A 72,089-nucleotide genomic window follows, 5' to 3' on the forward strand; every position below is an offset into this window, starting at 1 on the left:
GGTATCATCTGCATTGTAACGTAAAAGCATTACTATTACGTATTTACTATGTGTCTGTATTTGTAAGGAAGAGCGATTATCTGAATGGCAGGTAGTACATAATCTGCCATGCTGTGCATTTTGTACAAGTTGCTGAAATGGAATGGAGTCACAATTAGGTATGGATACATACACAAAGCGTTCATTATGGACTTCTTCTTGTACTACATGGCTGCAAAGAGTGCATGTATGTTTCCACATGTATGAAATCTGCAATACTTCATTTATAGGTTATGTTTTTGTTTTCTAGTACTTGCATTAAGTACATTAGACATTCTTGTGGATCTTCTTGTGAGTTTATAGTGAATTTGACCACTCCAGCACAGTAATCCAATTCTTGCCTTATTCCAGAAACGTTGTACGTGTTGTCAGGATTGTTGGTTGCATTTCTATGAAGGACTAACATTTGCAAACACAAATGGTCTGTACCGTGTAAGTAAATGTTGTCAATAATTAATGGCAATTGGAATAGAATATATTGCTACATTTGCATAGCAATTTACACCAGTTGTATTTGAAAATATGAATGGCCCTGACAGCTCTGTGTCGAAGTCATTGGTTCATAGTGTGCGAAGAAGCAGATGAGTTACTTTGATCAGTAGATTCTTCTTTGGTTGTGGTACTTGATGAAGCATTAGCTCCTTTTACTTTCTTTGGAGGAATTGCAGTGAGATCCTGTATCGTTTCAGTCTGAAGTAGTTTTCTTTTACAACATTTTGCTTTTTGCAGAACAGGATATGTTTTTAGATGGGGGTTTAGAGTCAACACAGTCTATTGTATTCTAGAATGCAAGGAATATCTGCATTTACTTTACTTGCATCAAAGTTAATTAGAAATAGTCTGTCAAGTGTACATAAGTGTGATAGTGCTACATAGCTCATGCCTTCTTTAAAGACTGTGCTACCAATATCTGTCAATGCTTTATCTAGGGTAAGACCTTGTGATTTGTGAATGGCAACTGTGTATGCTAGAGTTAGAGAAAATTGTTTTCTGCATACATACATGTCTTTGAAAAGAAGGAAGCAGGCTGTTGAGTGTCCTAATTTTTTACTTCTGATAGTTTGTCAAAGAGAATATTGACAAACCGAATGTTGTTGTCACGTGGGTATGTTTGAAAGCCAACAACTGTACCAAGTGCTCCATTAACTAGCCCTTGCTCCACGTTAAGGTTATGTTTAAGCATTACTCTACAGTTTAAAGATAATTTTAATATTTCCTCCAAACCAGCTCTGTTGTAGATAGAGTTTTCTAAGGTATTTAGTCTTTTTGTGGCTTGTTGACACATGGGTAGTGTCATACCATGCACGTCCAGTTTGTCTGTGGAGCAAATTTCAATTATTGGTTGCATCTCATTTTTCAACATTGTTTCATTGAATTGTGCACAGCTTGCTTGAGTTGGCATCATGGATATACAGTTTACCTTTTTGTGTGCTAATTTTTCCATGACATCAGTAGCACATGAGTTATGGCCCTAGAGTACATGGATGTGCCTGGTTTTCAATATTGATTGTGCTTCTTGAGATAGTACACCAGCTCTAATGTTTTTTTAAATGTTGGCGCATGTGAGGTCTGCAGACTGTTGCATGTTTTCAGTTAATTCTCTGTATTGGAATTGTTGCTAAAGGTTGACATTTCCTATGCTGCCAAGAGTTTTACGGCACAGTTTGTGCCCTAACGTTTTAAAAATAGGTTCACCTTTCACTGGTGTTAATTAAAGAAGATCTCCAAAAACAATAATGTGTTTTGCTCCAATGAACTCTACGTAGTCTGTTTTAAGGGCTTCTTGTAATCTGAGGTGAATCTCAGCCAACATTAGGTTGGAGACCATGCTCACCTCATCTATTAGTAGCATTTTCATTTGTTTGAAAACTTTGTGTGGTTTCATTGCAGCTTCTGTAGAAAGTTTGTAATAGTCTAATTTGTTTTGGTAATCTACTAGAAGGAGTAGTAATCGGTGTAAAGTGACACTGCCTATGTTGTAGGAACTTGCTGATGATTTTGATTAAGAATGTTTTGCCTGAAGAATAGCAGTATAGGTTTGTAGTCTTGGCAGGTATAGTTTTTATGCTCATGTTGCACACCATGTTCAATTTGTTTTGTTACTCCTTGGAAAATGCTATGCTGCTCATTGTTCAGTTGTGATTTCAGTACAGCAAATTCTTCTGTAGATTGTTAATACTGACATATGGTGTTTTCTACTTCTGTCATGGCTCATTCTGTATAATTTGCTATTAGTGGCTGTCCAAGTGGTTCTTGGCTTCCTGTTACAGAAGGTTGACTACTGTCGGGAGTGTCCACATCTAGTTGGGCCTGGAGTTTTTCTTCATGTTGCTGTTCATTGTGCAACATTGTTTTGTACTGTGTCAAAGTTTATGGGCCTCATTACACGGTAGGCGGAGAACCATGGCGCTATTAGCGCCATGGTTCATGCCGGTAAAATACCGCCACCGCCTTGGTGGAAAGGGGAATTACTGCCTCATTCCAAGGTTGGCGGGGCGGTAATTCCCCCTTCCGCCATTGCCCTTCCCCATTCCCATTTTTGCCCCATAGGGCATAATGGGAATGGGGAAGGTGCTATTTACGGCACCGCAAATTGCGGTACCGTAATTAGTCCCTGGTCCCTTTGCGGGTTGACTTTTAACGCCCGCAAAAAGCAGGCGTTAAATTCCCCAACCCGCAAAGGGACCTCGTAGTAAGGCGGTAAGGGTTTACCGGTACCAGTAAAATACCAGTACCGGTAAACCCTTACCGCCTACCGTGTAATGAGGCCCTATGTCTGTTATAGTACTTTCATTTGCTTTGAAAGCGTCTTCATAGGATTCATAGGCATCTAATAAATCTTTTTCTTTTCTCCATTGTTTAAAAAGTTGTAGCAGGGACATGCAATATAGTTCTTTATGTTGAGGAGTTTTTAATTTGATATGATTAAATACACTTTGTTTGATAAGTTTCACTAAGCTGCCTTCACAATTTGCCACTCTGACTCTACCTTTCTTTTCATCTGGTTTAATATTATTTTTTATGTGAACACATGAATTCTACACTCTCAGCCAAATAAAAAAGCCAGATGTAGTTAACTTTCAGTGGTTGGATGGATCTTTTCCCAGTGACACAAACTTGATTATTGTTTTTCTGGGTATTTTTGATGGTTTGAATAATTACTGCAAGAATGTATTGCATTTACAGTGTTTTGAGGACAGGACAAACCCCTTGTGCACAGTGTCTTTCTAGCCCATTTAGTCCTGCTCGACCCCGGGCTGTCCCTCTGTTACCAATGTTTATGATATAGCGCAGCTATAATAGGGACATCTACATAGATTAGTCCTACACTTTATGTGATACATTCCTATACAGCCACTGACCTTTTTTTAAAAATAATTTTACTGGCCCTAACCCCTTAGGACTGACTCTATCACATCCATTCTTCATCATGGAACACACTTTTAGCGTCTCAGAAAATAAAATCAATAATATCATCCAAGGTCGCAATTTATTCAATTCAACTACACCTTGATTCAACTGCTACAGAGGAGGACCTCTTGAACCTAAAAAAGAGGTGGTTCAGAACAGATGTGCTCGGCCATTTTCTCCGTGAATATCTTATAGTGAACACGGTACCTCTAGGATTGATAATACGCAATGAAGCTGCCCTTTTATCTGGAGGAAAAGGAATACATGGTGGATTTTAGTAAGATTGCTACAAAATGTAGCAGGGACCTAATGGCATTAATAATCACGACAGCACAAAGAATACACACCAAAATGCTGCTTGAAAAGTGAAGAAACCAAATTCCTCAATGATGATACTATATCTAATGCAAGGGACACACTCAAGGAAATAGACAAAATACTGGAGGCCTTCATAGCGACAACATTGGAGAAAAACAAAAGAAGCTAGCTAAAGTCATAACAATTTTTAAACTAGAACACGTCTACCCCTACCTCTCTGCTGGCTATAAAGACAATAGAGAGAAAGAGAGAGCAGCAAGACAAGGAGGAGTGAACAGAAGCAGATGTAAGGGTGTTTCTTTCTCAGACACCTCAAGTTCAGACTCTTCGAAAGGTGACCAATCCCAAGCCAGAGGCAGAAATTCTAACCTGGGACAATTTCAACCTCCGCCTATGATGCCTTCTTTAGGCCTAGGGTGTCCCAGAGGAGGATACTAGGCCCCCCCCAACAACAACTAAAAATGCCCTTTTACAACTATCCGCAATGGAACCAACCCAGCCGGACACGGAGAGACAACTGGAGACGCTAGATATGATTCCTATCTTCAACTTATTAGGCTTCCCACTTTCGAATGAAGAATGAAGAAACCTCTCTGCTGGCCAAAAGCCTATCGTTTGTCCCCACCAACCACACTGATTGGTTCAAACTAGATGGCGAATTTTCCAACTTTTATTGGATTTTTTGGTTTCTCACACCATCAGGAGGAAAATGTACTTCAAAGACAAAGAATGCCCATCAATACCAGACGACACAGGACTGAGACCCAAATCTGATTTCAATCCGAGAGACAGCGAAGTCCCAGCATCCATTCTCACCTTCGAGGAATGTATCAGACAGGAACTGAAGAAACTGCAATTAACCCAAGAAAACCAGAGACAAATTTGACAATAGGGGAACACAAAGCCCTCAAGGCCCTCACGGACAATACCAACCTTGTTATTAAAGCCGCCGACAAAGGAGGTGGATTGTTATACAGAACAATGATCAATACAACACAATGGTGATGACACTACTGAAAGAAGAGAACAACTACAAAAAAATTGAAAATAGATCCCATCCCTACCATCAAAACTAAAATACAAGAAATTACCAGATACGCATTCGATCGAGATTGGATCTCTGAAAAAGAAGAGGCATTCCTTAACACTACTGACAAAAGTATCCCTGCATTTTATGCACTGCCTAAAATACATTAAAACAGCAACTCACCTCCAGGAAGACCAATAGTGTCAGGCTGCGGGTCAATGCTGGAACTAATATGCAAATTCATTGACTACTTCCTCAAACCCGCATGTCAAAACTCTCCATCATACATTAGGGACACCATGGCAACCATTTCCATTTTGAACATCAGCCTTTTGATACTGCCAATAAACAGTTAGTTACCATGAACATCAAAAGCCTGTATATCAGCATCCCTCAGGACAGGGCAGTTGAGTGTATCAGACACATGAAGGAAAGGAGGGTTCCGGTGAACTTCATAGTTGAACTACTTGAGTTAGCCCTTGCCAACATGTTTTACCTGCAGACCTGTGGTACCACTATGGGGGCTGCCTTTGCCCCCAGCATGGCCATAATTTACATGGCAGAGTATGAGAAAAGATATTTACTCAACACGGAGAACCCATTCCGGGAGAACATCTGGCTATGGCACAGATACATTGATGACATAATTGTTACCTGATAGGGCCCTAAGCAAGAACTACATAGCTTCTTTAACTGTATTAATGGCTGAACCCAAGAAATTCAATATAAATTAAACAATAGCAATTTGAACATCAACTTCCTGGACCTTAACATCAGTGTCACAAACAACCAGTTAGAATGCTCCATCTTTAAAAAGGAAACCTACAGGAACACGATCCTGTACTACAAGAGTCACCACCCTAAACATGTACGCGATAACCTCCGTATGGTCAGTTCCACACAATCCGGTGGAACTGCACAGAAACCAGATAATTTAAGATCCGTGCTACTGAGCTACAGTGTAAATCAGAAAGCAGGGGCTACCCCAAGAACCTATCAAAAAACACCAAGAAGAGAGCTTTGTACACACCGAGAGAAACACTACTGACCCCGAAACAATATAACCCCTATACTGAAAACATCATGGACTGCGTATCCATCTTCAGTGCCAACATATCCCAATTTGAGGGGATGAATATAAAATGTTGGCCTATCATGCAACTCAGCCTACCGGAAGAACCCCTACCAAGGATGGCACTTAAGAGAGCCAAAAAGTGAAAACTCCTGGAGACTATGTCCCTCTATCGAAAATAAAGCAAAACTATCCTCCATCTCCTCTCACTTCAAAAAAGAAGTGAACCTTGCCAAAAAGAACTCCTATGATGAACGTATCACCAACTCTAATTCTAGCATGAGAGAACTCTTCGCCATACTGAAGGAATTAGAGTCACCAATAGCCATACCAGACTTAGTTACCAAGGATAAGACCTGGTGCACAGATATTCAAAATGCGCTAGCAAATAAAATCAATACACTTCAAACCAAAATACAACAAAAAAAAGATATGCTCAACCTTCAGCACTACCCTAACACCTCTACATATAGTATCCCACCAGAGGCAAACAACAAATTTCAATTCTCCAAAACATCCCCACTAGAAGTAGAAAAAATCATTCTCTCACTCAAACCTTCTAACTGCAAGGGTGATATCTGCCCAGCACAGTTAATAAAAGACGCTGCCAGAGACCTCTCACCATTTATCTCTAAATTAATCAATGCCTCCTTCACATCAGGCATTATCCCAGCCAATTTAAAACATTCCTGGGTGCTCCCACTTCTCAAAAAACAGACCTTAGACCCACTTATCCCAACCAACTACCGCCCTATTACCACTGTGCCATTCCTCCTCAAAATATTGGACAAAGCTGCCTATATTCAGATACAAAAACACCTTGACCTGTATAAGCTCCTAGGAGCAAGACAATCTGGTTTCCGTCCACTTCATGGAACAGAAACCGCCTTAATTGATTTAAAGACGCAGGTCGACGAGCTGAGGGATGGAGGAGGAACAGCACTCCTGCTCCTACTTGATCTCTCTGCAGCATTCGACTTGGTCGATCACAAGGTACTCTGCAAACACCTGGATTCTGCTGCCCATTTCTCTCCTGAGTCCATCCAATGGCTCGAATCCTTCCTCAGCGAAAGAACAATGAGAGTTTTTTCCCCATCGGCCGCAGCTGACCCTACCCCTATATTATGTGGCGTTCCCCAGGGCTCCTCTGTCTCGCCTACCCTATACAATATCTTCACCAAGCCCTTGTTCGATGATCTAGACCTTCTGGGTATCACCTACACTAACTATGCAGATGATACACAGATTCTCCTCCCGCTTTCTGGGGATCATAGGAAGGACTCGGAATTGGTGAATAGGGTATATCTCGTTATTCAAGCATGGATGGCCACACATGGCTTGTGCTTGAATGACGACAAGACGGAGTTGATAATCCTGGGAACACATATGAACACCAAAAAATTAGGTCAGGAATTCTCCTCCTTCAATATTGATGGAAATCCTATCAGGGTCTCCAAGGAAGTAAAAACCCTCGGTTTCTACTTGGATTCCACACTATCTTTCGACAAACAACTAAAATCCTTGGCCTCTACCACCGCATACACCTGCAAACTGATAAGAGCAGGCAAGCCCTTCCTCTCTAATGACAGTTGCATGATCCTGGCTAGAGCACTTATCCTCTCCAGGATCGATTACTGTAATGCCCTTTACAGTGGTGCCAACAAATCTACCATACAGAAACTTCAAACGCTCCAAAATAATGCTTTGCGAGCAGCGCTTGGCATAAACAAAAGAACACACATCTCCACCATTAGACGCCAACACAAATGGTTATCTACAAACCACAAAATTCAATTAAAAATTATCTCCCTGACACATAAAGCTCTTAACAACGCCGCCCCAAGCTACCTCACGAACAAAATGCAAAAAAAAACCTCTATTAGACCTACCAGAGCTACCAATACTAACTGTCTGGTAGTACCTAGATTTAAACTTACCACGGTCGGTGGGAATAGTTTCCCTGTGAAGGCGGCCAAAACCTGGAACCTATTACCCAACAATCTAAGAGCAGACCAGCCGTACTCACTATTCAGAAGGAATGCTATCCAATATCTTATCTCCAACGACCACTAGATTTAGGCTTATAATATTCCCAGACTTGACACTTGTCCCTCTCCTCCTTCCCACGATATGTTATGCGTACCATCCTCTATGTAACTCATCGACCTGCACGATGATGGTCCTGCACATTTGTACACATTTGTATACTATTACTGTAACTTGTATAATTTGTATAATTTGTATAATTTGCACAACTTGTATATTATCTATAATATCCATTACTGTATCTTGTATAATATGTATAACTTTTACTGTATCCTGTATAATCTGTAACAATGTAAGTTTCGCATTATCCTACCTGCTGCGCCCTTCTACCTACGGGTCTGGAGCGCATTAGAAATAAAACAAACAAACAAACAAACAAACAAACAAAAACCTTAAAGACTTCCTTACCCACACAAGATCCAGGCACAAACATGCTAGATCAACCCTCTGGAACATGCGCAAAATTCGAGGTCACCACCCTTGTGGTAGCTGTACAGCCTGCAACCAAACGCGAAAATTGAAATCATTCCCCATAGAGGGCAAATAATGGAAACTGAGGCAATTCGCCAACTGCAAAACATCCAACGTTATCTACCTCGTTGAATGCCCCTGCGGATTACGATATGTTGGGCAAACTTCTAGACCCGTGCACAGACGGATTGGAGAACATAGATCTAGGATCAGGTGCAAAGCCCATGCAGCACCGCTTGTCTCGCATTTCATGGAATTCCAACATTGCAATAATTCATTCAGATGGTGGGTGATTGACAAAATATTGGAAACATCCAATATTGCTAATGCAATCAACTTTAAAGTGGCATGGTGGATTTTTAAATTACAAACTTCCACCAGGGGCCTCATTGAAGCAACACCCCTAGAGCACCATTGGTAAAAACTGCCCCGCCCTAGTAGCCCATTCCTATGCTTCCTGGCCTGACCTTGAGTGAGACCAGCAGACATGCAAAACACGTTGCATCCAGATGTACATTCTCGTGTTTCCTGTCCTGATCCTTAGTGAGACCAGGATACATGCTTTACACAGCGCCTCCAAATGCCACTCTGCCAGGCCACCCAGGGCCAACACCTGAGCTTGCCTTTAAGGCTCAGGGCCACCCCCTCTTAGGACAACTACCTCTGTGGGTTTCTTCCCTCTTACTAAAAGACTCTACCCCAGGGTTCGGTGCGCGGTACAAATAAATAAACTAAACTAAACTAAACTCTTCTCCACCCCAGGTTCTTTCTGCACCACATTTAATCAGCCGAACCAGATGGCACATACTAGTGACGGCTGGTCTCATTAAACCCATCTCCTTTGCCATCCCAGCTCACCTAGCCGGAGATGTGGGCACATTACCTTGTATTTATTTTTACACTTGCTCGCTAAACCATCGACCCACAACAGACGCATATGAATCTCTCGTCTCCATCTGGGTTCCATGGTAACAAAACACTATTCCCGACGCTCATGCGCATGGCTCTCAGCCACTTATCCCCCATGCATGTGCAGCACGGACACGAACACAGCTCCAGCTCCACTCTACGACTCTACCTGGATCGTACACAGACCCCTCTGCTGTCCCAGAGGAGCCCTCCACTGCCCGCTAGGTCAGTGCTACCTGCTAATCACAGGGTGTTGGGCCAATATTCCACAACCATGTACTCCGGGCACCAATTTTAACATGCTCCTGTCCTCCCTCCCCCCTTTTAGTTCACGGACCTTTCCTGCCAATAGATGTTGAACTTTGGCAGCCGGCTATAGGACCTATCCTGCAGGGAACGCAGTATACAGGACATCACTTACTGGAGAGCAAGGTAATTGTCATCAGCCATTTGCTGCTTTCATTCTTCATACATCCAGGCCATTACTAACTCTTGGCTACCACTTTCTACCCCCTTTTGTATTTAGGCTACACCAGACCGCCCTACTCAGCATCTTCTAGAGAGAAGAGCTGTCTCTAGGCATTTACTTCGACATGTGACTGTCATCTTTAGAAGGAATATTCTGTGAACCCCACTTCATTCCAGCTTTAATTAAGGTTAGTCCTTTTGATGCAGGGCCTATGGCCTCTCGCTCATTTCTACCCTAATCTAAGGGCATTTTAACCTCCTATTATCCCTTTTTAGGGATGTTCTGTCTCTACACCTAACACTGAGCACAAATTAGTTTTTAACTCTAGGGAGACCTACTAACACTTGGCCCCAGAAGAAGGCTGACACTCAGTCAAGCCGAAACGTCAGTGGTCTTCGTGACCCCCGCAGGGGCAAACATGAACGTAGACCGCACAAACTTCCCTCTATTAACATCCAGACATCGACCAGTTTCTTGGTCATCCCTCAAATGCCAGGCTTTGGTAGACCCCATATTTAGGTCTCAGTTCCACATATAGTGGACCGATACACCGGACACCTGTTACTTGATACCCAGCAACAAGACTAACTAACCCTTATCCATTTCTCTTGGTTGCAGTGGCTACTGTGGTACTCCCATTTAAAGTACATATGGGGTCTTTATTGTATCAATTTGTGTTATATATGCATTTTTCCACACAGAATGTTTTACTGATTTTGTATAAAACATTGCATTCTAAACTTTAGTTGGAATGGCTATACTATGCAAACGATATCCAATGAATTTGTAATTATTTCATTTGATTTGCCCAATATGAAGTAATATAAGTCAGGTCGAGCTTGTGTGGGTACTAGATTATGCAGAAAACCAAGAAATGATTATGCTCTTGGTGACGATTGTATGCATTATTCACAGATGTGTTCTCACAGACTGTCTGAGTACTGAACCAAAAAAACGTTTTCGCTTTACCTATAACACATTAATTCTACACTGTCAGCCAAATAAAAAAGGCAGATGTAGTTAACTTTCAGTGGTTGGATGGTTCTTTTCCCAGTGACAAAAACTTGAAAATGATTTTACTGGGTATTTTTGAAGATTTTAATACTTACTGCATAAATTCATTGCATTTACAATGTATTGAGAACAGGACAAACCCATTGTGCACAGTGTCTTTCTAGCCCATTTAGTCCTGCCCGACCCCAGGCTGTCCCTCCTGTAATCAATTGTTCCATGACATCAGTAGCACATTAGTTATGACCATAGAGTGCATGGATGTGCCTGGTTTTTAATATAGATGGTGCTTCTTGAGCTAGTACACCAACTCTAATACTTTTTAAAATGTTGGCGTATGTGAGGTCTGCAGACTGTCGCATGTTTTCAGTTAATTCTCTGCATTGCAAATGTTGCTAAAGGTTGACATTTCCTATGCTGCCAAGAGTTTTATGCCACAGTTTGTGCCCTAACTTTTTAAAAATAGGTTTACCTTTCACTGGTGTTAATTGAAGAAGATCTCTGAAAACAATAATGTGTTTTCCTCCAAAGAGCTCTACGTAGTCTGTTTTGAAGACCTTTTGTAATTTTAGGTGAATCAAAGCCAACATTAGGATAGAGACCATGCTCACCTCATCTATTAGTAGCATTTTCATTTGTTTGAAAACTCTGTGTAGTTCCATTGCAGCTTCTGTAGAACGTTTGTACTAGTCTAATTTGTTTTGTTGTTCTACTGGAAGGAGTAGTAATCGATGTAAAGTGACACAGCCTATGTTGTAGGCAGCTAAACCTGTGGGGACAGTTACAACAGATGACAGTTTGTTGTTTGTCAATTGTTGGAGGAGCTTGCTGATTATTTTGATTAAGAATGATTTGCCTGAACCAGCTCGGCCACTGACATATAGAGGTATAGGTTTGTAGTCTTGGCAGGTACAGTTTTTATGTTCATGTTGCACACCATGTTCAATTTGTTTTGTCACTTCTTGGAAAATGCTATGCTGCTCATTCTTCAGTTGTGATTTCAGTACAGCAAATTCTTCTGTAGATTGTTCATACTGACACATGGTGTTTTCTACTTCTATCATGGCTAATTCTGCAACATTTGCTATTAGTGGCTGTCCAAGTGGTTCTTGGCTTCCTGTTACAGAAGGTTGAATACTGTCGGGAGTGTCCACAACTAGTTGGGCCTGGAGTTCTTTTTCGTGTTGCTGTTCATTGTGCAACATTGATTTGTACTGTGTAAAGTTTACGTCTCTTATAGTACTTTCATTTGTTTTGAAAGCTTCTTCATAGGAGTCATAGGTATTTAGTAAATCTTCTATTTGTCATGGTTGAAAAAGTTGTAGCAGGGACATGTAACAGTTCTTTATGTTGGGGAGTTCTTAATCACAATTTGATATGATTAAATAAGCTTTGTTTGGTAAGTTTCACTAAGCTGCCTTCACAATTTTCCACCCTGTATCTACCTTTCATCTGGTTTAATATTATTGTTGTATGTGAAGTTTTGGGCTTTGTGGTATAGACTCATGGTTTCCGAAGTGGTTATCCTGTTTGGGTAGTATGTGTCTAATAAATTGTTTTTCAAAATGTCTTGGCTGTTGGGGTCATTTTTGGCTATTGTTTCTATGTCCTCATATGATTTGAGACCTCTTTTTCTACAGGACCAAGACTTAGCCATACTATATTTTCAGATTTTCCATACAAGGCAGTACCGGTTAAACGGTTTGCAGATTCATAGCAGCCACATTCTCTATGAGCTGCTATAAGCTGTAAAATGTCTGTGAGAGTGTTTTATTAGATGATATGTCATCCCAGAGGTCTTGAAGCTCTGTTATCTCTGCTTTGGTTAAGTAGGCTGTGGCATATCGTGCAACTGCAGTGGAATTGCCTGCAATGTACTGCACATCTATGTTTGCATTCCATAGGAGGGCAATGATTGCATTGTAATCATTGATGTATTTTGATTTTTCTGTTCTTTTTATGTAATATCTGTTCTTAGGTGATTTACCTTTGACACTATGTCTAACTGAAGACATGAAGTTGTTTACTTGACCTAGTTGTTGTAACTGGTCTAGGGAAACCAAAGCAGGATTTGGTGTAGTATTTTCCTTTGTTTGTATATTTGCAATGACAATATTTCCAACATTTGTGTCTTTGAAATTGTAAAATGTGTGCATGAAGGTCACTATGTGTTGTTTGTGAAGGTATTTCACAAGTGACATATTTTTGGATAAACTTCAAAACAGTGGCACCACTGTCCTGACTAAATTTAGGAGCATCTTCAATCCATAAAAGCATGTGGATGTGTGGTGCTCCTCTGGTTTGGTATTATTTTCTCCAAAAGAAGTGTTGCACTTCTCCAAGGGAAGGAACAGTTTCATTACAAATAAAGTGTAGCATAGCCATGAAGTGATGATGGAAATATCTTGATACATTTACAGGATCTAGAGAGCAGAGTTCTCTTGGTGTTTTTATATCTACGTTTGTTTTGTTTTTGTTTCGTTTGCATAGAAAATTGTGTAAATCTTCCCATGCATATTCTGCACAACTTAATGTAACAAACCAAGTGGGTGGGCCAAGGTTTCTTATCATACAGCATACATCTCTGTGACGTCGGAACCAGTATTCTTTTGTACCACACATGTTTGCTAAAAGATTTGTAATACTTGACTGTAAAACCTCATCTTTTTCTTGCACATTTTGTAGTAATTGCGTAGCTGACATATTTTGAAAATGGGTAACTGATTTTAATGTGTGTGCAACTGCGTAGCATAGAGTTGCTAGTTCACTTTCAAAGAGAAGGTGGAATATGTATTACATGTTTTGTCTGAATCTGGGGTTGTCAGAATATATTTGTAAATAGTGGTATTCTGATGCTGTTATTTGTGTGGGTCTATCATCGTATCTTCCTCCTTTTCCAGTAGGAAAGAGTAGAGGAAAGTCACGTGCTTCTATACTTTTTTCCCATATGCTGATTGGAGATACTTTGGCTTGTCACATTTGGTACGTTTCCAGTGCATCATCTATGCTGTCTTTAGAGTGTAATGGTTGAATTGTATAATGGTCTAAAATATTGGATTCTGTATCGAGATCTAGAAGTTGAAATTGACCAGTTTACTCTTACAGCTATGCGATTCCAAACATCACCTACAAATCCAGGTCACCCTCTATAATAACACCAAACACCTTCTGTCTGTCCCTGCCACAAACAGATTCTAGACTCACACTCTAGACACATACCAGCCCATACACAAGGCTAAGACTACCCTACAAACCAAACCCTGACTAAAATAACATATATCCTTCCGCTCGCCCCCGCCACAGGCAAGCCTCCAGGCTGCCACCCTGAAGCACAGCTTGCCATCCTGACGCTATACTAGTCATCCAGAATGACAACAGAATCGCCATACCTGTTAGGAGACCCCATAAACTGCTAAAAACACTGCTACCAGATATCGTCAACTGTGCCTGCATCACAAACATACAAACAGATACATATATGGATTATGCCAACAGAGCCCACCCAACCACACGAAGATATACAGATCCTGCAACAACTTGAAGATGCTGGCCATCCATCTCCAAGACCACCAACAAAACATGGGGTTGGCCTTAACACTCATCTCAATGGCAGTACTAACAAGTCCCATGATCAAACCGTGACCTAAAAGATTTGTGGCCAGGGTTGACAAATAACACACAAGATAAAGAAAACACCATGCGACTCTTGAACTTGAACAGTATCTTTACCTGTCGCCATAGTACTTACTGGAGGGCGTCCCCTACCATTATCACACTTCATCTACCTCAACCAACTGACCATTAAGATAAGAGTCGACTTGTCCTAACAGTGCACTACTGCCAATCCTACAATCACCAGACTTACAACACCCACTATCCTTAGTGCCCTTCTCACATACCACCCACTAATACTCCTGACAGGGCGCTACCCCCAGAATTTACCTCACTCCACACTATAACCAAAAGAGGAACTAACTCACAATGGTTACCTCATACAAAGGCACTACCTCCGTATACAATATACCAAAACCCAAAAACTACTGTGGGTGCTACACTTCAACCCCTAAAAAAAACACTCATCTCCTGTCACTCTCAAAGGAGACATTACCTCCATCCCTTACTTCAAAAACCAATGAACAACCAAAAGAGGCGCTACCTCATCATGGTTAATTTACAGTGACACTACTTCTGTTTCACTACACAAAGGCGCTAACAGAGGCGCTATCTCCTAACCTACCCTTCACTCATTATGACATACACATACTGCACTCAAAGTCACCTCGCACCACTAAATAAGAACTTTGCACACATCAGCCATACCTGTGATACTCATCATATCAATTCCATTAAGCCTCATATTCACTCCCAAACTTAGAAACAGTGTGAGTACCACAAATGACACTTCTTCAGAATTTACAACTTTAAACTGAAACATCTCCAGCATAGTTCATTTCCTTGTCCATGGCTTGCATTACTTCTAAATGCCTAAAAGTTCAAGTTGATGCTTAAAAACCTTTAACCTAAAAATCCTCAATAGGTTAAACTAGCTCATCCACACACAAATAAACTCCACACCATATCTCATTGCATTTAACATGCACTTTTCGCTATAATGCCTAATAAGTCCATTAACCTGCAAATGCTAAAGAAATGGTTAAATTCTTCCAGCAATGTCTTAACCTTTGCCTTACACACACTCATCAGACCAGCATTTCAAATACGGTAGTTATTACTAAAGCCCACAGTAATGCTCAATGTCACCTTACCAATACAGCATTACCCAACATTGCACTCACAACATTTTTCTTTTCTACCATAGAAATCGAGATCTACTAAAACTTAACTTGCCCAAAACACTAATGACGTATTGCAGGCTTGTGCGCGGCAGTAGTACTTGAGGAAGGAAAGAAATTCAACAAAGCTAGGGTTGCATGCAAAAAAAATGAACTACCATTTTAACATGAATTTGACCATTTTAACATGAATTTTACCAGCACGTTGGCCGCTGCATTACGCCTCGGCAGTGAGGCGGAGCGGCGTTACCTGCACACAACCTCATCAGCGAAGGATGCCTTGCACAGTACTTCACCAAGTTGCCCGCTACATCACGCCCCTAGCAGGCGGAGCAGGTTTGCTGCACACTGACCAGTGCATCGTTCCTCGCCGCAAAGTAGAATAGGGCGCGTTCCTGAAAAGCGGGATCGCTTCTTCCTTCCTGGTCTCCATTCCACTCAATCCAATTTGAAAAAGCATCTACCGGATCACTGAACATGACATTGCGTCCTAAACGTAAGGTCCCTTACTCAGAAGGTACGACCACCCTCTACGCTTACAATAGGTGGTGATCCTTTTCTTCATAAAGTTCACTTGAAGAACTAAACGAACGGAACGTTCGATCACACTACCAACTCCCCCTTACAGGTGATCGACGTCATCACTTTCAAATAGGCAGTGGAGGATAGAGAAACTCTTGCGCTTTCTAATGGACCAACGGTCCCTTGGGCTCCTGCGCTTTCCAATCCGTGTGCTGTTTCTTCACGCACCCCTAATGAGAGCTCTGCTCAAACTCCCCATGCACTGATCATACGTGCACTGAACAGATCCAGCAAACATACTTCATATATGTATATCATGTCCATTGTCCTTCCGTAATGGAAAAAAAAACACGTATTCTTTCCTTACTTCGCTTCTGTTTATTGGAAAAAAAATGAACGCTCATTCTTTCCTTACTTCACTTCTGTTTATGGGACCCTTCAGTGCAAGCACACTAAGGAAAGAGAGGGAAACACTTATTCTTCCCTTACTTCACTCCAACTTAAGTGTCCCTTCCATCTTATTGGCAAGCCTCTCGTCACTCCTGCAGTCCCTTTAAGTTCCTTATGGCTCCAGACACAGCACTCCCTTAGAAAACAGGCTGCTGGTCCGTCCAAATAAGTCCAGGAGCACTTTTCTGCATGGATCGCTTCCACTAACTTATGTCCCAAGATCCAATACTCCAGGGGCACCCTTCTCACATGGATCCCTTCCACATCTCATGCCCCAAGACCCAGCACTCCCAAAAACTATGGGCTGCGAATCCAACCTGCTATGGTCCTCCTCCTCCCTTATCCGCCCTGGGTGATGGGTTTTCTTACTTGGGGGCGGTGTTGTCCTTTTCTCTCCTTCTGGTCCTGATGTTTCCTGCACCCCCCGCAGCAGTCCTATTCAGTCTCTCTCTTTTCTTTTCACAGCATTCCTCGCACCAGGGTCCTTATTTCCATAGATATTCATCGCCAATGTTATGAAGCAATGTCCACACCGCTTTGGATTACTTCTTCTTAAGTTTACTTCATGTTCTTTAGTTACAGTTACATGAGATTGAGACATCAGGTATAAGACAATAGATCACCGGCACCCATCACCCAGGGAGGGAGGGACCAACTGATACTGTTACAGAACACTCAACACAGCATTTTCACACTCATACATCAACATTCCACTTGACACTGACATGACATCACTAAGCACATGACCAGCTTCAGCAGACTCAGACAAGCAGTCATAACAATTTTCTTTGAGATCTATTGGTAAATAAACTACTTTGCCACAAATGCCTTTGACTAATTCAGAGGGAGGTAATTTTGCGTTTTTGGTTGAAGGCGTATTATTGCTTGAAATGGGTGCACTGTTTGAATTATGATGCTCTCATATAAGTTGAGTTGTTGCAGGGGATTTGGTAATGGGAATAATTCCAAGTTATTTGTGATAGCACATGAAGGTGTTTGGTTGTTGTCAAGTTTTGCAGTGCAGTAACTGCAAAGTATTAAGGGCTCAGAAACATATTTATTTTCTGCTATAAGGTAGATTCAAACCATTTGGAATCTTCATTGTCTTCTATTTTGTACGTTATATCTACATTTTTTGTGCTATTTTTATAGAAAAGTCCTGCGACAACACACACACACGCGGTTTGGTACTTGAGCGGATGTACTTTTAACAATAGTATTTCTTTTTTGTATTTGTGTAATAGAAGATTGCCATCTGTACAGTTGTTGCTAGTTTGTTGTAAAGCTATTGCATTTTGTAAGTGGCTTTTACTTCCAAAATATCTTCTCTGGATATGCTCAATTTCTAGTAGTTGTTTGGCTGTACCATGTAGAAGATTGTTATTTAAGTTGGCTAGTGCTAAAGCAGGACTTTTAGCATAATAGAGTTTTTGGACCAGATTTCTTATAGTTGAATGATGTGTTGATATAACTTTGATATGATGGAAGGGGATTTTGGAAATCGGTCCTGAAATGCAGGCTAATGAATGTCCTTGTAGTCCTGTGTATTTGCGCCCTGGACTGGCATATATATTTTGTACTAGTTTCATATTGAATTTGTCTTTGCCTTTCACATACTGATTGAGAAACTGGCGTAAAGATTTGGCAATGTTACACATTGATGTGCACAGCCATTTGTAGACTGGACATATTGGTTCAGTGGAATTAAGAGGTGATACTGAGTTTTCTGGGAATATTTTTGTGAGCAGCTTTTCTTATTTCATCATAGTATTATTATGTTTTTAATACTCTCGTCCACTGCTATGTATGGCAATTGGGTTTGTTTGCTTTTGTTTGTATGCTTCTTCATTGAAATATGGTTCTGTACTCGTGGTGTGACTCCATTCACCTCCACAGATGTTTGAGAAGCTATTTTTGTTGATATTCCATTTATTGAGAAGTCTTTTTTGTAGTTTAGTACTTAGTTTTGTTAGTGGTTTCATTACGTTTAAAGCTAAAATAACTTCCTTTTGAGAAGGATTTCACTGTCTATGAGAGCCTCTAGGATTAATTTTCTACGGTAGGTAGTAAGGGTTGTGCATAATTTCTCTCCTTATTTTATAAGGTTATGAAGGACTCTGTGGCGGAACATTTTTTGTAAAATATTTTTTTTGGTATGCTTACTTGCCAATACATCAAGATTTATAGGTGCAGTGTTAGCAGTAGTGGTAGCTGAAGTCTTGTTAATCACTTTCTATTTCGTTTTACACTTTGAAAGAGGAGGCAAAGTTTATGTACTGGAAGTTTGTTTTGTTTCACTTAATGACTGTATTAGCTCTTTTGTTTGAACAGTTTCTGCTAGAGGTGGATGCTTATTTTGGAGACTTTTATTTTGATTGTGTTTACTTTTGCGTTGCTTTCTACAGAATTGCTTTTTGGTAGGCATTTTTTGAGGTCTGTAGGAGAAAAAAGAAAGTGGGGGTTGGGCTGTTGTGCAGTGTATGTGTGCTTTGTGCACGAGTGTCTAAGTATGATGGTAAGGATGTGTGTGGAGGTGTGTGATTGTGCAATGGGCAGCTACATCAAGTTGGGAAGGCTATTATTGTATTTGTGTGTTACTATACTGGGGGTCAGATGACAATACAAAGTATGCAGCTGGTGAGAGGAAGCACGAATACTGAATATAATGGTACAGGGTTAATACAATTGTTTGTTCTACAATGCTAGAATTATAAGGAGTTTGAGTAACAGTTAGAACATTATGGTAGTATTGCACTTACGTTTTTGTATGGAAAGAATAGGTTTCTTCTGAATTCTTGTTTGTATTTCAGACGCTTTTCACGAGAGTGATCTTCACTGCAATTGTAAAAGAAAGAAGTTAGTAAATATGTGTGTTAATAGCACTGATGTTAATGTTGACATTGATTTCTTTGTTTTTTCAGTAGTAGTACTTTCTGATAATTGAGCATAGTATGTACATGCACTTTCCCTTTCCTATGTGCATCCTGTATATTTTACTTAGAATCTGTTAGTTGAACGTGCTTTACAAATGAGTACAGTAGTAAGTGCACAGAGCACACTTGGCTTCATAAGGCTGTGTTATTGGATGTTAGGAGATAGAAGAAATAATCATATGCTTTTTTTGCTATTTTTACAGGGTACATGGCAGGACCTGTACAGAAAAGCATACAATGTATGCATTTGTGAAGGTGTGGGAAATAAAGCAGAAGGATTTGTTGTAGAGGGAGTGGTGTTGTTTCAGCTGGGAGCCTTTCAAATGATATTGTCTATCTGTGTGCACGAATAAAGATGCATGTACTCATCCTGGCTGTGTGTCATTTTATAACTCACTACAAAGCCTTGTTCCACAATTATACTGTTATTTCTTCCATCTTTTAATATGAAATGACACTTTTTTAGATAGCTGTGTGTGTAAACAGAAATTTGGAGAGCAGACAGGTTTTCAAGTGACACTTGATCATAGCATAGAAATGACAGTAAGTTTGTTTTACAGGTTATACAGGGTAAGTGGCAGTTACTCTATTTATATGCATTTATACAAGAGCTGTACATGTACTGTGCAGAAAATATTCATACCTGTAGTTTGTGTTCATGCATATGGATGTGCATGAATCTGCAATTAGAATAATAGTAGTTGTTGCTGCAGGTGCTTTGCAGTCACAGCCATATTGTTCTCAGAGTGATCAATAGTACATCTAAAGTACTGAACTGTCATGATCGAGTTAGGTGTAGAATTCTTGGATGTGATTGGTGGATGGTTGTGTGACTGCTTACCAGTAGCCAATGAGGAAATGGTGCAGAGAGTGAAGTGGAAAGGGTAGAAGGGCTGCCCCAGTGTTACGCGTCATGGACACAGCGGCTGTCTGTGGACAGAGCGTGCCACATACAGGGCTTCTCAACATATCAGGCATGGAAAAAGGACTTTAGAGATCAGCCAATTAGGTTTTGAGGTTCTGGTTTTTATTGAGAGTGGCTATGTGAAGGGAAGATGGCAGAGGTGGAGAACGTCAGTGTGTTGGTGCTTGGAGATATGTTTGTTTATAGTTTGGAGCAGTATGCTAAATGTCGGAATGTGGCAAACAATTTTGATGTAAAAGGAGTAGAGGTGGTGTGGAGCACTGTGTCTGGTTTTGTAAAGATATGGGCAAGGTGAACAGTCCAGATGTGTTTGTTCTGCACTGTGGTGCTTTGCATTTGGGCTATGCCAGTGCCCCTACTTTGTTGAAAGATGTAGACAACTTGGTTCAGGCAGTAATGAAACTACTTCCAAATGCAAAGGTCATTTTTTCGGGTTTGGTACCTAGGGCAATATGGGACAATAGTTCTGTTTTTTTGTCCTCAGCAAAATATTGCTAGGTGTTTAATCAACCAAGGCATGTTTGCTTTTATACTTAGAGCTGGAATGTTCTTTTGCAACAATGACAACATTGACTCTGGTAATGTTGATTATTTTAAAGAAGATGGCATGTCTTTATCCTTTATGGGAAATGCCATGTTGTTTTGGAACATAAGGATTGCTTTTGAGAAGCTAATGTGAAGATTTTTGGAGGAAAATAAGAAGAAAAGAAATACAAAATAAAAGGTGTTTCTGAAGCATCTTAGGAAAAATAAAAAAAGGCTCTTTTCAGAGCCATCCTCAAAGGGTTAATGGGGCACACTATATACATTTTCATTCCCCACTCCCTGATATTTCGATTTGTCCATGGACACCGTGGTTGTCCGCGGACAGCGCGTATTACATACAGGGATTTTGAGGTTGAGAGGCATGCAAATGAGATTTAGCAGAGCAAGGGATTGGTCAATAAGGTTTACTGAGTGTGATGTGTAAGGAGAGACTTTGTAAGAAAGTATTTTTTCTGAGAGGAGAGCAGATAGCTATGGCTGTGTGTTTCAGAAAGTAGATTGTCTGGATTTTGGGAGATTTGTGGACAAATTGGTTGGAGGTGCATGCAGATCGCTGTGGATTGGTTGCACATCTTGAATTCCCTCATGTGGAAGTACACTGGCATGGAGTGCGTGAAATGAAGTAGCTAGATTTGGAACCTCGTTGTGCTACTTTGGTGACACAGTGTTATCCAGACTTTATTATTATTCATTGTGGAGGGAACAGTTTAGGACATGTGTCTGGAATCTATTTGCAATTTGCAATGAAAGAAGGACTTGGGAAAGTTATGGACATATTTCCAATCTCCCAAGTAATTTTTTCTCGTATTGCGCAGAGGCAAATGTGGCTGCGTTCTTCTTCATTTGGTCCACAAATGGAGAAAGCGAGACGCAGTGTCAACAAGGCTGTTTGTGCCTTTTTGAGAGATGTTGGAATATCCTCTTTTCACAATGAAAATATTATGTTTCGTAGCACACATATTTTACGCAGAGATGGAGTACATTTTACTTATGCTGGCAATCAGATTTTTCTGTGAAAAATCATTGGAATCATAGCAATCCATTTTGCAATAGGTGTTGACCATTTGATGTTTTCGAAACACCAAACAAAATCACACAAAGTTTCTTTTCAGAGCCACCACTTCCTCCCAGATAAAAGTGCAATGGTTCTGATAGGGCAGCACCCCAATATTTTAGATGTCCGCGGACTTCTAAAAAAATGCTCAGGGTCCTGCACTATTTATTTGACACTTCTAATATTAGACTGTGAAAGGCGGCTCTAAAAAGAGCCTTTTTTGTTTTTTGTTGTTTTACATATTCTTTTTGTTTTTTAAACACGACACACAAGGAGGGGAAGAGGGTAAGGAAGGGACACCATCCACGGGGATAAGAAAGGGCATGTGGAGAGAGGATGATGTAAGGTAGGCCTTATTCAGGTAGTGGTCAGTTCTTCTTGTGCTCCTTTACGCCTTGATTTTGAGTTCCTGACTGTTACTGGCCTAGATATATCAGTAAAGGAAAAAAGAGTGAGCCAGACACGTGAAATCTTCAGTGATTTCATCAATGACATTTGTGATGTCATCTTTGATGTCCTGGGTGTTAGTCTTAGCAGTGCACAGTGGTGGTGTGAGTCATGGTTGCTTAGCTTACGATACCTGGTGAATTTCAGGGGTTTTTCGGTTTTACTTGAAACGATAATGTCCCTTTAACAAAGTTTTTTCATTGAATTTCATAGGTTTTTAGTAGCACAACTTAACCATAATGTTCCTTTAACAAAGTTGTTTTACTGAATTTCATAGCTTTTTAGTAGAGCAACTTAACCATAACGTCCCTTTAACAGTTTCAGTGTGGAGAGTAAGCTGGAAGATGGCCAGCTTTTCCAAGAGTTTTACCAAGAAAGGAGTGATAGAGATCAGGCGATAATTTGCTGGACAGGAGGGACCGGTGGAAGGTTTCTTCAGGAAGGGGTGCACAAAGGAGTGCTCAAGAGAGAGGGAAAAGTTCCAGTGGCAAAAGAGTGATTGCAGAAATCGGCCAGGCTGGAGTGGGGTGTCGATTTGGTCCTTGCTGGTTATGGAGGAGCAAGGTTGCCACTGCTTGGATGACACTTTCATAGATTGGATTTGTCTATAAACAACATCCGGAGTGATCACAGAAAAAAAGGAGAAAGGAGGAGGACAGGGGGAGGCAGCCAGAAGGAGTCCAGGAGAGGTACGGGGAAATGAAGAGGAAAGCGAGGAGGAGAAAGAGGACAGGATGTCCTGAGTTTTAGTGGTGAAGTGAGAGGCCAGAGCCTTGCGGAGGGACTGGGAGGGAACAGGAGAGGTGCAGACTGCAACAGGATTGGCCAGCTCCTTGCAGATCTTGAAGAGTTTGGCTGTATTGTTAGAAGCTGCAGAGATACGGGATTGGATGTGGGCTCTCTTCTTGGAAAGAATAGAGAGTCTGTATTGCCTTTGGAGCAGGTGACAGGCCAGTTTGTCAGAGAATGTGCCTGATGACCTCCTCTTCCTCTAAGCCAGCCTGTGCTTGTGTTTTAGAGTGGCAGGTCAGGGACATATCAAGAGTTGCACCTGGAGGTAGGCTTCAGGCGAATTCTCATGACAGGGGGAAGGGCATCAAGATTGTTATTGATACAAAGATGCAGGCTACAGAGGGCTGTGTCAGAGAGTGAGTCAGTCAAGGGAGGGGAGGAGGTGAGAAATTAGCAGCAAAGGCCTCCACTGACACACGCTTCATGCTCAGAAAGGTTGGTGGCAGTGCTGGGGTAGGCCTCACCTGGGGGACAGAGAGCTTTAGGTGGGAGGAGAGCAGAAAGTGGCCGGTCCACGAGAGAGGAGTGGTGAGAGGGTTCAGCAAGGGGGATGTCAGAGGAGATGACAACATCCAAGTTGTGTCCGGCAGAGTTTATCCGGCCAGAAGGTAAAATAGAAACAGAGAGAGTGTTGCAGATATTGTGAAAGAGCCCAGATCAGGGATTGGAAGCATCCAGATGGATGTTGAGGTCTCTGAGTAGGAGAAGTTGAGAGGTAGAGGCAAGGAGGGAAGAGGAGAGGTCAGCACATTCTGAGAGGGAGAGGGAAACCTGACCAGGTGGCCTGTAAATGGTGGCCACAGTTAGAAAGAGGCCAGGAGAGATAGAGAGCCTGCAGACCAGACATTCAAAGGAGGAGTAGGCTTGCAAAGGGATGACAGAGGCTGGGACACACTCTGGAAAGATCAGGGCTACTCCACCTTCAGGACGGTTGGTACTGGGTACACAGAGATCTTGTAGCTTTCAGGGGGAGAGTGTCAAAACTTGTGACCGAATTGGCCATGAACCATGTCTCAGTGAGAGCGAGGACACCCAGTTCTTCAAGAAGGTGACAGATGTCAGAGGACTGTTTGACAGCAGAACGAGAGTTGAAAGTAGCGATGTAGAGAACGCTGCCACTTTTGAAAGACTTCCATGGAGAGGTGCAGGTTGAGGTATTCCCTGTGGAGGTAGGGGCCCAATAGTGGGCAGAGGCTGACAGAGAAGAGGAAGAAGAGGATGCAAGAGAGGTGGTGGAAGGAGTAGCAGGAGAAGGGAGGAAGTTGTTAAGATGCAGGAAGCACCTATCAAAAAGGGGGAGATTGGGCTGAGGGCCCTGAACCAAGATGGTGCCATTCAGATAGACATTAATAATGGCGTTGGAGGGGTGGACGGAGGCTAAGAGGACCTCCCACCTAGTTCCACCATTAATGTGAGAGGAGGAAAAAGGAGAGAGAACAGATACCATATATGGGGTCAATAGGTCTAAAGAGGGTACGACAAAGAGGATATCGGTAAGAGTCTGTCTGGAGGAACCACTGGTGCACGTGTCAGCGATAGGGAGGCCTGTGTTTGAGACCAAGATGTCGCTCTTGAACTTTTTCCTTCCAGACTTATTGAGAGGGATAGGGTAGGAGATATACAAACAGTTAGAGAAGATAGGAGAGATGAAGAGCACCATATAGGGTGCTGGGAGGAAAGTAGGAGGAGGAGGAGCACAAGTGTTCAGGTGCGGGTTGCACAAAGGGGATGTCACACAGTAGGGAACAAGCAGGGGGGTCCAAGGGAGCGGGAGAGAGACTAAGGGTGCAGATCACAGTAAACATTTACACAGATATACAGTGAATGGGGGGCGTAGCGAGAGGGAGCGAGCCAAGGCACATATCACAGCAAACAGTTACGCAGGGAGGTGGGACCTGTAGGAAGAAGAGACGGGCTGAGGGCACAGATCACAACAAAACCAGTAACACAATTTGGGGCGGGGTGGGATAGGAAGTGGGCAAGGGTCTAAGGGCACAGTGCTACAGTAGATAGTAATCACAAAGTGGGGACCTGGAAAAAGAAAAGGAAAAGACTAAAAAGAAACAGGTATGGCAACTGCGCTTTGGCAATCAAGGTATGGGAATCATGTTTTGTTGACAATTGTGTTCCCATTGCAAATCTGATCAATGGGACAGGGTCCAGAGTAGCCTATGATTTTCCCAAGTATGTACGTGATTTACAAAGATGGGCAGTGCCAAAATCAGGAGATCTCCATAAGCAGCTCAGATCTGCTCTTGAAAACTGGTATCTGATTTACAAAGCCTACAACTGGAGCAAACCTGAAGATGGCAGCAGTATCATTGAGTGGTTCACATGTAAAAGCTTCTCCATATGTGCGCCATGTCTATGTTTCGGGAATCAGGTTAAAGGAAGCAGGTGAGATTCTGATGAGCTCATGCACCCCTGATGTTCTCTATTGCAAATCTTTTTTTTTTTTATCAAGCTCATTTCATTTGTTGCGGAATGTATTCGGAATACTTTTGCTCTGCCTGTCTCGTAAGAGGCCACCCTTCTGCCATTGTCTGTGCACTACACGAGCACCCACACTCTCCACACTAACTCTGAGGGAATTCCTACTCAGCCCATGGCTTGGTTTAAACTAATTCCCCAGGCAATATTCAGTGTGCCAACGTGATCTTACAGAACTCTATGGCAGTTCGAAAAAGCACCTAAATCCAAATGTGAGTTCAGAGGCATTGGTTTGGTGGTCAAATAATAACTGCCAAATCGTGAATGGTGATTCAGAGGGTTCTGGAAACATGGGATGGTACTATATACTTCACCTTCATGTTTTATTCATGAGTTTAGCTACGGGAGCAGGACTGTTCAAGGCAGACTTAAAACGTGTGCTTTGGGGGAGTTCTGGAGGCCTTTGATGGAGTTGTTTTATTTTTGTATTTCGTCTGTTTTGTCCATTTGTGAGATTATTAGCCTGCACCCACGTTGGATCTTCCATATATTTCCATTTCATTCCCTTCTCAAATGTTTCAAAAAACACAAACAAAAATATGTCCTGTCCTGTTTTTGATATTTTTACCTTTATGTAACCCCAAATAGTTTAGTAAAGATAAAAGGGGGTCCCTCTGTTATTGCTAATTCAATGTTTTACTTGTCTCTTGTCTACAAGGTTATGTAATGCTTCTTCCATTTGTTTTCCTTACCTTAATTCTACCATAAAAAATAAACAAAACGATTCCTTTCTGTATTCCTCATTTTTGGTGAAACCTAAAACACCTTCCCATTTGAGTGTCAACCCTGGACTCCTTACAGTCTTTTAGTGAGCTTATGTTGGGTGTCAGAGAACCCCTTTTGATTATCTACAGAAGCCTTGTGTACATCAATGCGTTTGCCCTATTCACGTACTTATTTTGTTGTTGTTATCTACTGTGAGTCATCTCACAGGAATTAAGTGAAACCATGAAGGTGGACTGGATGTTTTTTAGAGCAAGTGGAGGAGCAAGAGTAGGTTCACGATTTAGAGGACACGTATATTAATTAATTAATTCATTCATTCATAATATTTATATTGGTGTATCACCATAAATGTTACAAAGAAAACAATTCATGCAGCATATACAAGCGAATAATTTAATACACGTTTTTTATAGCAAAGATGGTCAGCATAAAATACAGAAACATGGTATACTACACTAACAGAATAGACTTTGGGTAAAGTAAAGTGCAGGGCAAGATTTTAAAAAAACCAAGTGCAATACATATTTGAAAATCAGCATGAGCTTTACAACAAATATAGATGCACAGCCCAACCAGGCTCCTAACTTAAATATCCTCTTTTGCATCATATGCAAAATAAAAGGCAGGAACAATACCACGGCCACTCTTAGGATGATTCATACGAGTTTTTAGAAGATCATTAATAATCTCAGTGATGCAAACACAAAATAACATTGGGGCCAAGACACACCCCTGCCTAACTCCCTTCTTTACCCCAAAAGATCATATCAGTTCCTCCAGCCAATCCCCAGTGCATGGAATCCTGGTTGTCAGAGTTTAAATGTTGAATCAGTACGAGAAGGTTGGCAGGAATCTGTCTAACGCTTAGCACCTACCACAGTTAAGCATGTGGAACCCCATTGAAGGCAGTCTTAAGATCAGTTCAATACATTTTTTTCTTACAGGAAGAATTTGACGTAAATATTGCAGGGGAGACTCCCTGCAGCGTCCCCCTTAGGCCCTCTACAGTATTCACCTAAACTCACACCCCACATATATTTGCGGCAAAATCCCTGGTAAACAAGTAAACAAATTCTTCTACGATGAAATATGCTGTGTCAAAAACTTCTGTTCTCTTTAAGATCTACAAACACTGTGTAGATTCTAATCTTACACAGAGCTGTACATTTCTGCAGGATCATATAGAGTTCAAAGGATTGATCAACTGTTCTTTTCCTGAACTGAAATCCCACTTGGAGATCGCTAATACAATCAGAGTTGTCATGCATTCATTCAAATGTCTAACTAAAATCTTTGCAAACATTTTCCCGGTAGAATACAGCAAAGATAATTTTCTGGTGAGTCTCTCCCTACTTTTTTATAAAGCAGAATAATCTCAGCCCTTCTCCAGGATTCTGGGACCCTATTGCAATTGATCCGTGCATTAAAGAAGCAGCGGAGAATCGAGCATGCACTACCACTTCATTCTTAGAGGTATCATATCAGGGTCTAGGGCTCTTCACCCTCTTCTGCGACATAAAACCTGATTGTATGTGGTCCCTCTACAAGCTTTGAACCCTGCAGAGGTGCCACAGCTACTGGGGCCAGACAATTATTTCTTATCTCCTGGTAAAGCTTCTTAAAATGATTTGTGCCATGCATCCATCCCAATCCAACCTTGTAATGCAGCAGCACTCACAGCACTTTTAGCAGATACATATTTCCAGAAGGTCACGGCGTCTCAGTGCTTTACTGCTTTTAAGAGTACATCCCATTTTCCATTCAGGAATTAGTTCCCTTTCTGATTGAATATTTTTTGTAGTTGTACAAGGCTGAAACATGTGTATGGGGTTATCAGATTATCATGCCATGTTCTTTCGAGAGAGGGGCAACTGCTACCTTTTTTGCATTTTTGTAAGGAACTTGGAGTTGGTCACCCTAAGTTACTTGGGGGAACCCAGACGTGGATCCCTTGTTCACTGTGCTCAGAGAGGCACAGCTCCACCTCACTGATGAGGCCCAACGAGGCTGAAACATATGTATGGGGTTGCTATTGGTACTCTTGTTCAAATGAGGTTTGCCTGGCATTTCGGTACTGGACTGCCCTTCTGGGCAGCACAAAGACTGATGTGCAAATGGATATTCCTCCTTTGTGAAAAGTACAGTGAGCTAAAAATGATGGTTGAGGACTCTCACAGTGGGTAAAAAACACCAAATAGGTTATCATGCCATGTTGTTTTGAGAGTCGGGTGCCTGCTACCTTTTGTGCATTTTTTGTAGTTAGACCTAAGAGTGTGCATGGCACCTTTTTCCACAGGAGTGGGTCCCTTTATATGCAGAATTAATAATTGATACGTTTTGTATGCAATGACGTGGCGGTTGTGGTTATAGGGGTGGGTGCCAGATGACTACAGCCACAAAAGATGTTTCCAGGCATGGCATGGGAATGTCATTGAAGGACAGCTCAGGAGCAGTAGAAGAGACAAGGCTGAAAAGGGAAGGTTTTATTCTGCTGTAGACGGAGGATAATAAGGCAGAGCAGGGCTGTGAGGTTATTCAGTGCTGGTACATGGAGGCATTGTGCCAGAGGTGGCTGAAGTAGCTTGTGAGGTGTCTGAGGAGTACTGGGAGCCTGCTACTATCTCAATGTAGGTGTAGGGCATAATAGCAGTAGATACGCTACAGGACTTGGATACAATGCATTGATCCACCTTCGGGTTGAAGAACACAAAAAGTAATTCAGCAGTTAGTGGGTGCAGAAGAAATTAGAATCATATTGGAGATAGATAAGATAGGATGCAGATGGGGTGCAGCAGGAGGCACACAGGCAACTGCAACAGTAGACACAAACTGTATCATAACAGATAGCTCTCATAACAGGTGAGTGAGGAGTCTGCATGCGTACATGCTCTTGCAGAAGGTATAGAGCAGTGTGGCGGGTCAGAAGGATGAGACAGACCAGGGTTCACCATTCTAACCAGTGTTATTCAAAATAAATAAGAACAGGCATTTCCTTCTCTAATCTAAGGGTTACCCTACCTAACACAACTAAAAGTAGGGTGCTTGTCATTAGTGTTCAAGTCCAAAACAAGTGTCTGTCCTCAGTCCCAAAAGTAACCGATGCTGACTATACCACTAACACTAAACAACTAAAGATCAGGAGAATGACTCCTTTCTCCTGCGATGGGAAGATAGCTTTCCAATGACAATGCTCGAGTCAATGGTGAAATGATCGAAAAGGTAGCCTCAATAAAATATCTAGGCATTCACTATAACAACTCCATTTGTGAAGGGCATTGGATCAACGATCTAAAAAAACGGATGAAGAAGTTGGCATTGCAAAGTGCAAAAATAGAGAAAGAATATGGAAAGTTTTCCTTGGAGCCGGTCCTACTTTTCTATGTTCAAAAAGTAGTGCAGACAATAACGTTTGCTGCTGAGGCCGGGTGGAATATCCCTGAATCAACCTGGCACTTACTAGAGGGCCTCTTTTGGAGTAGAGTGCTGAACTTACCTAGACATTTCCCAATGACTGCTCTGAGGCATGAACTATCATTGAAATCATTACACTCAAAAGTTATATCGAAATCACTTACAACGTGGAGGAAAATGAGCTTAATGCCCTCAATTCCTGCATATGATATTTTCAAGATGAAAAGTGGAAATCAAATGACCTTGTTAAAAGATTGGCACATAAACCTAAAGGATATTTTAGCAGCAGCGTCCATAAAAGAACTGGAACTGCAACCAACACCTCAAATTGCAAACAAAAAGTTTGAGCAGTGGAGCTGGATTGTCAACAAGGAAACACGAGACAAACTGAAATCAATGGCAACTGTAGAGTCCTGCGAATACAAACTATACGTGCCACCAATATTCTTGATACGGTGTGCTTTGAAACATCATCGTATGCAATTCTTGAGATTGAAATTAAATGCATTGAGTACTAAAGAAACACTATGGTGAAGGAAAGACAAAACAACACAAGACAGCACATGTAGGTTTTGTAACCTTGACATTGAAACACGTAAACACCTAATAACAGAGTGCACTGAAACCATCAAGCTGCGTTAAACCCACTTGGAAACATTTTTTCCACTGAACAATGACATTGGAGTGTGGTGGAAACACCTATTAGAGGGCCAAAATGTAAAATGAGTCTGTGCGGTAGTAGACTACTTGGACATTTTGTTGAAACAAGAACCAGTGAAATTGAATCAAAAGAAGGAAACACAGCTAAATGTAAAAAACGGAAGTATTAATGGGTATAATGAATTATTGACAAAAGGGAAATTGTAACCAAAGTTTAATATAATTTTGTATAAAACTGTAGTTTTACAATAAAAAAATAAACATAAAATGACAATGCTCCTTTTCAATATTGAATCTTCAAATAGTGCTTGGCAATTCCTTCTGTCAGTTCATTCATTTCTCTTATAGGACTTCTACATGTCCTGCTCTTTATTACTCCTTGTTTTCTTGACTTCCTGTCCTGGGGGTTATTGACCCCTATCTTCTCCTGTATCTTGTTCTAATTAATTAACTGTCTCTATCTTGTATTATTGATTCCTCCTTAATGAGATCACTTCCTATGTCCCTGTGCATCCGTGTTTCCTCCCTGATATCTGTTTACTGTACCCAGGGGTCAGATTCACTCTTCTTAAGGTTTTCAATATTACTGGGATGAATAAGAAGAGACCTGTAGTTATTCTCACTCTTATAATTCTCAGTATTACTGAGGAGAGTAGGAAGAGTCCCGTAAGTATTTTCACTCTTCTTATGATTCTTGGTACTACTGGGACGAGTAGCAAGCATCCTGTAGTTTTTCTCTCTCTTCTTATCTTGCCAATTAGGATTAAGCCAGTAGCTATATCCACCCCTCTGCCTGGGTCTCTAACTATTCTTGTTACCTTCCTGGATCTGGGTTTGCATCACCGGCTCTTGTGCTTCTGTTTGTTTTACTTCCCAGTACGTCTTGGCGTACTTTGCGGTTTGAGGTATCAGCTCTGAAAGGATTTCTCTTGTTTTTGTCCTCTTGGCCACCACCTTTCATAATAACTTCACTTGCATGCTTCAGTCCTTCTTGGGTACCGCTGGGGATACCCTTCCACTGATGGTATCAGCATGGAGATGGGTTTCTTCTCTCACCGCTTTTCTGGCCCCCACCTCTCACTAGCAAGTCCCTCCTGAGCTGCTTGTCCACTTCGTAGTGTCTTGGTAGGCTTTCTCCACACAGGGGTTCCTATGGCACCTGTTTCTCTGTGCTTCTTGACTGTCTCGAGGACATCGTCTCTACCTTCCTGTAGCCAGTTTGAAACTGCCGGGTCTATCTGCATGTTTACTTCTCTCCTCCAACTTTTATTATGCAACACTAAGGCATGCCCAGTTTCCAGCAATAGTACTTTCTTGGTGTTGGTTTTATGCTCAACCTAACTCCATTGGGTTTCTTCGTCACAGTGCCAGGCAGTTCTTTTTTGTTTCCTACTCCTTGGTGTTTACTCGACTCAGTACCAGATAGAAATGTATCTTCAGTAGAGGCACAACACTAATAGATGTAGTACGATTCTTGTTGTGTAGACATTTATTTATTGGCTTCTTGAGTGAGATGAAAAGGGAGTACTTATCCATAAGCGGGGAGTCTCTGCTTGTGAGATCCTGATTTCCGACACCCCTAAGGGGAATATCGCATAGCTGGCTCACCTCCCTAACTCGCATGGAATGGATCCCCCCTTGGGAGAAATTACCTAATCCCACAATTCTTCACAGCAGGCACATGCATCATGTTTCATGTGGGAAAAGGGGTACCTTAACCCAAGATAATTTCCACTTCGTCATGTATCTGTGACTATGCTTGCTTTCTGGAAGGAAGGACTCTCAAGGAGTGAAAGGCACTGTGAAATGCATGCTATTTTAGATGCCAGTCAATGCAGGCTGTATGAGAGAAGGGCTGCCAATTGGAAATCAGGGCAATGCACAAATACATAAACTAGAAGCAAGGTCTGAATAGTCTCAGAGCTTTCAGTGACCACTCTTTCACAGCACCCTCCAGTGGATATGACAGCGGGTGGGGAGTGTCTGAAGTGTCCTCACAGAGTGATCACAACAACAAGATATGTCAGCACTAGCAGCCATCTTTCTGCCGTCCCTCTGAGCCTGACCAAACAACTGTGCCCTGTTTCAGTGTCACATCCAGCATGGCTTTGCTACCACATCCAACTTTGAGTTTGTGGTTGGTGGTGGTGGTCGACTTGTCTGTGTGGCAATATTTGGGCAGTCACAGAGAGACTGATTATAGTGTCATTCTGATAGGCCTTGCTGCTATTGCCATACAGCTGTCAGAAAAGTGTATATGACTTGAAGAGCGACATGCTTCAACAGCATTTTACCCACTTAGAGGTAACTGATTGCTCACTAGACACGAGTATTGGCAAATGTACCAGCAGACTGCCTTTTCTCAGAATCGGAGCTTGAAGGATAGTTCAAAAATGCCATGGGAGTGGCTCTTAATTGTTCAAAAGTGTGAAGAGGCGCATTGGTTGTAGAAGCATCTGGAAGTCACACCACACTGTACAGTTGAAAGCAGGCTGAGCAAATTAGAAATGGGTTTTTCCATCACTCTGTTGAAAACTAATCTCGAGAAAGAGAAATAGAAATTGTGGGAACACCATTGGATAAAAACATTGGAGCAATGTTTGAAGTATAAAACTTTATTCAACATCTGCTTGCCCTAAGCAAATATGGGACAACAGCTGCATATTTGCTAAAATCGCCGAACCCTGAGCACTGTGAAAAATGTTTATGCTTCAGAATAAACTTATGGCCCAATAAAGAAACAAAATGACGCAAAATGGTGTCTATGTCTGATCTATTGTGCCGATATTGCCATCAAGAGAAGGAAACTTTATATCACTTGATAACATCCTGTCATGAATTAAGATCTCGAAGAATCTTATACTTTAAGAGCTATTTTGAAGATCATATAGACACATCTCCGCAATAACTGTGAAATTGTTTGTTCCATGCAAACAAAAAGTCTGTTATTTACGCAGTTGTAAAGTATCTGCTTAGTTTAAACTTAAAGGATGTTTCCCAGAACAAGATAAAATCTGATACAAAGGGACACAGCGTGTTGTAGATTGTAATAGAAATTTAGTTGGGGAAGGTTTTTTATGAGTTAAATACTTGGTTATGAGAAATGGCAACTGTTGATTTCTATTTTTCTTTTTATCATCTGATATTATATTTCGGTGTCATACTAAAAAAAATGTTTTAGTCTCAAATTGTAAATTGAAATTGTAAATATTCCTTTAAAATAATTTTAAATTGTTTTAATGATTTTTTTATGTTGAACGGTTGGTCTATATCCAGCCAAGAAAACATTAAAAAAATGGGTTTTAAGGAGTTGATGCCAGTTAAGTCATAAAAACTATAATCAATGTCGCTGAATGCAATTCTAGGTCAGCAATAGCACATGGTTTCAGACCTGTAACTTGCTGTACTGCTATAATAGCCTTTTATTAGACAACATCAATATATTACTTTCCACCTGATCTAACTTATTGGTAGTGATCACTGGAAGAATGAAAAACACTTGAGTTGGAAATAGACCATTTGGATTATTTCTTTTACAGAATGTTGACAGGCTGGTGATGATTTTGTGTTTGTTAAAGCAACAGTTTGGATGTTTCCAATTTTCTAAAACAACAAGAAATTACATCTTTTATTATTTGTAATTTGTTATTGATGTGGAACTTCAACCCGCCTTTATCTAAGCACTCATTATTCACCAAAGTAATCCAAAAGTGATGCAAAAAAGTAGTCAAAATAGAATGCACCAGTTGCAAGAAAAAACAGCATTATTTAGAAATATTGGCTGGATGAATCAGACATCTCTGAGGAACTTAGCAGAAAACACCCACACTGGTCCGCAATATGTATAGCTAAACCCACAAAATTAACATGTTCTACAAATGCAACAACAAATCTAATTCTAGCATTTCCTTTGGCTACTCATCAGTAAGTCTGTAAAGAACAATATACATTAAGCAATATAATTGCCAGTTTCATTTCTCGTGACCATCAAAATGCCTCCCCTCAAACATAACATAATTGTATTGACAGCACAACATACATTGTTTCATTTGTTTGGCATCCTTCACATTGTAATTGAAGAGAAGGTTTTATTCGAATTGGACAATGACTTTCCAGGCAGTCCAGGTTGTAGCATCCCACCGAGACAAACCGATCATGTAGTGAGCAGAAATCAATGATGTCAAAGATTTGCTACAACTGATGGAATACCACAATCTTTTTCTCCAATTAGGCTTTTGGTCTCTGTCCCTCACACCTGGTCATCCCATGACTTCTCACAATGAATAGCTGCATGAAAAAAACATAACATGACTAAGGCCCTGCTCCTGGAAATTAATTTCTCCTATTTATTCGTTTTACCAAGGCACTTTACTACTGGACCGAATGCCTTAATGTTCAGTGGGGGCTATGTGCTCACATCCTAGTTCTGTTTTTTGGCAATGCTGATGCCTGGGCGTTCTTGCATGTCTCATGGTATCCCTCACAGCCATTATGCATTCATGTGTTTATTATCTGCAAGGTACTTGCGGTCTGGAGTCTCGTTTAAGGCCCCTGAGAACTACTTCCCTTGCAACAATGTACTGGCAACTATTCAGCACACCTCTCCTCACTGACCTTCACCAATAGACTCTTTCTGTCCATAACAAGAGTAAAATCCAACAAATTAAGCAAAATGACCATGGTTCAAAAATGTGTCTTAGCTCATTAAAACCCCAAATCTATAAATGCTTGAAAAGGTGTTGTTCTAACATGGCAGGCCTCTTGCTCGTTAAGGATAATAAGACCTACACTAATAAAACACAATCTATATAATAGGAATAATTTCCAACTGAATAAACATTATCTAACCTTATAAGTGTGTTACAAAAAAAGAATACTATGCAGTGTTTTCAAAAAGAATGCTTTGCTACACATTGCTTTACTGTGCAACAAACAACCTAAAACTCCCTATAGTGTGGCAATACTATTTCTCTTCGAAATATAATGTCACACTACCAAAACCATGTGACAGTTTATGTCAGTACTAGGGCCTAAAACCTTTTCTAAAACAGTTTTCTCAACGTATATTTCGGCACACGTTTGGGACGGAGCACTTGCATCTGTACAGTATGACTGACACATAATGTGTGTACAAGCGTGAAAAATTATTTCCAGATGTTGTGCAGCAGATACTGGAGTACCAAAACAATGTGCATGCTTGCAAACCACATTTAACAATGATAATATAAATATTATAGATAATATCAGGGGTAATGTCCTTCTCTGATGTAAGAGGATCTGAAGAGGATCTGTAATCCATTATTTTGGTGTGTACAATAGCAGGAGCAGGATTTAAGAATAGAACACTAGTAGCATAAATGCTAATAACATAGCAAACTGTTAATGTCGGTCACTACTGAAGTTAGTCCCTAAAGCTGTGACGTAACATCAATGTTTTCTGTAGTGAGGGAGTGATATGGGCACTGCATACTGGTCAAATGGCTGCTCTAAAGGTCTTCTGGGTTCGTTCTAGTCTTCTGCCTGGTGTTTTCTCATGAGGAAAGGGAAATGTATATACAAGTTATAAGAAGAATTCCAATGGTATGAGGGATGTTAAGTCAGCCAAAAATGACAAGGAGAAGTCTGTACTCTATTCTAGGCCTTGCTTGCTCAATACCTGGAAATGTTTCCATCAAGTGCTTAGAATACAGTCTCTTTTGTCATAGGAGCCAGTGTTTTTTAAATTGTTCGGTACAGTTACATTTATTTGATCACATTGTACCTTTACGGTCGTTAACTACAATTGTCATTGAGACAGTCAAACTGTTAAAGAGTAATGAGTATGCGTCTTCAAGGCCACACTTCACTTCACTAGCAACATTGATATTTGTCCTCTCCCATGAAGCAGAGTTTGCACGGCGAGGATATGACTGGTGCCCCGAATACCTAAAGCCATCCGAACATGGGTTCGCTTTGATATAGGGCCCTGAACATTATGATCAGATGGGCACTCATTTTCCCACAATTAGCGACTACTATGCGGTTAACGCATTAGAGGGTAAACCTCTGTTATATTCACTTAAAAATCTTCAGTCATCTTAAACCAGTTAGGGGACAGAGTGGTCCATGATGAAAATGTTTATGATGCTGGTGATGAACTTGATTTTAACTGTTGGCGCTGGTCGTTTTCTTTTCACCTGGTGAATCCGTCAATACAACTGTAAGTAAGCAATTGACATGATTATTTTATTTGAATACCCTGGGCTTCTCCCATCTATTTGTGCAATATGGTTTATTCTCAGTAATGAGCAATTTCAGTATCATGGCCCTACAAGAAACCTGGATAACAGATGAGATAGAGTTTGAAGGAAGATGTACAATGCAAAGGGTAGCTCTGAAAGGGCAAATGGGATGCCCAAGGGGTGGCCTATTAATTAGCACCAAACCATCCCTTAATCTTGCAAAGCTGTAAATTCTGTCTGATCTCATCCTTGCTGGAATTTTAATGTGGTGGTCTTCGTATGGTCAGAAGCACTTGATACTGGTTATAAATGTCTATGATTGTTCGGATACAGATGCACCTCCCAAAACGTGAGCGCACATAGCGTCTGAGATAGTTCATCTAGCAGGGCATTAGGACACCGGCAGGGATGTAATGGTCACATGCCATGAGGACAGTAGCATTGCTGATAGCTTTAGGTTAGTAGTAGAGAGATGGCACAAAATAGCACTAGCACACAGTAGTATATTTTGTGTTTAATAACACGGGCAATTGTTGTATTGTATCTTTTTGCCAGCATTGGGGCACATAACATTGTATTGCTTGCATGCACCGCACCTCGCAGAGTGCTCATCATATTGTTTTTCATATAGCACATTGCCCCACATCTGCGATCGACATGCAGTACACAGCATGGCAGCATATCTACTACACTTCGACTGCACAACATGATTGCAGAAAAATACATGGTGCATGGCACTGCATTCCTGCAGGCATAAAACTTCATAGAACACACACAGCACATTGTGTAGCACACCTGCCCACAATAAAGCTCATGGCACTACATTTTTGGGTTACATGACAGCAGAATAGAAGGTGCGTAGCACATTCAGTCATACATTCACCATCTGGCACAGAACTCACACACACAGCCCATCGCGTTATATTTTTTTCCATGGCAAACATATGCACCTTTTGTTTTTGATATTTTTTAGAAAACCTAGTGTGGAACGCACATCCCTGCATTAGTGTGTTTGGCTATTGGCATACTAGATAGTATGAACAAGAGCTGGCATTTCTGAGTGGGCCTCAGTTAGAGGTATTGAGTTATTATGGTATATCAGGCCATAGTTACAGGCTGAGTGCTCAAGGCAGGTGGGGATGAGATCGTTTCCGGCTTATAATTGCAAAGCAAGCATTTCTCAAGGGACACAGGGTAAGTCCCATACAGCAAATGCTGCCTCATCAGATAAGGAAAGAATACATCATGTTTGCGAAGGCCGCAGTGAGGGGTGGGATTGGTTCTCAGGCAGACACAATGTAAAATGTGCTGAATAATATAGAGAAATTAGCAGAAATTATGATCCAGGAGAAATACTCAACAGTGGACCTGTCACATTTTTTCTAGAAGGCCATTCATTGCAGAGAGGTTACCAAAAGATGGTGTCCCATGATTGACAACATGTATCAAGATAAGGCGCTGCATAGTGAGCAGGAGGTGTGTGCCATGTTGGTTTGCTGCTCATCTGTCTATTTATTTATTTATGTGCACATTTAAAAAGGAAGCGCACAAAGATCATGGGCTTCTAGGCGCTGTTTACAGAAAGGGGGTATGCAGTTGTAGCTGGGCTGCAGGTGAGGAGAGTACACAAGTGGGGCAATGTTAGTTAAAGAGGTAGGTTATAAGGTTCTTCCTGAAGCAGTTGTAGGAGGGTTCGCTTATCAGGTGGTGGGTAGCACAATCCAGAGGGTAGAGGCCCGGATTGGGAACCTGTGGCTCCCCGATTTTTTCCAGAGGAATCTGGGTGTGGTAAGGTGATGTGTGTAAGCTGATCTTACTGGCCTCGCTGAGGTATGCTTCTTGATTTTCTGGGAGAGATAAGGAGGAGCGTCATTCAATAAGCATTGGTGCATGATGGACAAGATCTTAAACTTGATTCTGTCCCTGACCGGGAGCCAGTGGTTGTATTTTCTAGCTTGCAAGATGTGGTCCTGCCTGCCAATGTCTAGGGCTGCCAGAAGTGCATTGTTTTGAATGACACATAGTTTGTGCAGGATTTTTTATTTGCAAGTGCCACACCGGAGAGTGTTACAGTAATCGAGTATGGATCCATGCCACTTCAAGATGGTTCTTGGAGGACAGGAAGGGTTTGCTGGCATTAAAGAGCTTAGTCGCATAGCCCGATGATGCTGCAATGTGTATGACTTGGCGGGTCATGCTTAGTGCGGAGTCCAGGTACACGCCTAGAGTCTTGACAGAGGCAGCAACTGAAATGATATGGCCATCGATGGGAAAGGCTTTGTAGACTTGGTTCAATTTGATAGACTGGATGGTTGGGCCGATAAGGAGGAGCTCCGTTTTTTTGTCATTTAATCAGAGGCTATGTGCGGCCAACCAGGATTGAATGGCTTTGTAGATCAAGGATATTCTGAGATAATCAAAAGTGGGTTCGCTGGTAAGGGGGATAAGAATTTGTGTATCATCTGCATAGTTCTTATATGAGAGGCCAAGGGAATCCAGATGGTCAAACAGCAGCCTAGCGTACGCATTATAAAGTGTAAGGGACATACAAGAGCCTTTGCGTACATCATGGAGGATAGGTGTCGGGTTAGCAGTAGTGTCTTCGGTGAAGACTCAGGAGGTTCTGTTGGCCAAGAAAGAAGCAACCCTTTTGTCACTGTCAGGTGAGAAATGGGCGAAGGAGGTGAGGGTCTGGCAAAGCAGTAGTAGTAGCGAGAGGTTGCTGCAGTCTTTCTGTTGTTGAGCTGATTCTTGAGATCTTGATGCTATTTCAGTCCCATGCTTCGGGCCGAAGCCACATTGCCATGTGCCCAGAATATGGTGAACTTCGAGGAATGCATGCATTTGCAGGTAGACAAATCTGACCATCATTTTCAGAAGGAAGCGGGCAGTTGTTATGGGCTGCTAGTTGGTCAGGAAAGCAGGGCCAATTGCGGGTTTATTGAGTAGAGGGGAGATCCAGAATTCATTCAAGGTGGAGGGGACAGTGCAGGAGCCAAACAAGGAGTTAATGATGGCTGCGAGTTTTGGGTTTGCCTGTGATTATAACGGTAGCAAAGCATGGCAGTGATGGGTGGAGGCTCCTGTCTGCTGCATAGAAATGCCTGTTGTGGTTAGAAGGACTGTTTAGGACAGCAGCGTTACACAGACATAGGATAAGTCAGCACTTTGGAATAGGCTTGGTGCGTGGCAAAAGGGGGATGGTGTCTTATGTGTGCCATTTAGGGATAGTTCGGGCGAGTATCTTAGCTTGGTGGGTAAGCACACAGAAGGGCATTTTCGGGGGTGTCTTGTGATACAGCCTGCAAACAGAGTTGGTACTATGGTATGTAGTAGGGCTATAGGATGCATTTGACTGCAGTGGAGGGCCGTGGAAATGTCCTGCATGTTTAAGTCGTGGTGTTAGCTTTAAAGCGGGTGGCGCGCATTTTCCGGTTGGTAGAGGCGTGGTAATGCAATGCCGCTCAAGGAGCACTGGGAGGAACAATGTAGACATTCAGTTTTGGTCATTAATGCCACATGGAGGAATCTGTGTGAGGATTGTTCTGGCAGTAGAAAGTATGACGTGAGACTGTGTGGAGGGTTTATGAGCCAGCCACACAGAGTCAAGTAGACATGGGAGATGCAGTTGTGAGAGAGGGGGGATAAATGGGGTGGGTGGCAGTAGGTGTGTGAATGTGTACATTTGGCATTTGGCAACATGAAGCATTAAGGAACACACTTGCTTGCAAGCATGATAGGGCACATTAGGTTTACCTTCATCAGTGTATATGGAAGGGAGACTTTGGATAGGAGGTGGATGGCAGCCGTCTGCTGGAGCTTCATCGCTTTGCCTGCTGAGACCTTTGGAGATATCAGTCGAAGGCCTTACTTGCAGGCTTTGTCTGTGTCGGCTTCACCTCCCAGCTTGGCGCTGGGAGCCAAGTAGGGCTGCATGGTAACCAATCAGCATTCAGCAGTTTAGTGGGAGGCTGGGAGCACAGTGGTGTAAACCGCACGGCGGCATCCATCTTCATGTGTTCCAGGATTCCGCAAATTTCAATGATGTTGTGAGGGTGTTTCTTGGCCTGGCTCCCTGGTGGAATGGGGCAAAGTGCAGTCATAGCCTGGCAGAGACATCTGGGTGGGTTTTTGTGGCTCCAGTTGTCTGAGGTATTATAATCCAATTAGAATCAAGCCCTTTATCAAAATATTTCCCTGAGATGGGATTGGTGCATTGTATGCTGACCAAGGTGGGTGAGATCATGTTGGGTGGGAGTGTGGTGTTCTTTTTGTGACAAAATGATAACTGCCAGTAGTTGTTGAACAATGTATAGTTTTTTTTTTGTTGTGGCTGCTGGGAGAGGGAACTGGATCCCTTATTCTGTCCACTGTCCCCTAAGTTAAATTTTCGGCTTTCTTTGGCTCAAGCAGGTCTATAGATTGGCACTGTTAAGAGTTACCTCACTGCTATTTTTGTGTTCAAGAAGTCCCAGGAACAGGGATTGTATTTTGCAGTCCCCGTTGTTATGCAAGAGTTTGTGTAAGCAGTTTCCTCCCTGCCAGTTTGTGGTTCAAACTTAGGATTTGAATTTAGCTTACACATTTCTCATTTGCTGCTCATTTCCCTGAGTGTTGTTTGGAGATGTGGTGAAGTTTGGAGGTTCAGCACATTGTTTTTAGTGGTGCTGTTCTTGAGTGTTGCAGATGGACAGGCATAGTACGAGCCTCCGGTCTTGCCATAGAGTCGATAGGCATCTGTACAGCAAGTACCTGGTAAGGAGTTTAAAGCCTTTTTGGAGTCTGTGGAAATCTGGGTTCACATATGATGACTGACTTCATGGGATGAATAAGTAACTCCTTTATTAAGTTGCCAAGTATTACATCCAGTTCTTAGAGTTTTTATTATTTTTTATTTTATTGTTGTTTTGGCTATAGAAAAATACATTTTTCCAACCTTTCAACATATACATTTTACACATTCTAAAATCAACAAACGTAATATACACATTTCCATAAAAAAACAAAATAAATTGAAACAGATAAGTATTTTCTTACATACATTAAGATAGAGATTAATTTCTCTCCTAGTTCATATAACATCCATCAAAAACCAAAATCCCAAAAATAATTCTATAAGGATGGGTATAATAATAATAAAATAACCATCTGCAAATTCTTGATCTGAGTAAAACAAGAATACTCTGTACAAAAATACCTGATAAAACTTTCTACAGTTTTAGAGCATTTAAGTAGTTAATTGTTGCGTACTGCACTGATTTTTTGTTTGTATGAAATAATGTACCCCAAAGTTGTTCATGCATGACATTGACGTATCCTTCAAAAAAAGGCTTAAATAGTTTACATCTCAGTGCTAACAGATGCACAAAGTCAACCAAGAAATGCCGTAGAGTCTCAGGTTCAATTTGGCAGAACCGGCAATTGGCTTTTTCTTGAAGCAGCATATTGCGTTTATATTGAAGATCTGCCGTAGGGCATAAATGAAGTCTGAAGCGCAAAAACGCCAAGCAATACTGAGAATTAGGTGACACTATAAAGCATCGGTCTGTTTGACCATATTTTTTTAATTCAAAAGGATTCTCTTGAAATGTTTTGTAACGTATGAATTGAGCATATGTTTGATTCCAATCATATTCCCACATTTTTTTCTTAGCTTTACAGGGATTGCTGATCAGCAATTGTGTGGATATATCAGCATCGCTAAGCAATTTGAGCGGTCTGAGCCTCCACATTCTTATGAACTCATCATGCATTTCTTCTGCAACATACACTGCTATCAGTCATGCTAGTCCATTTTGGAAATCACCCATTATGAACTTACAATATAAAGAGCACCATTGCCATTTATATCTACCATGTAAAGATATTAATCCTAGCTCATAACGAATCAATGGTAATGGCTCGGAATTGGGTAGGTGTAATATTTTTTTTCAGTAGGTTCCTTCAATTCTGGCCCAATAGATGTAAGGATGCCTTATTTTTGTTTATGTTCCATATAATAGCACTGGTGTCATTTTCTGTTTATAGTATGCTAGCAGGGGATCTATCGAGAATTTCCAGAATTTTGCTCTAATGATTCTGGCTTACAATATGGCATTATCTAATTTGGCCTGTTTGACTTCCTCATAGGGTAGATCAGCGGGATGATTGTTTATCAAAGTTCCCAAGTATGAATATCTTGTAACCACACTCAAGGCGCTGTTTTGTAGCACCCACGAATATGTGCGATATCTCTGCCTCAGATTTCCAAATTGGATAATCTGTGTTTTGGTCGCATTAATAGATATGCAGTTAGATTGCAGATACTCGTCGAGTGCTTTCAACATAATTTTAAGGCCCTGGGGTGTCTTCAATAGAAGCACCCTGTCATTGGCGTATAAAAGCCAATTTATGGGGGTTCCCTTAAGTCTTGGTGCATCAGTATTCAGGCCCTTGAAACTATGACCTATGTCCGAGATGAAGAAGTTGAATACTGCGGACGCTAAGAGACATTCCTGCTTCAAGTCACAATCTGTTTTGATGTCATTGGATAACAAACCATATCTACGGAGGCGGACTTGGATACTTGTCTCAGAGTGGGCTGAATTATCCACTGCAAAATAGACCAGGGACAGCCCTTATCCAAAAGTTTCTTGAATAGCAACTCTCACGGTACAGCATCGAACGCAGTTCGGAAATCAATAAATACTGCAACAATAGGCTGTTTTCGTTGTTTATGGACATCTATAAGAGAATTGAGGGTAATCAAATTAATTGATGTGCCAAGGCCTGCTACGAAGCCAGTTTTAAATTCATTCCTAAGCTGTCGTGTAGTCAGCCACGCGTTAAATGCAGCTAGCAACAGGCATGCAAACATTTTTCCAGGACAGTCAAAAAGGGTGATAGGTCGATACGATCTTGGGTCAGACCTGGGACCTTTTTTTGATACTGGAACTATTATAGACTTTTTCCATGAACAAGGTATCTGGCCAGTCTGCACTGTGTGTTTAAATATTTTATATAAGACTGCTGCCCATCTGATTGGGTTCTGCTTTATTGTTAAATTGTGTAGTCCATCTGGACCAGCTGCTCGAGATCATCTCAGTTTTGAAATGCAATGTAATATATCATCCATATCAAAGTCAAAATATGAGTTCATTTTTAAGACCGACCAATTCAGCTTAACCTGCGGAAAGGGGGTCCGATAGAGGCCAACATAATATTCAGACCATATTGATTCCGGAATTGGATTGGTTTGCAGAGCATCTTGGGGTGAGAGAATAGCCTTGTTAAGCAAGGACCATTTGCCACCAGTTGATTTGGCCAAAATGTGGGTCATCATTCTCTCGCCGTCGTTTTGATATTGTCTGGATCGCCGTGCACGACACCAATTCTTATAGAGTTGTTTTAGACTCTTTATCAGGTCAATATTCTTTTTCGTTAAATTTGTGGAAAGATGTTGTACATCTTTGTGCAGCTGATTTTTCTATATTTTAAGCTCCAGATCGAATGCATGAGCATGCCTGACATCATACCGGCGTCCATTGGGCCCCCTTCTAGTGAACATTTGCATGGAGTGAATATAACATCCTCCTTCTTTATCATTTGAAGCTCCCAACTCAACTTCTAGTTTAAATCACCCATGAGAATTGTGTAATTTATGTTTTTTATCCATGATCAGGGAGTTAAGAACATCAGAAATATGCAAAAAGAATAGCTCTGCTGGTAATTGTTGTTTACCCCAGTACAAGTTAACAATTACAATTGTGGTAGATGCCTTATGTAATTTTACTATCTGAATATAAGGCGACGGGGAGGTGCATGAGATTATTCGCGGATTCAAGGACTTTTTGACCGCAACCAAGAGACCTGCCATAGGGCGGTGAAAAAAGTTCTTGATTGCAGGGGTCATGATGATATAGTAAGGATCCCAAATGGGTTCATTGACAAGCCAAGTCTCCTGGAGAATGATGATGTCAAAGGCATTGAGTTCCCTATTCGATGTATTTAAGAGATGTCTATGACCACGCGTGTTCCAGGAGATCAATTTGATATGTTTGTCTGTCTTGCATTGTTGTGAATTATATTGGGGGAGATCGGAGTCCACAAATGGAACCTTGTTTGAATGATTGGACTTTGGCATTTTCGTGGTGTTAGGATAGATTCTGGAAGATGGTGTGGGTGTTAATGAAGATGTCCCTTGGGTTATATCTTGTGCTATCACAAAACCTATGTTGTAGAACTCTGCTCTTGCTTGTCACAGAGCATTTAATGTGATCCCTGATCGCATGAATAGTCTTACTTTAGACAAGTCATTGTGATTAATGAATTCCACTAAGTCAATATCTGTACTTGATAGGTCTTGAAGAGTTGATATCTCTGCACAAATATTCAAAATACTCATTCGATTTGTCATATTTGATTAAAGGATATGGGCGACAAGACATCACTAAACAATGACAGTGTAAATAAGCCCCATGAGCATGGGCCTGCCGAACAGATCCCATGGAGTTTGAGCTGTCAGATGTTTTTGTTGTTTTGGGATTTGTCATTGACAGAGTCATATCACCTTGTTTGGCAGTTGGCCCTCTCAATAGGTGAGGTATGTCTGGCATCATTGCAGACGATTGCTGAGTCGTTATCAAGGAACCTAAGGCATCTTTGGATTGCGTGATGTAATGTGCTATAGAGTTTCTAATCTCATCGCGCAGATCCTGCCTATTAGAAATTGTACGTGTGGGATTCTCTTGAGATTTGTCATCCAGGAGTTGTGTGGGAGGATCTTTGACTTTAGTAACCAGGGGTACAATCATTTTTGCTAAATGCTGAGATAAAACCCCTTTGATTTCATTCCGAACTTCTTCTAAAGAGGGACGGATTGGTGAGTTGACTCGTTCCTGATCAGCCTGAAGGAGTGGAGCATTTGCACTTGGTTTTGGATTGGCTTTTAAAGCCAAAGCTTCTTTTTTTGCAGCACAAAGGGTGCAGAGGTTTGCACAAAATGAAGAGCTATTGCCCCCCTAATTTCTGTTCATATTTCTTCTAGTGAGGGGCGAGTTTGCAAATTGACTCCTTGTTCTTGTTGAAGGGGTTGGTTATTGTCTCCTGAGTTTGATTTAGATATCAGAGCCACTAACGTATTTAGGGGCACATGTTCCTGAGGATAAGACACATTTGGATTTTGATTTATATTAGGCTGACTCATTTGCATTGGAATTAATCCCTGCAATTTGGTCGTGTCTGGGACACTCATTGTTATGCATACCTTTTTCATTGGTGGGTTATTTTGAACTTTGCGTTTAGGTAGCATCGCAGGTTTCTTTCTTTTCAATCGGTGATACGTCGCTGACTTTCCCATGAGTGAAAAAGGGTTGTTCAATTTCGGGCTGTGATGTTGAACTGGGGCTTGAGCTTTTTTAAGACAAGGTTGATCCAGTCAATTGGCTGGTTGGAATTATCCATTTCTCTGGCACTATCCCGACTGGAGGTCACTATCGATGTTTTAATTTGGGTGACCTTTTGGACACAGGTCTCAAACCCATGAATTTTGTCCAGGCAAACTGTATTTTTTGTTGTCTTGCCAATGATTGCATGTTCCTCATTTTGAGCATCATGGGTGGTAACGAGGGTGTGTTCATCACATGATACATTGAGCTAATCTCCACAATGATCAGTTTGTGTGTATTGTGTATAGACCCAAGCACGGGACTGAAACAGCTCTTCTTGACCTCAAAACTCAAATTGAGGACCTTAAAGACAACGGTAAACTGTCCCTTCTACTACTACTGGACTTATCCGCTGCTTTCGACTTGGTCAACCACCAAATACTATGTCGGCACCTGAAGTCCGCTGCCCACTTCTCTGACAACGCATCCAACTGGATCAGGTCATTCCTCGACAACAGGCACATGAGAGTTTTCTCACCTACCACATCGGCCGACCCTACACCAGTCCCGTGTGGAGTCCCGCAAGGGTCTTGTGTCTCCCCTACTCTCTATAATGTCTTCACCAAACCATTATTTGATGTGCTTGACTATCTGGGTGTCACCTACACGAACTACGCCAATGACACCCAGATACTCATACCCATTACTGGTGACTACATTGCTGACTCCAAAGCCCTCAATGACATTTACCTTGTCATTCAAGCATGGATGGCCCAGCACGAGCTGTGCCTCAACGATGACAAGACTGAGCTTCTCATTTTAGGCACGCAACAGAGACTTAACAAACTAAGTCCCCTGTTCGGCTCCTTTAACATTGACGGTAATCTAATTAAAGTATCTAAAGATACCAAAACTCTGGGTATCTACTTGGACGCCTCCTTGACTCTCACCCGACAAACCAATGCAGTGGCTGCCGCGTCTGCCTACACCTGCAAATTGATCTCAGCCTGTCGCCCATTCCTTACAGCCCAGAATTGCATTACCCTGGCCAGGACCTTGGTTATGTCCAAACTGGACTATTGTAATGCATTGTACCAAGGCACTAACCAGGGCAATCTTAACAAACTTCAGACTACCCAAAATAATGCCATTAGAGCGGCTGTTAATATCCCTCGATCTGCCCACATGTCAGAAACCAGGAAGAACCTCAACTGGCTCTCAGTCGCCCAAAGGATCTCACTGAAAGCACTCACTCTTACATACAAATGTGTTAACCACCAGGCCCCCTCATATCTAGCCTCTCGATTCACTCAACATATACCAACGCGAGTACTCAGATCTGCACAGTCCCACGGTCTTGCAATCCCTAGATTCAAGCTTCATACAGCTGGGGGAGCCAGCTTCCCAGTCCTGGCAGCCAAGCTTTGGAACACTGTACCACTCACCATCAGAACCTTACCGTCATTTAACCTATTCAAACACAAAGCCAAGCTTTGGCTAGTTACATCTCACTAACAACCGCCCTCTGACTCTGACGGGCCTTCTGGGACCTAGCTCTGCTTTGTTCCGGCACTACTGGTCCGCTTATTGCTCTGTTTTGTAACGTCAATTGTATATTCTGTATATTTTGTTCACAATCTGTTGGTACCAATGTGATGATATGTTATAACTGTAACTTTCTGCCAAGATATGCGCCCGGTTGCCTTTGGGCCTGGTCTGCGCTATATAAATAAATAAACAAACAAACAATACATTCCATCAGGCAGCATTCCATGTCAGTGAAACCCAACTCTCTAGATTCTACCAGGATGCAGGAGAAAGACAAATCCCTACATATTTTCCCCCTAAAAACAACAAAACCATACCCAACTACCAAACACACGGATATAAACACCTCCAAAATAATGTGCATGCATCAACTCACTCAACTGAGACACTCTGCCAAACAACATCTGAAACCTTGAACGTCCTCACCGCCGTGGGACAAATTTAACAACAATGCCCCCTCCCCTTTCTGCTAAGTGAAAAGGAGACATCACCGACCTCATGAAAATACCATTTCCAACCTTTGCACACATTGAGGCACCCAGACCTCTCATCCATGTCCACACTCCAACATTCCACAATAAACAAACACTCAACACCCTCACACCACTTCACTCACCACACCAAGGTGTGCCGCGACACACCATCTCCAACCAGGCTGAGTATCCAATACTTGGGTACCTACTTCACCAAAACTCAATGACCCCAGCCCCCCTCACGTGCCTGTATTGAAAGCATTTTGCATTTATGAAGAGGCTAAGTACTAATAGAGAGATAGAAGGTAGGAGGAGAGGGTTTGAGGTGGGTTAAGTGGTGAGAGAGGAAACAGTAGGTGCTGGGGGGAGAGTGGAAGAGATAGGATTTTAGAGAAGTGTGAAATATGGGGTAGGAGGTGATGGAGCGGATGGGAGGAGGAAGGCGGTTCCAGTGGAAAGGAGCGAGAAGTTGGAAGGAGCGGAAACGGGAGGGAGAACAGGAGGAGGTGGAGTAGAGAGAAAGAAGAGATCCATAGAATGGAGAGAACGAGAAGGAGTATAAAGAGTGAGAAGGGAGGAGAGTTAAAGAGGGGCAAGACCATAGAGGGCTTTGAAGATTAGGCAGGCAAAGTTACATTTGAGCTGGGAGTGAAATGGGAGAAAGCCTAGTGAGTTAAGAGAAGAGGAGATGGAGTTGGGAGACAAGAGGAGGCAGAAGGAGCAAATGGCAGACTGGTAGACAGATTTGAGGGGGGGGCATGTGCAAGGGCCTGTTGGAAGGTTGGCTGGGGTGTGGCCCGTGTGCTGCTCACCTTGCTTGGATCTCCTGGAAACACATCTGCTTCTGTCAGACGTCTGAGCACAAGCCCTGTGCTTCTGCTTGTGCACGCATGCACATGTGTGCACCACCCAACAAAGCCAGGTTTCATTAGTTCTTGCCCCTGTGTCTGCTGGGAAAGGTAGTCTGGAGGCTCATTTTCCTGCAGAAAGGGCATAAAAGCTATTAATAAGGCTGGAAAGTTCCCTGTGTGTGTGTCTTCATGCTGGTTGTCACTGGGCCATGTTTGAGACCTACATCCAAACTCCTCCCACCATCAGTGTGACTATGACAGCCAAAGGGTGCAGGCTACTGTCTACAGCATAAAGTGCTTCAAGCACATATACAGGCAAGAAAAGAACATAAATCACAATTAACATCAGTAAATGGACATATCAATTATGTATTCACCAAAATTGATTGCAGACATGCCATGGAGAAAACCTACTTAATCTCCACCAGGGGTGTTAACACAAGTAGTACAGAAGCAGACAGGCCACAGATATTACGAAAGTCCAATGCCCTTGTGTAAATGGTTGTAAAACCAAACCATCCTTGCGAGCCCATGGATAGGGGAAGCAGGAGTGGCATATGTCAGGACCACAAGCTGCAACCACATACATGAGACAAGCTTGAAGGGCCCAGCTGGAACAGACAGTGGATGCCTTCAAAAGCCACAAAGCACGACACTGTCACATTAATACACAATAGACGAGCAATTTTAAACTATATTAACTAATTAAACTAACTATAAAAATCAAAAATGGCCACATACGACCCGGGGGAGGCACCCAGTAGGGCAGAGGTACAGGGTGGACCTCAACACCCACATGCGATGATGTTGAGACCAAAAAAACAAAAACCTAAATGGGCTCAACGCCTGCACAGCCCGTCGTCCACCTCACCCTCTGGCTCAAAAGGTTGACGTGGCACAGTACCCTGACCACGCCTATGCGCAGCTTGCCCCTCGTCGGCAGCAAGTCTGCGGGATGGGTGAGCCTGGTTCTGTGCGGCGATGATACGTAGGTCAGCATGAAAAACCTTGCATGATATGCGTGCTTCCTCTTGCAAGGTAACACGAGTAACAGTTCTTCATGCATGGCCTGGCTGGACATCTGGTACACCTCCTGGCAAGCACGTAGCTCAGCCGAGATGGTATTCTCCAGCTGCTCCAACCTCTCCTCTGTCCGCTTTCTCTGGGACATCAAGAGCACACCCAGAGTAGCTCGGAGGGAAGCATGGTCTTCCCTCAGGGCCTCCCTGTGTGCCTCTACGTGAGCAGCTATTGCTTGACACAGAGGCACCATTTCAGCCCGGCATTCCGTGTCTGAGGCCGCCAGGCCCAGCCTGAGCTAGCGGGCCATGGATTGTGCCGTCTGCTGCTGGAGATCCACCTGCCTAGCAGGGGGGAGCACGGATTGGGCCACACGCTCCATGCTCTGAGCGATATTATCGATTGCTGCCCCTGTTGTTCGGAATTGCTCCCACTCAGTATACCCTGGTGGTGCGCGGCCGCCGCATTGCTGGGCTTGATACCTGTGGGCCCAAGGAGCTACATCGGTCACCATTAAATTCAGGGATTTGGAAATTGCGTAAGAGGATAAGCCTGAGGTGCTAGAGTTTTGTGCTTTTGGCTCATGTGTTGTTAAGTCACCAATGCAAAATTTGGCGTATGTCAGAAGCCAAAGAGACCGAGCGTTCTCTTCTTTTTTGCAAGCCTCCTATTTTGGATTTAGGCGCCAATTGCGTTTTTTTCTTAGCCTCAACATTCAGAGGTTGTTCATCATGCTCATTATTGATATTGGACAGCATTCCTGTTTTCAAAGTATAAGGACCAGTAGCCCTACCAAATTATAATAACAAATAAATATAAATAGCAGGTAAATCAGTATAAAATATGCAATAATGTTATATAATAAAATAAAACAAAACACAACAGGCAACTGCAATCAAGAGAAAAATGGGAGAGGGAAAATAAAAAAAACAAGGTGCTAATGTAAATTTAAACATATGATTCTGACTCCCTTCTGGTTAGGGCTCACTGTTTGCCAGAAGTGAGATGGATAAATGTTCAATTCCCTATATTATCAGTTGAGCCAGCGCCCACGCCGCGCACCGTGAACTGTAAACAGTACTTTCAAGTATTTCACGGTGCACGCAAGTGCCCTGGCTGATGGGTATTTGAAGGGTGGAAAGGCACAGCAGAGTCCAGGGGGCGGGGCCACCAGTTGAGTGAGTTTCTTAAAGGGCCCACTGTAGTTCAGTGTCACAGCTTAAACAGTCCTCCTGTGGGTGATTTGTCCGCACAGCACCAGCAACGTTCAAAAAGGGACGATCCAGCCGGCAGTGAAAGTACGTACGAGCGGAGCCCAGCGCCAGTAAACAGTACTTTCAAGTACTCCACGGTTCTTAGAGTCATATTTGTCAGATGGTAAGTTCCAGTTCACAGTGGTAAACACCAGCATCCTCTCTCTCAGTGGGCTACATCTCAACTGACTCTACTAGAACCTTAGTCATATCAGGGTTATCCCTCTCCTAAAAAAAACAAATCTGGACCCTGAAACACCAACTAACTACAGACCTATTACCACTGTACCATTCCTACTTAAAATACTTGACAGAGCAGCATACCTGCAGATTCAGAACTACTTAGAAACTAATAACCTCCTCGGCTCAAGACAGTCTGGCTTCAGACCCAAGCACGGGACTGAAACAGCTCTTCTTGACCTCAAAACTCAAATTGAGGACCTTAAAGACAACGGTAAACTGTCCCTTCTACTACTACTGGACTTATCCGCTGCTTTCGACTTGGTCAACCACCAAATACTATGTCGGCACCTGAAGTCCGCTGCCCACTTCTCTGACAACGCATCCAACTGGATCAGGTCATTCCTCGACAACAGGCACATGAGAGTTTTCTCACCTACCACATCGGCCGACCCTACACCAGTCCCGTGTGGAGTCCCGCAAGGGTCTTGTGTCTCCCCTACTCTCTATAATGTCTTCACCAAACCATTATTTGATGTGCTTGACTATCTGGGTGTCACCTACACGAACTACGCCAATGACACCCAGATACTCATACCCATTACTGGTGACTACATTGCTGACTCCAAAGCCCTCAATGACATTTACCTTGTCATTCAAGCATGGATGGCCCAGCACGAGCTGTGCCTCAACGATGACAAGACTGAGCTTCTCATTTTAGGCACGCAACAGAGACTTAACAAACTAAGTCCCCTGTTCGGCTCCTTTAACATTGACGGTAATCTAATTAAAGTATCTAAAGATACCAAAACTCTGGGTATCTACTTGGACGCCTCCTTGACTCTCACCCGACAAACCAATGCAGTGGCTGCCGCGTCTGCCTACACCTGCAAATTGATCTCAGCCTGTCGCCCATTCCTTACAGCCCAGAATTGCATTACCCTGGCCAGGACCTTGGTTATGTCCAAACTGGACTATTGTAATGCATTGTACCAAGGCACTAACCAGGGCAATCTTAACAAACTTCAGACTACCCAAAATAATGCCATTAGAGCGGCTGTTAATATCCCTCGATCTGCCCACATGTCAGAAACCAGGAAGAACCTCAACTGGCTCTCAGTCGCCCAAAGGATCTCACTGAAAGCACTCACTCTTACATACAAATGTGTTAACCACCAGGCCCCCTCATATCTAGCCTCTCGATTCACTCAACATATACCAACGCGAGTACTCAGATCTGCACAGTCCCACGGTCTTGCAATCCCTAGATTCAAGCTTCATACAGCTGGGGGAGCCAGCTTCCCAGTCCTGGCAGCCAAGCTTTGGAACACTGTACCACTCACCATCAGAACCTTACCGTCATTTAACCTATTCAAACACAAAGCCAAGCTTTGGCTAGTTACATCTCACTAACAACCGCCCTCTGACTCTGACGGGCCTTCTGGGACCTAGCTCTGCTTTGTTCCGGCACTACTGGTCCGCTTATTGCTCTGTTTTGTAACGTCAATTGTATATTCTGTATATTTTGTTCACAATCTGTTGGTACCAATGTGATGATATGTTATAACTGTAACTTTCTGCCAAGATATGCGCCCGGTTGCCTTTGGGCCTGGTCTGCGCTATATAAATAAATAAACAAACAAACAATACATTCCATCAGGCAGCATTCCATGTCAGTGAAACCCAACTCTCTAGATTCTACCAGGATGCAGGAGAAAGACAAATCCCTACATATTTTCCCCCTAAAAACAACAAAACCATACCCAACTACCAAACACACGGATATAAACACCTCCAAAATAATGTGCATGCATCAACTCACTCAACTGAGACACTCTGCCAAACAACATCTGAAACCTTGAACGTCCTCACCGCCGTGGGACAAATTTAACAACAATGCCCCCTCCCCTTTCTGCTAAGTGAAAAGGAGACATCACCGACCTCATGAAAATACCATTTCCAACCTTTGCACACATTGAGGCACCCAGACCTCTCATCCATGTCCACACTCCAACATTCCACAATAAACAAACACTCAACACCCTCACACCACTTCACTCACCACACCAAGGTGTGCCGCGACACACCATCTCCAACCAGGCTGAGTATCCAATACTTGGGTACCTACTTCACCAAAACTCAATGACCCCAGCCCCCCTCACGTGCCTGTATTGAAAGCATTTTGCATTTATGAAGAGGCTAAGTACTAATAGAGAGATAGAAGGTAGGAGGAGAGGGTTTGAGGTGGGTTAAGTGGTGAGAGAGGAAACAGTAGGTGCTGGGGGGAGAGTGGAAGAGATAGGATTTTAGAGAAGTGTGAAATATGGGGTAGGAGGTGATGGAGCGGATGGGAGGAGGAAGGCGGTTCCAGTGGAAAGGAGCGAGAAGTTGGAAGGAGCGGAAACGGGAGGGAGAACAGGAGGAGGTGGAGTAGAGAGAAAGAAGAGATCCATAGAATGGAGAGAACGAGAAGGAGTATAAAGAGTGAGAAGGGAGGAGAGTTAAAGAGGGGCAAGACCATAGAGGGCTTTGAAGATTAGGCAGGCAAAGTTACATTTGAGCTGGGAGTGAAATGGGAGAAAGCCTAGTGAGTTAAGAGAAGAGGAGATGGAGTTGGGAGACAAGAGGAGGCAGAAGGAGCAAATGGCAGACTGGTAGACAGATTTGAGGGGGGGGCATGTGCAAGGGCCTGTTGGAAGGTTGGCTGGGGTGTGGCCCGTGTGCTGCTCACCTTGCTTGGATCTCCTGGAAACACATCTGCTTCTGTCAGACGTCTGAGCACAAGCCCTGTGCTTCTGTTTGTGCACGCATGCAAATGTGTGCACCACCCAACAAAGCCAGGTTTCAGTAGTTCTTGCCCCTGTGTCTGCTGGGAAAGGTAGTCTGGAGGTTCATTTTCCTGCAGAAAGGGCATAAAAGCTATTAATAAGGCTGGAAAGTTCCCTGTGTGTGTGTCTTCATGCTGGTTGTCACTGGGCCATGTTTGAGACCTACATCCAAACTCCTCCCACCATCAGTGTGACTATGACAGCCAAAGGGTGCAGGCTACTGTCTACAGCATAAAGTGCTTCAAGCACATATACAGGCAAGAAAAGAACATAAATCACAATCAACATCAGTAAATGGACATATCAATTATGTACTCACCAAAATTGATTGCAGACATGCCATGGAGAAAACCTACTTAATCTCCACCAGGGGTGTTAACACAAGTAGTACAGAAGCAGACAGGCCACAGATATTACGAAAGTCCAATGCCCTTGTGTAAATGGTTGTAAAACCAAACCATCCTTGCGAGCCCATGGATAGGGGAAGCAGGAGTGGCATATGTCAGGACCACAAGCTGCAACCACATACATGAGACAAGCTTGAAGGGCCCAGCTGGAACAGACAGTGGATGCCTTCAAAAGCCACAAAGCACGACACTGTCACATTAATACACAATAGACGAGCAATTTTAAACTATATTAACTAATTAAACTAACTATAAAAATCAAAAATGGCCACATACGACCCGGGGGAGGCACCCAGTAGGGCAGAGGTACAGGGTGGACCTCAACACCCACATGCGATGAGGTTGAGACCAAAAAAACAAAAACCTAAATGGGCTCAACGCCTGCACAGCCCGTCGTCCACCTCACCCTCTGGCTCAAAAGGTTGACGTGGCACAGTACCCTGACCACGCCTATGCGCAGCTTGCCCCTCGTCGGCAGCAAGTCTGCGGGATGGGTGAGCCTGGTTCTGTGCGGCGATGATACGTAGGTCAGCATGAAAAACCTTGCATGATATGCGTGCTTCCTCTTGCAAGGTAACACGTGTAACAGTTCTTCATGCATGGCCTGGCTGGACATCTGGTACACCTCCTGGCAAGCACGTAGCTCAGCCGAGATGGTATTCTCCAGCTGCTCCAACCTCTCCTCTGTCCGCTTCCTCTGGGACATCAAGAGCACACCCAGAGTAGCTCGGAGGGAAGCATGGTCTTCCCTCAGGGCCTCCCTGTGTGCCTCTACGTGAGCAGCTATTGCTTGACACAGAGGCACCATTTCAGCCCGGCATTCCGTGTCTGAGGCCGCCAGGCCCAGCCTGAGCTAGCGGGCCATGGATTGTGCCGTCTGCTGCTGGAGATCCACCTGCCTAGCAGGGGGGAGCACGGATTGGGCCACACGCTCCATGCTCTGAGCGATATTATCGATTGCTGCCCCTGTTGTTCGGAATTGCTCCCACTCAGTATACCCTGGTGGTGCGCGGCCGCCGCATTGCTGGGCTTGATACCTGTGGGCCCAAGGAGCTACATCGGTCACCATTAAATTCAGGGATTTGGAAATTGCGTAAGAGGATAAGCCTGAGGTGCTAGAGTTTTGTGCTTTTGGCTCATGTGTTGTTAAGTCACCAATGCAAAATTTGGCGTATGTCAGAAGCCAAAGAGACCGAGCGTTCTCTTCTTTTTTGCAAGCCTCCTATTTTGGATTTAGGCGCCAATTGCGTTTTTTTCTTAGCCTCAACATTCAGAGGTTGTTCATCATGCTCATTATTGATATTGGACAGCATTCCTGTTTTCAAAGTATAAGGACCAGTAGCCCTACCAAATTATAATAACAAATAAATATAAATAGCAGGTAAATCAGTATAAAATATGCAATAATGTTATATAATAAAATAAAACAAAACACAACAGGCAACTGCAATCAAGAGAAAAATGGGAGAGGGAAAATAAAAAAAACAAGGTGCTAATGTAAATTTAAACATATGATTCTGACTCCCTTCTGGTTAGGGCTCACTGTTTGCCAGAAGTGAGATGGATAAATGTTCAATTCCCTATATTATCAGTTGAGCCAGCGCCCACGCCGCGCACCGTGAACTGTAAACAGTACTTTCAAGTATTTCACGGTGCACGCAAGTGCCCTGGCTGATGGGTATTTGAAGGGTGGAAAGGCACAGCAGAGTCCAGGGGGCGGGGCCACCAGTTGAGTGAGTTTCTTAAAGGGCCCACTGTAGTTCAGTGTCACAGCTTAAACAGTCCTCCTGTGGGTGATTTGTCCGCACAGCACCAGCAACGTTCAAAAAGGGACGATCCAGCCGGCAGTGAAAGTACGTACGAGCGGAGCCCAGCGCCAGTAAACAGTACTTTCAAGTACTCCACGGTTCTTAGAGTCATATTTGTCAGATGGTAAGTTCCAGTTCACAGTGGTAAACACCAGCATCCTCTCTCTCAGTGGGCTACATCTCAACTGACTCTACTAGAACCTTAGTCATATCAGGGTTATCCCTCTCCTAAAAAAAACAAATCTGGACCCTGAAACACCAACTAACTACAGACCTATTACCACTGTACCATTCCTACTTAAAATACTTGACAGAGCAGCATACCTGCAGATTCAGAACTACTTAGAAACTAATAACCTCCTCGGCTCAAGACAGTGTGGCTTCAGACCCAAGCACGGGACTGAAACAGCTCTTCTTGACCTCAAAACTCAAATTGAGGACCTTAAAGACAACGGTAAACTGTCCCTTCTACTACTACTGGACTTATCCGCTGCTTTCGACTTGGTCAACCACCAAATACTATGTCGGCACCTGAAGTCCGCTGCCCACTTCTCTGACAACGCATCCAACTGGATCAGGTCATTCCTCGACAACAGGCACATGAGAGTTTTCTCACCTACCACATCGGCCGACCCTACACCAGTCCCGTGTGGAGTCCCGCAAGGGTCTTGTGTCTCCCCTACTCTCTATAATGTCTTCACCAAACCATTATTTGATGTGCTTGACTATCTGGGTGTCACCTACACGAACTACGCCAATGACACCCAGATACTCATACCCATTACTGGTGACTACATTGCTGACTCCAAAGCCCTCAATGACATTTACCTTGTCATTCAAGCATGGATGGCCCAGCACGAGCTGTGCCTCAACGATGACAAGACTGAGCTTCTCATTTTAGGCACGCAACAGAGACTTAACAAACTAAGTCCCCTGTTCGGCTCCTTTAACATTGACGGTAATCTAATTAAAGTATCTAAAGATACCAAAACTCTGGGTATCTACTTGGACGCCTCCTTGACTCTCACCCGACAAACCAATGCAGTGGCTGCCGCGTCTGCCTACACCTGCAAATTGATCTCAGCCTGTCGCCCATTCCTTACAGCCCAGAATTGCATTACCCTGGCCAGGACCTTGGTTATGTCCAAACTGGACTATTGTAATGCATTGTACCAATGCACTAACCAGGGCAATCTTAACAAACTTCAGACTACCCAAAATAATGCCATTAGAGCGGCTGTTAATATCCCTCGATCTGCCCACATGTCAGAAACCAGGAAGAACCTCAACTGGCTCTCAGTCGCCCAAAGGATCTCACTGAAAGCACTCACTCTTACATACAAATGTGTTAACCACCAGGCCCCCTCATATCTAGCCTCTCGATTCACTCAACATATACCAACGCGAGTACTCAGATCTGCACAGTCCCACGGTCTTGCAATCCCTAGATTCAAGCTTCATACAGCTGGGGGAGCCAGCTTCCCAGTCCTGGCAGCCAAGCTTTGGAACACTGTACCACTCACCATCAGAACCTTACCGTCATTTAACCTATTCAAACACAAAGCCAAGCTTTGGCTAGTTACATCTCACTAACAACCGCCCTCTGACTCTGACGGGCCTTCTGGGACCTAGCTCTGCTTTGTTCCGGCACTACTGGTCCGCTTATTGCTCTGTTTTGTAACGTCAATTGTATATTCTGTATATTTTGTTCACAATCTGTTGGTACCAATGTGATGATATGTTATAACTGTAACTTTCTGCCAAGATATGCGCCCGGTTGCCTTTGGGCCTGGTCTGCGCTATATAAATAAATAAACAAACAAACAATACATTCCATCAGGCAGCATTCCATGTCAGTGAAACCCAACTCTCTAGATTCTACCAGGATGCAGGAGAAAGACAAATCCCTACATATTTTCCCCCTAAAAACAACAAAACCATACCCAACTACCAAACACACGGATATAAACACCTCCAAAATAATGTGCATGCATCAACTCACTCAACTGAGACACTCTGCCAAACAACATCTGAAACCTTGAACGTCCTCACCGCCGTGGGGCAAATTTAACAACAATGCCCCCTCCCCTTTCTGCTAAGTGAAAAGGAGACATCACCGACCTCATGAAAATACCATTTCCAACCTTTGCACACATTGAGGCACCCAGACCTCTCATCCATGTCCACACTCCAATATTCCACAATAAACAAACACTCAACACCCTCACACCACTTCACTCACCACACCAAGGTGTGCCGCGACACACCATCTCCAACCAGGCTGAGTATCCAATACTTGGGTACCTACTTCACCAAAACTCAATGACCCCAGCCCCCCTCACGTGCCTGTATTGAAAGCATTTTGCATTTATGAAGAGGCTAAGTACTAATAGAGAGATAGAAGGTAGGAGGAGAGGGTTTGAGGTGGGTTAAGTGGTGAGAGAGGAAACAGTAGGTGCTGGGGGGAGAGTGGAAGAGATAGGATTTTAGAGAAGTGTGAAATATGGGGTAGGAGGTGATGGAGCGGATGGGAGGAGGAAGGCGGTTCCAGTGGAAAGGAGCGAGAAGTTGGAAGGAGCGGAAACGGGAGGGAGAACAGGAGGAGGTGGAGTAGAGAGAAAGAAGAGATCCATAGAATGGAGAGAACGAGAAGGAGTATAAAGAGTGAGAAGGGAGGAGAGTTAAAGAGGGGCAAGACCATAGAGGGCTTTGAAGATTAGGCAGGCAAAGTTACATTTGAGCTGGGAGTGAAATGGGAGAAAGCCTAGTGAGTTAAGAGAAGAGGAGATGGAGTTGGGAGACAAGAGGAGGCAGAAGGAGCAAATGGCAGACTGGTAGACAGATTTGAGGGGGGGGGGGCATGTGCAAGGGCCTGTTGGAAGGTTGGCTGGGGTGTGGCCCGTGTGCTGCTCACCTTGCTTGGATCTCCTGGAAACACATCTGCTTCTGTCAGACGTCTGAGCACAAGCCCTGTGCTTCTGCTTGTGCACGCATGCACATGTGTGCACCACCCAACAAAGCCAGGTTTCAGTAGTTCTTGCCCCTGTGTCTGCTGGGAAAGGTAGTCTGGAGGCTCATTTTCCTGCAGAAAGGGCATAAAAGCTATTAATAAGGCTGGAATGTTCCCTGTGTGTGTGTCTTCATGCTGGTTGTCACTGGGCCATGTTTGAGACCTACATCCAAACTCCTCCCACCATCAGTGTGACTATGACAGCCAAAGGGTGCAGGCTACTGTCTACAGCATAAAGTGCTTCAAGCACATATACAGGCAAGAAAAGAACATAAATCACAATCAACATCAGTAAATGGACATATCAATTATGTACTCACCAAAATTGATTGCAGACATGCCATGGAGAAAACCTACTTAATCTCCACCAGGGGTGTTAACACAAGTAGTACAGAAGCAGACAGGCCACAGATATTACGAAAGTCCAATGCCCTTGTGTAAATGGTTGTAAAACCAAACCATCCTTGCGAGCCCATGGATAGGGGAAGCAGGAGTGGCATATGTCAGGACCACAAGCTGCAACCACATACATGAGACAAGCTTGAAGGGCCCAGCTGGAACAGACAGTGGATGCCTTCAAAAGCCACAAAGCACGACACTGTCACATTAATACACAATAGACGAGCAATTTTAAACTATATTAACTAATTAAACTAACTATAAAAATCAAAAATGGCCACATACGACCCGGGGGAGGCACCCAGTAGGGCAGAGGTACAGGGTGGACCTCAACACCCACATGCGATGAGGTTGAGACCAAAAAAACAAAAACCTAAATGGGCTCAACGCCTGCACAGCCCGTCGTCCACCTCACCCTCTGGCTCAAAAGGTTGACGTGGCACAGTACCCTGACCACACCTATGCGCAGCTTGCCCCTCGTCGGCAGCAAGTCTGCGGGATGGGTGAGCCTGGTTCTGTGCGGCGATGATACGTAGGTCAGCATGAAAAACCTTGCATGATATGCGTGCTTCCTCTTGCAAGGTAACACGTGTAACAGTTCTTCATGCATGGCCTGGCTGGACATCTGGTACACCTCCTGGCAAGCACGTAGCTCAGCCGAGATGGTATTCTCCAGCTGCTCCAACCTCTCCTCTGTCCGCTTCCTCTGGGACATCAAGAGCACACCCAGAGTAGCTCGGAGGGAAGCATGGTCTTCCCTCAGGTCCTCCCTGTGTGCCTCTACGTGAGCAGCTATTGCTTGACACAGAGGCACCATTTCAGCCCGGCATTCCGTGTCTGAGGCCGCCAGGCCCAGCCTGAGCTAGCGGGCCATGGATTGTGCCGTCTGCTGCTGGAGATCCACCTGCCTAGCAGGGGGGAGCACGGATTGGGCCACACGCTCCATGCTCTGAGCGATATTATCGATTGCTGCCCCTGTTGTTCGGAATTGCTCCCACTCAGTATACCCTGGTGGTGCGCGGCCGCCGCATTGCTGGGCTTGATACCTGTGGGCCCAAGGAGCTACATCGGTCACCATTAAATTCAGGGATTTGGAAATTGCGTAAGAGGATAAGCCTGAGGTGCTAGAGTTTTGTGCTTTTGGCTCATGTGTTGTTAAGTCACCAATGCAAAATTTGGCGTATGTCAGAAGCCAAAGAGACCGAGCGTTCTCTTCTTTTTTGCAAGCCTCCTATTTTGGATTTAGGCGCCAATTGCGTTTTTTTCTTAGCCTCAACATTCAGAGGTTGTTCATCATGCTCATTATTGATATTGGACAGCATTCCTGTTTTCAAAGTATAAGGACCAGTAGCCCTACCAAATTATAATAACAAATAAATATAAATAGCAGGTAAATCAGTATAAAATATGCAATAATGTTATATAATAAAATAAAACAAAACACAACAGGCAACTGCAATCAAGAGAAAAATGGGAGAGGGAAAATAAAAAAAACAAGGTGCTAATGTAAATTTAAACATATGATTCTGACTCCCTTCTGGTTAGGGCTCACTGTTTGCCAGAAGTGAGATGGATAAATGTTCAATTCCCTATATTATCAGTTGAGCCAGCGCCCACGCCGCGCACCGTGAACTGTAAACAGTACTTTCAAGTATTTCACGGTGCACGCAAGTGCCCTGGCTGATGGGTATTTGAAGGGTGGAAAGGCACAGCAGAGTCCAGGGGGCGGGGCCACCAGTTGAGTGAGTTTCTTAAAGGGCCCACTGTAGTTCAGTGTCACAGCTTAAACAGTCCTCCTGTGGGTGATTTGTCCGCACAGCACCAGCAACGTTCAAAAAGGGACGATCCAGCCGGCAGTGAAAGTACGTACGAGCGGAGCCCAGCGCCAGTAAACAGTACTTTCAAGTACTCCACGGTTCTTAGAGTCATATTTGTCAGATGGTAAGTTCCAGTTCACAGTGGTAAACACCAGCATCCTCTCTCTCAGTGGGCTACATCTCAACTGACTCTACTAGAACCTTAGTCATATCAGGGTTATCCCTCTCCTAAAAAAAACAAATCTGGACCCTGAAACACCAACTAACTACAGACCTATTACCACTGTACCATTCCTACTTAAAATACTTGACAGAGCAGCATACCTGCAGATTCAGAACTACTTAGAAACTAATAACCTCCTCGGCTCAAGACAGTGTGGCTTCAGACCCAAGCACGGGACTGAAACAGCTCTTCTTGACCTCAAAACTCAAATTGAGGACCTTAAAGACAACGGTAAACTGTCCCTTCTACTACTACTGGACTTATCCGCTGCTTTCGACTTGGTCAACCACCAAATACTATGTCGGCACCTGAAGTCCGCTGCCCACTTCTCTGACAACGCATCCAACTGGATCAGGTCATTCCTCGACAACAGGCACATGAGAGTTTTCTCACCTACCACATCGGCCGACCCTACACCAGTCCCGTGTGGAGTCCCGCAAGGGTCTTGTGTCTCCCCTACTCTCTATAATGTCTTCACCAAACCATTATTTGATGTGCTTGACTATCTGGGTGTCACCTACACGAACTACGCCAATGACACCCAGATACTCATACCCATTACTGGTGACTACATTGCTGACTCCAAAGCCCTCAATGACATTTACCTTGTCATTCAAGCATGGATGGCCCAGCACGAGCTGTGCCTCAACGATGACAAGACTGAGCTTCTCATTTTAGGCACGCAACAGAGACTTAACAAACTAAGTCCCCTGTTCGGCTCCTTTAACATTGACGGTAATCTAATTAAAGTATCTAAAGATACCAAAACTCTGGGTATCTACTTGGACGCCTCCTTGACTCTCACCCGACAAACCAATGCAGTGGCTGCCGCGTCTGCCTACACCTGCAAATTGATCTCAGCCTGTCGCCCATTCCTTACAGCCCAGAATTGCATTACCCTGGCCAGGACCTTGGTTATGTCCAAACTGGACTATTGTAATGCATTGTACCAAGGCACTAACCAGGGCAATCTTAACAAACTTCAGACTACCCAAAATAATGCCATTAGAGCAGCTGTTAATATCCCTCGATCTGCCCACATGTCAGAAACCAGGAAGAACCTCAACTGGCTCTCAGTCGCCCAAAGGATCTCACTGAAAGCACTCACTCTTACATACAAATGTGTTAACCACCAGGCCCCCTCATATCTAGCCTCTCGATTCACTCAACATATACCAACGCGAGTACTCAGATCTGCACAGTCCCACGGTCTTGCAATCCCTAGATTCAAGCTTCATACAGCTGGGGGAGCCAGCTTCCCAGTCCTGGCAGCCAAGCTTTGGAACACTGTACCACTCACCATCAGAACCTTACCGTCATTTAACCTATTCAAACACAAAGCCAAGCTTTGGCTAGTTACATCTCACTAACAACCGCCCTCTGACTCTGACGGGCCTTCTGGGACCTAGCTCTGCTTTGTTCCGGCACTACTGGTCCGCTTATTGCTCTGTTTTGTAACGTCAATTGTATATTCTGTATATTTTGTTCACAATCTGTTGGTACCAATGTGATGATATGTTATAACTGTAACTTTCTGCCAAGATATGCGCCCGGTTGCCTTTGGGCCTGGTCTGCGCTATATAAATAAATAAACAAACAAACAATACATTCCATCAGGCAGCATTCCATGTCAGTGAAACCCAACTCTCTAGATTCTACCAGGATGCAGGAGAAAGACAAATCCCTACATATTTTCCCCCTAAAAACAACAAAACCATACCCAACTACCAAACACACGGATATAAACACCTCCAAAATAATGTGCATGCATCAACTCACTCAACTGAGACACTCTGCCAAACAACATCTGAAACCTTGAACGTCCTCACCGCCGTGGGACAAATTTAACAACAATGCCCCCTCCCCTTTCTGCTAAGTGAAAAGGAGACATCACCGACCTCATGAAAATACCATTTCCAACCTTTGCACACATTGAGGCACCCAGACCTCTCATCCATGTCCACACTCCAACATTCCACAATAAACAAACACTCAACACCCTCACACCACTTCACTCACCACACCAAGGTGTGCCGCGACACACCATCTCCAACCAGGCTGAGTATCCAATACTTGGGTACCTACTTCACCAAAACTCAATGACCCCAGCCCCCCTCACGTGCCTGTATTGAAAGCATTTTGCATTTATGAAGAGGCTAAGTACTAATAGAGAGATAGAAGGTAGGAGGAGAGGGTTTGAGGTGGGTTAAGTGGTGAGAGAGGAAACAGTAGGTGCTGGGGGGAGAGTGGAAGAGATAGGATTTTAGAGAAGTGTGAAATATGGGGTAGGAGGTGATGGAGCGGATGGGAGGAGGAAGGCGGTTCCAGTGGAAAGGAGCGAGAAGTTGGAAGGAGCGGAAACGGGAGGGAGAACAGGAGGAGGTGGAGTAGAGAGAAAGAAGAGATCCATAGAATGGAGAGAACGAGAAGGAGTATAAAGAGTGAGAAGGGAGGAGAGTTAAAGAGGGGCAAGACCATAGAGGGCTTTGAAGATTAGGCAGGCAAAGTTACATTTGAGCTGGGAGTGAAATGGGAGAAAGCCTAGTGAGTTAAGAGAAGAGGAGATGGAGTTGGGAGACAAGAGGAGGCAGAAGGAGCAAATGGCAGACTGGTAGACAGATTTGAGGGGGGGGCATGTGCAAGGGCCTGTTGGAAGGTTGGCTGGGGTGTGGCCCGTGTGCTGCTCACCTTGCTTGGATCTCCTGGAAACACATCTGCTTCTGTCAGACGTCTGAGCACAAGCCCTGTGCTTCTGCTTGTGCACGCATGCACATGTGTGCACCACCCAACAAAGCCAGGTTTCAGTAGTTCTTGCCCCTGTGTCTGCTGGGAAAGGTAGTCTGGAGGCTCATTTTCCTGCAGAAAGGGCATAAAAGCTATTAATAAGGCTGGAAAGTTCCCTGTGTGTGTGTCTTCATGCTGGTTGTCACTGGGCCATGTTTGAGACCTACATCCAAACTCCTCCCACCATCAGTGTGACTATGACAGCCAAAGGGTGCATGCTACTGTCTACAGCATAAAGTGCTTCAAGCACATATACAGGCAAGAAAAGAACATAAATCACAATCAACATCAGTAAATGGACATATCAATTATGTACTCACCAAAATTGATTGCAGACATGCCATGGAGAAAACCTACTTAATCTCCACCAGGGGTGTTAACACAAGTAGTACAGAAGCAGACAGGCCACAGATATTACGAAAGTCCAATGCCCTTGTGTAAATGGTTGTAAAACCAAACCATCCTTGCGAGCCCATGGATAGGGGAAGCAGGAGTGGCATATGTCAGGACCACAAGCTGCAACCACATACATGAGACAAGCTTGAAGGGCCCAGCTGGAACAGACAGTGGATGCCTTCAAAAGCCACAAAGCACGACACTGTCACATTAATACACAATAGACGAGCAATTTTAAACTATATTAACTAATTAAACTAACTATAAAAATCAAAAATGGCCACATACGACCCGGGGGAGGCACCCAGTAGGGCAGAGGTACAGGGTGGACCTCAACACCCACATGCGATGATGTTGAGACCAAAAAAACAAAAACCTAAATGGGCTCAACGCCTGCACAGCCCGTCGTCCACCTCACCCTCTGGCTCAAAAGGTTGACGTGGCACAGTACCCTGACCACGCCTATGCGCAGCTTGCCCCTCGTCGGCAGCAAGTCTGCGGGATGGGTGAGCCTGGTTCTGTGCGGCGATGATACGTAGGTCAGCATGAAAAACCTTGCATGATATGCGTGCTTCCTCTTGCAAGGTAACACGTGTAACAGTTCTTCATGCATGGCCTGGCTGGACATCTGGTACACCTCCTGGCAAGCACGTAGCTCAGCCGAGATGGTATTCTCCAGCTGCTCCAACCTCTCCTCTGTCCGCTTCCTCTGGGACATCAAGAGCACACCCAGAGTAGCTCGGAGGGAAGCATGGTCTTCCCTCAGGGCCTCCCTGTGTGCCTCTACGTGAGCAGCTATTGCTTGACACAGAGGCACCATTTCAGCCCGGCATTCCGTGTCTGAGGCCGCCAGGCCCAGCCTGAGCTAGCGGGCCATGGATTGTGCCGTCTGCTGCTGGAGATCCACCTGCCTAGCAGGGGGGAGCACGGATTGGGCCACACGCTCCATGCTCTGAGCGATATTATCGATTGCTGCCCCTGTTGTTCGGAATTGCTCCCACTCAGTATACCCTGGTGGTGCGCGGCCGCCGCATTGCTGGGCTTGATACCTGTGGGCCCAAGGAGCTACATCGGTCACCATTAAATTCAGGGATTTGGAAATTGCGTAAGAGGATAAGCCTGAGGTGCTAGAGTTTTGTGCTTTTGGCTCATGTGTTGTTAAGTCACCAATGCAAAATTTGGCGTATGTCAGAAGCCAAAGAGACCGAGCGTTCTCTTCTTTTTTGCAAGCCTCCTATTTTGGATTTAGGCGCCAATTGCGTTTTTTTCTTAGCCTCAACATTCAGAGGTTGTTCATCATGCTCATTATTGATATTGGACAGCATTCCTGTTTTCAAAGTATAAGGACCAGTAGCCCTACCAAATTATAATAACAAATAAATATAAATAGCAGGTAAATCAGTATAAAATATGCAATAATGTTATATAATAAAATAAAACAAAACACAACAGGCAACTGCAATCAAGAGAAAAATGGGAGAGGGAAAATAAAAAAAACAAGGTGCTAATGTAAATTTAAACATATGATTCTGACTCCCTTCTGGTTAGGGCTCACTGTTTGCCAGAAGTGAGATGGATAAATGTTCAATTCCCTATATTATCAGTTGAGCCAGCGCCCACGCCGCGCACCGTGAACTGTAAACAGTACTTTCAAGTATTTCACGGTGCACGCAAGTGCCCTGGCTGATGGGTATTTGAAGGGTGGAAAGGCACAGCAGAGTCCAGGGGGCGGGGCCACCAGTTGAGTGAGTTTCTTAAAGGGCCCACTGTAGTTCAGTGTCACAGCTTAAACAGTCCTCCTGTGGGTGATTTGTCCGCACAGCACCAGCAACGTTCAAAAAGGGACGATCCAGCCGGCAGTGAAAGTACGTACGAGCGGAGCCCAGCGCCAGTAAACAGTACTTTCAAGTACTCCACGGTTCTTAGAGTCATATTTGTCAGATGGTAAGTTCCAGTTCACAGTGGTAAACACCAGCATCCTCTCTCTCAGTGGGCTACATCTCAACTGACTCTACTAGAACCTTAGTCATATCAGGGTTATCCCTCTCCTAAAAAAAACAAATCTGGACCCTGAAACACCAACTAACTACAGACCTATTACCACTGTACCATTCCTACTTAAAATACTTGACAGAGCAGCATACCTGCAGATTCAGAACTACTTAGAAACTAATAACCTCCTCGGCTCAAGACAGTCTGGCTTCAGACCCAAGCACGGGACTGAAACAGCTCTTCTTGACCTCAAAACTCAAATTGAGGACCTTAAAGACAACGGTAAACTGTCCCTTCTACTACTACTGGACTTATCCGCTGCTTTCGACTTGGTCAACCACCAAATACTATGTCGGCACCTGAAGTCCGCTGCCCACTTCTCTGACAACGCATCCAACTGGATCAGGTCATTCCTCGACAACAGGCACATGAGAGTTTTCTCACCTACCACATCGGCCGACCCTACACCAGTCCCGTGTGGAGTCCCGCAAGGGTCTTGTGTCTCCCCTACTCTCTATAATGTCTTCACCAAACCATTATTTGATGTGCTTGACTATCTGGGTGTCACCTACACGAACTACGCCAATGACACCCAGATACTCATACCCATTACTGGTGACTACATTGCTGACTCCAAAGCCCTCAATGACATTTACCTTGTCATTCAAGCATGGATGGCCCAGCACGAGCTGTGCCTCAACGATGACAAGACTGAGCTTCTCATTTTAGGCACGCAACAGAGACTTAACAAACTAAGTCCCCTGTTCGGCTCCTTTAACATTGACGGTAATCTAATTAAAGTATCTAAAGATACCAAAACTCTGGGTATCTACTTGGACGCCTCCTTGACTCTCACCCGACAAACCAATGCAGTGGCTGCCGCGTCTGCCTACACCTGCAAATTGATCTCAGCCTGTCGCCCATTCCTTACAGCCCAGAATTGCATTACCCTGGCCAGGACCTTGGTTATGTCCAAACTGGACTATTGTAATGCATTGTACCAAGGCACTAACCAGGGCAATCTTAACAAACTTCAGACTACCCAAAATAATGCCATTAGAGCGGCTGTTAATATCCCTCGATCTGCCCACATGTCAGAAACCAGGAAGAACCTCAACTGGCTCTCAGTCGCCCAAAGGATCTCACTGAAAGCACTCACTCTTACATACAAATGTGTTAACCACCAGGCCCCCTCATATCTAGCCTCTCGATTCACTCAACATATACCAACGCGAGTACTCAGATCTGCACAGTCCCACGGTCTTGCAATCCCTAGATTCAAGCTTCATACAGCTGGGGGAGCCAGCTTCCCAGTCCTGGCAGCCAAGCTTTGGAACACTGTACCACTCACCATCAGAACCTTACCGTCATTTAACCTATTCAAACACAAAGCCAAGCTTTGGCTAGTTACATCTCACTAACAACCGCCCTCTGACTCTGACGGGCCTTCTGGGACCTAGCTCTGCTTTGTTCCGGCACTACTGGTCCGCTTATTGCTCTGTTTTGTAACGTCAATTGTATATTCTGTATATTTTGTTCACAATCTGTTGGTACCAATGTGATGATATGTTATAACTGTAACTTTCTGCCAAGATATGCGCCCGGTTGCCTTTGGGCCTGGTCTGCGCTATATAAATAAATAAACAAACAAACAATACATTCCATCAGGCAGCATTCCATGTCAGTGAAACCCAACTCTCTAGATTCTACCAGGATGCAGGAGAAAGACAAATCCCTACATATTTTCCCCCTAAAAACAACAAAACCATACCCAACTACCAAACACACGGATATAAACACCTCCAAAATAATGTGCATGCATCAACTCCCTCAACTGAGACACTCTGCCAAACAACATCTGAAACCTTGAACGTCCTCACCGCCGTGGGACAAATTTAACAACAATGCCCCCTCCCCTTTCTGCTAAGTGAAAAGGAGACATCACCGACCTCATGAAAATACCATTTCCAACCTTTGCACACATTGAGGCACCCAGACCTCTCATCCATGTCCACACTCCAACATTCCACAATAAACAAACACTCAACACCCTCACACCACTTCACTCACCACACCAAGGTGTGCCGCGACACACCATCTCCAACCAGGCTGAGTATCCAATACTTGGGTACCTACTTCACCAAAACTCAATGACCCCAGCCCCCCTCACGTGCCTGTATTGAAAGCATTTTGCATTTATGAAGAGGCTAAGTACTAATAGAGAGATAGAAGGTAGGAGGAGAGGGTTTGAGGTGGGTTAAGTGGTGAGAGAGGAAACAGTAGGTGCTGGGGGGAGAGTGGAAGAGATAGGATTTTAGAGAAGTGTGAAATATGGGGTAGGAGGTGATGGAGCGGATGGGAGGAGGAAGGCGGTTCCAGTGGAAAGGAGCGAGAAGTTGGAAGGAGCGGAAACGGGAGGGAGAACAGGAGGAGGTGGAGTAGAGAGAAAGAAGAGATCCATAGAATGGAGAGAACGAGAAGGAGTATAAAGAGTGAGAAGGGAGGAGAGTTAAAGAGGGGCAAGACCATAGAGGGCTTTGAAGATTAGGCAGGCAAAGTTACATTTGAGCTGGGAGTGAAATGGGAGAAAGCCTAGTGAGTTAAGAGAAGAGGAGATGGAGTTGGGAGACAAGAGGAGGCAGAAGGAGCAAATGGCAGACTGGTAGACAGATTTGAGGGGGGGGCATGTGCAAGGGCCTGTTGGAAGGTTGGCTGGGGTGTGGCCCGTGTGCTGCTCACCTTGCTTGGATCTCCTGGAAACACATCTGCTTCTGTCAGACGTCTGAGCACAAGCCCTGTGCTTCTGCTTGTGCACGCATGCACATGTGTGCACCACCCAACAAAGCCAGGTTTCAGTAGTTCTTGCCCCTGTGTCTGCTGGGAAAGGTAGTCTGGAGGCTCATTTTCCTGCAGAAAGGGCATAAAAGCTATTAATAAGGCTGGAAAGTTCCCTGTGTGTGTGTCTTCATGCTGGTTGTCACTGGGCCATGTTTGAGACCTACATCCAAACTCCTCCCACCATCAGTGTGACTATGACAGCCAAAGGGTGCAGGCTACTGTCTACAGCATAAAGTGCTTCAAGCACATATACAGGCAAGAAAAGAACATAAATCACAATCAACATCAGTAAATGGACATATCAATTATGTACTCACCAAAATTGATTGCAGACATGCCATGGAGAAAACCTACTTAATCTCCACCAGGGGTGTTAACACAAGTAGTACAGAAGCAGACAGGCCACAGATATTACGAAAGTCCAATGCCCTTGTGTAAATGGTTGTAAAACCAAACCATCCTTGCGAGCCCATGGATAGGGGAAGCAGGAGTGGCATATGTCAGGACCACAAGCTGCAACCACATACATGAGACAAGCTTGAAGGGCCCAGCTGGAACAGACAGTGGATGCCTTCAAAAGCCACAAAGCACGACACTGTCACATTAATACACAATAGACGAGCAATTTTAAACTATATTAACTAATTAAACTAACTATAAAAATCAAAAATGGCCACATACGACCCGGGGGAGGCACCCAGTAGGGCAGAGGTACAGGGTGGACCTCAACACCCACATGCGATGATGTTGAGACCAAAAAAACAAAAACCTAAATGGGCTCAACGCCTGCACAGCCCGTCGTCCACCTCACCCTCTGGCTCAAAAGGTTGACGTGGCACAGTACCCTGACCACGCCTATGCGCAGCTTGCCCCTCGTCGGCAGCAAGTCTGCGGGATGGGTGAGCCTGGTTCTGTGCGGCGATGATACGTAGGTCAGCATGAAAAACCTTGCATGATATGCGTGCTTCCTCTTGCAAGGTAACACGTGTAACAGTTCTTCATGCATGGCCTGGCTGGACATCTGGTACACCTCCTGGCAAGCACGTAGCTCAGCCGAGATGGTATTCTCCAGCTGCTCCAACCTCTCCTCTGTCCGCTTCCTCTGGGACATCAAGAGCACACCCAGAGTAGCTCGGAGGGAAGCATGGTCTTCCCTCAGGGCCTCCCTGTGTGCCTCTACGTGAGCAGCTATTGCTTGACACAGAGGCACCATTTCAGCCCGGCATTCCGTGTCTGAGGCCGCCAGGCCCAGCCTGAGCTAGCGGGCCATGGATTGTGCCGTCTGCTGCTGGAGATCCACCTGCCTAGCAGGGGGGAGCACGGATTGGGCCACACGCTCCATGCTCTGAGCGATATTATCGATTGCTGCCCCTGTTGTTCGGAATTGCTCCCACTCAGTATACCCTGGTGGTGCGCGGCCGCCGCATTGCTGGGCTTGATACCTGTGGGCCCAAGGAGCTACATCGGTCACCATTAAATTCAGGGATTTGGAAATTGCGTAAGAGGATAAGCCTGAGGTGCTAGAGTTTTGTGCTTTTGGCTCATGTGTTGTTAAGTCACCAATGCAAAATTTGGCGTATGTCAGAAGCCAAAGAGACCGAGCGTTCTCTTCTTTTTTGCAAGCCTCCTATTTTGGATTTAGGCGCCAATTGCGTTTTTTTCTTAGCCTCAACATTCAGAGGTTGTTCATCATGCTCATTATTGATATTGGACAGCATTCCTGTTTTCAAAGTATAAGGACCAGTAGCCCTACCAAATTATAATAACAAATAAATATAAATAGCAGGTAAATCAGTATAAAATATGCAATAATGTTATATAATAAAATAAAACAAAACACAACAGGCAACTGCAATCAAGAGAAAAATGGGAGAGGGAAAATAAAAAAAACAAGGTGCTAATGTAAATTTAAACATATGATTCTGACTCCCTTCTGGTTAGGGCTCACTGTTTGCCAGAAGTGAGATGGATAAATGTTCAATTCCCTATATTATCAGTTGAGCCAGCGCCCACGCCGCGCACCGTGAACTGTAAACAGTACTTTCAAGTATTTCACGGTGCACGCAAGTGCCCTGGCTGATGGGTATTTGAAGGGTGGAAAGGCACAGCAGAGTCCAGGGGGCGGGGCCACCAGTTGAGTGAGTTTCTTAAAGG

The sequence above is a fragment of the Ambystoma mexicanum genome, chromosome 6p, assembly GCF_040938575.1.
Source record: "Ambystoma mexicanum isolate Mex_15411 chromosome 6p, UKY_AmexF1_1, whole genome shotgun sequence".
In the NCBI taxonomy this organism is placed as follows: domain Eukaryota; kingdom Metazoa; phylum Chordata; class Amphibia; order Caudata; family Ambystomatidae; genus Ambystoma; species Ambystoma mexicanum.